General features: G+C 36.8%; 1 protein-coding gene across 1 annotated transcript; it reads right to left on the bottom strand.

Moving 5' to 3' along the window:
* Positions 1 to 15377: 15377 nt before the first annotated feature.
* LOC308422018 (estradiol 17 beta-dehydrogenase 5-like) lies at positions 15378 to 31376 on the bottom strand (the record flags this gene model as incomplete). The annotated part of the gene is made up of 9 exons (XM_080918506.1): positions 15378 to 15564; positions 18164 to 18246; positions 21674 to 21839; positions 22098 to 22207; positions 23971 to 24093; positions 24698 to 24775; positions 26020 to 26136; positions 29294 to 29461; positions 31293 to 31376. 9 exons carry the CDS (start codon positions 31374 to 31376, stop codon positions 15378 to 15380), a joined length of 1116 nt encoding a protein of 371 aa, XP_080774632.1.
* Between the last annotated feature and the right edge of the window lie 20864 nt (positions 31377 to 52240).

The raw sequence follows: 52240 nt of genomic DNA, 5'->3' as shown, positions 1-52240 counted from the left end.
GTTCTGTCTGTTTACAATGTTGTCTTCGGCCCCTGAGATTCTCTCTTCCTATCTTGTAGTCTGTTGGAGATGCTTGTATCTGTGACTCCTGATTTCTTTTTTAGGTTTTCTACCTCTAGGGTTGTCTCATTTCGTGTTTTCTTTATTGTTTTCATTTCCGTTTTAAATTCCTTCTTCCATTCCTTCATCTCTTTGATTCTGCTTTCCTCTAGTTCTTTGAATTCTTTGAGTGTTTTTCTTGTTTCCTCTTTAAAAGCTTCTAAGTCTTTATGCTTTTCCTCCTGTTCTTGTTTAGGTTCTTTATAATCATCTTGAGGTATGATTTCGGGTCTGAGTCTTCTTTTTTGGAGTGTTTGGCATTCCGCTGTTCGCTGTGATGGGAGAGCTGGGTTCTGGTGTTGCCAGGTTGTCTTGGTTTCCCCGGGGTATGTTCTTTCACTTTCTTCTTGCCATCTTGTTGTCTGTGATTATATGTGGTCTTGTTGTCAGTGATTGGTTTTTTCTCTCCCTTGTACCTGGCCTGTGTCTCTGGATCTCTGCTGTTTCTGGTAAAAGATGGCCTGAGGGCCTCTTCTGCAGGCACAGGCTGCTGTGTGGAAACAGACACCCTAAGGCAGGATTCCTGTTCCCCTGAACCAATTGAGGAGGGAAGGGCACACGTTCTGATTGCTTGGCACAGACCTCTCTGCTCCCGGCTACTTGGAGCACTGTCTCACCAGCCCTGTGTCCCTGGATCTTCGCTGTTCCATGTGGCAGATGGCCTGAGCGCTTGTTCTGCATGCTCAGGCAGCCGGTTGAAACCCACACCCCAAAGCAGGGCACCTACTTCCATGAACCAAGCAGGGATAGGGGCGCACTTTCCGAATGCTCGGCACAGACCTGCCTGTTCACTGGCTAGAAGGAATGCCTTCTCACCAGGCCTGTGTTCCTGGATCCCCACTGTTCCTGGTGGCAGATGGCCTGAGCGCCTGTTCTGCAAGCATCGACTGATAGCTGGAAACAAACAATTACTGTTCTAATTGTATAAAAATTTCCAAATATCATTATTGATTCAGGGGTAAATAATGTAAGTAGTACCTTTGATGTGTAAAATATATTCTCTCCTTACAGTGCCATTGGCAGTTTTGCTTCAGATGGCCTCTCCTACATGATCTTCAGTATGATAGATAAAAGCAGAATCAAAATGACAGAAACCAGCATCTATACCTATTTTGGTGATCTCCTTAGCTTTACTCTTGAGAAACAAAAAAGCAACAAAAAATGGCATTGATAGGTGGGTACTCATGATTCAGGACATTTGGGACACAAAATGAGAGCTTCTCTGGCATCAACTTTCTTCTATGCTTTTTTTGCAGTAAAAATTCCAGATAAGATCTAGATCTCTGTCTATGGGGTTACAACAGTAAAGCAATGAGAACCTCTTTTGGTTCTGGCAATTACAGGTTAGTCATTGTCATGAGAAATGTCCACTTGCACCTAAGATCCTCGAGTTACTACAGGGAATCATAAGAATAATAAATAAAAATTTATACAACAAAATGTGCTCCATTTGACAAAAAAAAATGCTGTTTAATAGAATGATTTCATAATTCAAAGCCCTAAACTTCAGTTTAAAGTTTCAGGAAGATAACTATTTGGTAATTTTACAAGAAAAACATCCAGTCCCATCTCTATATAACTGTTTAAATGAATGACTGTTAGAGCTTCCACTCAAAGACCTTCATTCACAGTTTCTTACATAAAACACTTTACTTAACCTGTCTCCAAATACTGTCTCCAAATTTTAGTCTGTCTATGGCAATCCCTATGTTTGTCAGTGCATTTGTCATCCACATAGGAAATCAGTGTTTTTAGATACATCAATAACATTACAAAACACATGATATCAGGTTCTCCTACTTCCTCTGGAGACCATCTTACCTTCTTTAGGTGCATCCAATTTTCTCCTACCCTTCATTTTACTTTCCTCCAGAATTTAAAGAATTCTTGTCTGTTCTTCATTACTTGTACTTTGGGAAGTTTTAAAACACCTTAGTCCTTTGAAATGACACAACAAGTTAAGCACTTATCAAAAATCCTAATGGCCCTTTTCAAATTCCTGAGATCCACATAATGAAAGAGAAATAACCTAAGTCTGTTGATCTCTGTCTTTCACAATAGTATTATGGTAAGTATGCACTATGCATGTGAACACATGGAGGGGGGAAAGGGAGGGAGGAAGGCAAAAGGGAGGGGAAGAAGGACAGAGGAAAAGAGGAGAAGAATATCAAACAAAAATTTGAAAGAATAAACTTATAGAATATAAGAATGAATTCAACATTACAGGAACCAGTCCGAAGGCACACATCCTTAGTAAAGCTATGTTCATTACCAAAAAGCAGCTCTCATCCCAGGAATAATATCTTTACCAGTTGGTTTTATAAAAGCCCCAGAAAGTGATTGACTTTGCAAGACGGGCATACTTACATTCATTCTGGTTCTATTTCTTTGAGATCCTCAACCCCAGCATCACTGGTCTTACCCCTGGAGGAAAAGCAATACCAAAACCCAGCACCAGAATGAAGTGACCAACATTCAGTTTCACACAATGCCTTTTGGAGTTCATCGTATATCACTCTTCAAGATAGGCTGGCTTGGTTTGTTGTTTGCCTTCACAGGGCACCCAAGTAATGAGAGATCTTCTTCTGATTTCCTGGCTAATATATAATCTATGTCATGTGTGGGAGTTAATCTGTTTCCACAAGTGAGAATGAAATGAGACCCAGTTAACTTATTTATAAAAAAAAATTCTTTTTTTCCTTTTATGTAACAAACTTTTTTATACAATTAATGATGATTATTCTTTTCCCTCTCTATAGTCCTTCCCACCCACTTTCCCACCCAGATCCATCCCCTTTTTCTCTTTCATTAGAAAAAAACACAGGCTTCTAAAGGAATCTAATATACTGCATATAATTAAATATAATATAATATCATATATCATAATATGATAACATAAAAGTAAACAAAACTAATACATTAAAATAGGACAAAACAAACAGAAGGAAAATAACCAAACAAAAGGCACAATTAATAGAAAAATATGCACACCCGCTCATTTGCACATTCAGAAATCCCATATAAACATATACTTGCATACATACATGTATCATATATTATGATATAAATTTTAAATAAGCCACAAATGACCTTCACCCAGGCAGAAGCTAGCTTGGCAGTCAGCACAAAAGGCTCTGGCAGGAGCTACTGCAAGTAAAAAAACAGGTATTGGAGAGATGGGAATGATGAAGGAAAGATGGAGGAGCTGTGGAGAGATATGAAACTGGTGATGTGACAGCAGTGACAGGTGAGAGAGGGCTGAAATTGATAGTGGATCATGTTGTTGCCCAGTGAGGTAGACCAGATGGTTTGTAGCAGCAGCCCAGAGCTTAAACAGATGTAGTCTAAATTTCAATCAAGTATCTTGGCCAGGAGTTTACACTAGATCTGGGTAATGATGGAGTTCCGAGATAAGGAAGGGTCTACTTTGTAGGTTAAACTTCCTCAAAGGATTCTTGCTGTGTTCTGTGATGCTTCTGTGGGCCATATGTTGGTCAGTGACCCTGAAGTGACTTCAGTCGGGGCTGATGTCTTAGGACGAAGTTGTCCTCTGACAACATGAAAATGTTCATGGTCTATGCTGTGGTTTGAGTCCATGTTGATGTCTTTGGGTTGTGCTGCCCCTAGAGACCATACTGATGTGAATGGTCGGTACTGCCACCTGAAACCATTACCAGGTCTGGGTTGATGCTGACAGCCCTGTCTGGGTCCAAGTTTTTCCTACAGCTGGGTTTTGAGATGATGTCCGTGGACAGTGTTACAACCAAAGTCCAAGCAAAGATCCCTGGCCTGTGCTGCTGCCTAAAGCCATGGTGATATCTGGAACCATGCTACCACAGAAGGCCATGTCTGATTCTGTGGCCTTAATACAGTTGGGTCAGTATTGATGTCTTGATATCAATGTAATAATAGATTCATAGAATAAGTTTTTAATCCTCATTTCATTTCTGTTTTATGGAACATATTTAGGGATATAGATGTTAACTCTATATTAAATGTTTTGTAGAAGTGGTAATGGATGTGTTCAACCATTGCTTCTCTTTATTTAGATATTTCTGTGAGTACATGTATACTGAATCAGGGACTATCTAATCAATCATCTTCCAATGTTTGATTTGTAAAATTAGGTATCACAATAGTCTACACATATTTATATTTATACATATGTAGGGACATGGGCATATGCCATTGCTCAATGTTGAGGTTGGAAAAGCAGAAGTCAATTCTCCCCACATACCATGTTGACTCCAGAAAAAGAGTACAAATTTCCAAGCTTGGCTTCAGGCATATTTTCCCACTGAGCCATATCATCTTTACATGCTTAATCTTCTTAATGATTTATTCCTGCTACTATTATAAAATAATATATTTCATATGTTACTCTGACTATATTGAGTTCGAAATATATATTATGAGCCATCTGAACAGCTAAACCACTTCTGTTTAATTGTAGAATTTCTCTTCAATGCTTTGTTTTTGAATCCATGAGGAGTTGAGTGAGTTTTATTTCTTGAGACACATATCATATCCAATCAGTCTATGTATTTTCATTGGTTAGTTGAAGCCATTTATACTTAGTAACATTGTTAAAAAATAATAATCACTATAAGCTTATTTTTTCTTCTCCTCTCTCTCTGTCTCTCTCTCTCTGTGTCTCTCTGTCTCTCTGTTTCTCTCTCTCTCTCTCCCTCTCTCTCTCTCTCTCTCTCTCTCTCTCTCTCTCTCTCTCTCTCTCTCATGTTCAGATGAAGAGTTTGCTATGTTAAAGCACGACACATGGTTAATTACTCCCTAGTGTCCTTTGTTTTAGCCACCCTCTCATAAAACATATTCTCTCCTCTTCTGTCATGGTTGAGACTGTCTTGCTTCCTCATTAACATATGTTATCTGCTTGGAGATATTAACATAATCCTATGTATAGCTATGTTAAGTATTTTCGTAATGTATCCCATCTTATCCTCATGTGAAGTATTCTAGTCTGTTCAATAAATAGAATTAATCCTTCTGTTATGGGCAAAAGGGATAGATAATGATATATACAGAAATATATACAAAAATATACACAGTCAAACCACAGGCATACACAGAATAGATGAAACACAGAGACAAACTCACCCTTCAGGAAGGAACCAGTTCAGACTCATACAACAGGCAGCAGATAGAAGACAAAGGGAGAATGGAATAGAGGACTCGAATCTGGACTTGTTTCTTAATGACTCCAAGGGAACTTCTTCTATTTCTTCCTTTTATTCGATAGTGATGCATTATTGGTAACTCAGAGTTGATCTCTAATGTACATAATCCACATAGCTCTTATTTCATTCATCTGCAGGATGTATTTACTCAATAACCCTACCTTTGCTCCTCATGACTCAGATTGAATTCACCTGCTCTTTGTCTCTTCCTACACAATTTATCATTCCTAGAATATTTTAAAGTCTTCTCTGGCATTTTACCAATTACTGTATCTGGATGTTTCATAATCAAGAAGTTGTTTTTAGAAAGGGTCATTCTGTGCTGTTCCTATTTTTGTATCTGTATATAATTTATTGCTGATGCCATGACCATTCCATGAGGAGAAAACAAACTTCTGAACTGGAAACTATACCAAGCCAAATAAGGTGTAGAAACACAGTTGAGATACCTGCCGCCCACATCAGCAGTGAGGCCAAATATGAAAATGCAAGACTATTACATAATATGCTATAAAGATAAAAAATTTTAAGATGACTGTAGAGATAGTAAATGAAAGACAATAATGAAATATAACAGGGTGCAAGAGGAGTGTTTATGTTAAAAAATATTAAAAAGACAGAGAAGAGAGAAAAATTTAGAGAAGAATATTACTAATGTGAAGACATATAGAGAACTTAGAAAAGGGAAAAATAAAAAGCAATACTCTCCAAGTTAAAAAGCATTCAAAATAAGTTAAAATAAATATAAAAAGGTGAATAACTATTAAATTTGAAGAGAGTAAACACTGATCAAAAGTTGAAATATTTGGTGAAGGTAGAAACATATATGTAGGAAAGAAAAAAGTGTAGCTAATGACAAAAATAGTAGTAATCCAAGAAGAAAAACATACCAAAGGTGCAATGCAATTGTGTAAACAAGTCACACAATTCAGGAAGCAGCATTCAGACTACTTTCCTTCGATGTCTGGGGAAAGAACAGCCAACCTACAAAAAGGTTAATTTGAAAGCCCAGGACCAGATGGGTTCAGTGCAGAATTCTATCAGATTTTCATAGAAGACCTCAAGCTGTATTACAGATCAATTGTGATGAAAATGTATACATAGAAATGTATTGGTACACAGACAGGCAGGAGATCAATGGAATAGAATTGAAGATCCAGAAGTAGTACACACATTTGGTTACTTGATCTTTGTCAAAGAAGCTAAAACCATTTGAATGGTACAAGGACAGCATCTTCAACAAATTGTGCTGATACCACTCACAGTCAGTATACAGAAGAATGGAAATCTATCCTTTCTTATGTCCTTGTACAAAGCTCAAGTTCAAGTGGATCAAAGTCCTCCAAATAAAATCAGGTACACTGAAACTAATAAAAGAGTAAGTGGGAAAAGCTTAGAACCTATAGGCACAGGGGAAATTTTTCTAAACAGAATACCAATGGCTTATGCTCTAAGATCAAGAATTGACAAATGGAACCTCATGAAATTGCAAAGTCTCTTTAAGGCAAAGGACTCTGTCAAGAGGACAAAATGACAACCAACTGATTGGGAAAGGATCTTTATCAATCCTACCTCTGATAGAGGGCTAATATCTAACATATGCATAGCATTCAAGAGTTAGACTCCAGAGAATCAAGCAACACTATTTAAAATGGGATACAGAGCTAAACAAAGAATACTCAACTGAGGAATACTGAATGGCTGAGAAGCACCTAAAGAAATGTAAATCCTTTTTCAACAGAGAAATGCAAATTAAACAAACTTAAGATTTTTACCTCACACCAGTCAGAATGGTTAAGATCAAAAACTCTGGTGACAGTAGATGCTGGTAAGGATGTGGAGAAAGATGAACACTCCTTTGTTGGTGGGTTAGGTTAGTACAACTACTCTGGAAATCAGTCTGCTCTTCCTCAGAAAAGTGGACATAGTATAACCTGAGGACCCAGCTATACCACTCCTGTGCATATACCCAAAAGATCCTACAACATATAACAAGGACACATGTTCCACCCTCTTTATAGCAACCCTATTTAAAATAGCCAGAAGCTGGAAAGATCCCAGATGTCCTTCAACAGAAGAATTGATACAGACATTGTGGTACATTTACCAAAAGAGCACTTCTCAGTCATTAGAAACAATGATTTCATAAATTTCCTAGGCAAATGGATGGAACTAGACACTACCATTATGAGTGAGGTAACCCAGTCAGAAAAAGAACACACATGGTATGCCCTCACTGATAAGTGGATACTAGCCCTCCAAAAAAACCTCATGATAGTCAAGAAACAATTCACAGACCTTATGAAGCCCAAAAAGAAGGAAGGCCAGAATGCAGATGTCTTAGTCCTTCATAGAAGGGAGAACAAAACACTCAAGGGAAGTAATACAGGAACAAATGGAGAAGCAGGGATTGAAGTAAAGATCATCTGAGACTGCCTCATTTGGGGATTCACCCCATATGCAGTCACCAAATTCAAGCACTATTGCTGATGCCAAGAAGTTCTTAGTGGCTGGAGCCTCATATGGATGTCCCTGCTGAGGCTCTGTCAGAGCCATACTGATACAGAGGAAGATGCTTGTAGCTAACCATCAGACTGAACAGGGGACCCTAGTAAAGGAGCTAGAGAAAGAACTGAAGGAGCTGAAAGGGTTTGCAACCCCATTGCAAGAAGAACATTATCAACCAACCAAACTCTCCAGAGCTCCTAGGGACTAAAATACCAACCAATGAGTACTCATGGAGAAACCCATGGCTCCAGCTGCATATGTACCTGAGGATGGCATTGTCTGGCATCGGGCAGAGAAAAGGTCCAGTGAGTGTATGTTTTCCTGGAGTAGGGGAATGTCAGGGTGCTAAGGCAGAAGGGGTAGTTGGGAGTGGGTGCACCTTCATGGAAGCAGAGTGAGGGGAACGGCGGAGGGAAATAACATTTGAAATGTAAAAGCAAAGAGTATCCAATAAAAACAATAATAATAAATAAAATGTTATTTTGACATAACTTAAATGTGCATTCTAGTAATATCAATAATGTCTTACTCAAAGAAAATAAAAACTGTTTTCAATTTTAATATACTTTGGGCAATTTAATCAAAAAGTACTTTATAATTACTACCATATTGAAGAAATAGGTGCATGAATCACTAGTATTGACTTAAAAGTTAATACCAGGAAAGAATGATTAAAATAATAGAATGTCAACCATAGACCAGCTGATAATTTTAAATGAGACATGGATTGTAAAACTCCTTAAATTCCCTATATATTTAAAACTTATATGTAAAAAAATCAAGACATATTATAAAAATATTAAAAATGTGTTTTTCAGAAATACATGAAACAAGATATATGAAATCTTGACTGTAAAAATTATAAAATTTAGTGTAGTATGTAAAAGTTAAGTCAAATATCAGAAACTTCTGATTTTGATCAAGAATTAGACACCACAATATTATCAAAAATCCAGGATATCTAATGTGATAAAGATTTTCAAGCTATATTAAACAAATACTCAATCTGTTTGGGTTGAAAACAAACAAGCTAAACCTTTGAAAAACATAGGGTATATGAAACTAAAATTAGCCAAGACTTGTGTCATTCACTTTTCTCACTTTTCAGTGATATCATAAGTCAGCAGAATGAGTTTATGATGCCATCTTCATGGCTGAATGTTATGACATTAAAAAATGTGTCTGTTTATTAGAAAATAAAGTATAAGGCCTCTCATCAAAATATAAAATTTTATAATAGCCAGCACACAAAAGTATCCCTGTGATGAAATACAGTGCGCTGGGAGAGTACTCTTGGAAGCTGGAGATTATATCATGAACATATCTAGTGGAAAAATGGGTTTATTGGAAGAGGGCAAGGAGTGAGGACCAGGGGGAGGGGTAGAGGGAGGAACAGAACCCTGAGGGCAGAAAGAAGAGGCAGAGAGAGAAAGGAGAGAGGTGGGGCCCACCTCATGGCAGCAAGTCATGATGTAAGGGGCTGCTAGGGCTTTGAAAGCAGGACAGTGATGTTACCTATACACTAATAATCACCAAGGTGTGAATAAGTAAAAGGGAAAGTGAGGAGAGATGTCATTCAGAACAGCTTGACTTACTTCCAAATAGTTAAAACATTAGATAAAGTAAGTCTTTTAAGAGTAAATTAGAATGAAGAAAGACATGACCTTGTAAATGGGATATTGTGATCTCTGTTTTGAAACTATGACCTATATTTTGATTCGCTCTTGAAATAATCACACAACCAGAAAGGAAAGACAACGGGTGAATATTGGCGAAGAGTGTTGGTGTGTTCCACAAAGAAAAACTGTAATGGCGATTAACAAGCAAAGAATGACTGGGAGGATTTGAGCACATGGAAAAGGAATTCTTTAGCACGGTAATATTTAATAAAAAAGATAACAGGGTTTGAAATAAGAGATTTCAGCAAACACATCAGAAGATGGAACCATTGAAATCCCTGAGTACAAAGGAGTAGTTAATGGGTTGATAAAAGAATGTAAGAGCGTCCACAGTGTTTTGTGAATGCAGGGCTGCTTGAGATAGAATGTGGAAGAATTAGTTTTCGTGTTTTGATACTTCCCTGGGCAATTTGCCAGTTGTATTTTCCAGAATTGTTCGAGTCCCTGATCTAAGATTAGATTTGAAAGCAGTTTCCACAAAATCAGAAATTACCTTGAAATTGTGCATTGTGGTGTGGTTAAGTTGAGGTCCGTAGTCAGGAGAGTTAAGAAATTCAGAGAAGACAGAGAAAACAGTAGCTGTTCAGAAAACAATACAATCTACTCTGATAGCAAAGGGGCTTCTGTAATCATCTAATGAGTGAGAGATCCCAACGCTAGATAAGAGAACCAGCCTAGAACAGGCCAAGACTGATGTTCCAGGGTAAAATTGCTAATAAATGACAATAGCTTATGAACATGAGTTTTGTCTGGAGTCTGCAAGGGCCTAGGTTATCTTATCTAACTAAAGCTGTTTACCTATTTTAGATGAAAAGGTAATCAACTGTCTACAGGGACAAGAGTTGAAAAAGGACAGGACTTGACATAAGACAAAATGCAAAGTGGTTGAATACCTGAGTGTTCAAACACATGTGTGCAAGAAAATGCAAAGTAAAACAAATAATTGAGGGGGTGGAATCAGTTAGTCCAGGTGCCTGTCTTTTCCCTGCAGAAAGGGCCATGCTGTTTTCATGGGCAGAGTGCTAATATTCCTGTTCTGATTATTTGCTACTGCTGTGTTAAATAGGCTGATGGAAAGCAACTGAGGGAGAACAGGACTTTGTTCTATCTTGCAATCACGGTCATCTGTACCCCATTAAACAGAGCCAAGAAAGGAACTCATAACAGTCATATCAATCCAAAGGGCCAAGAAGAAAATGATGCATCCGTACTGCCTGGTTTTTTTATGTGTATACTCAGCTAAGTTTTCTAACCTTATTCTATTTCTGTCCAAACCCATGAAATGGTGTCACCCACATTTAGTGGCTCTTTCTACTTTGATTAACAATTAGACAATTCTCCCTCTGAATTTCTTATAGGCCACAGGGTCTAGATTACTCCTCATTAAGGTTCTCTTTCCATGTAATTCTACTTTGGATCAAGTTTACAGATGAAACTAACCAGATCAACTTGTTGCAATGCTGAGACTAACTTTTCCCCCAATCCTCATTCAAGGAAACAATGCAAACAATGGTGATTCGGTGAAGGATTAAACAAAACTTAAGAAGTACACATACTGGGGAATAAAAAGTAGAAGGACTAAGTGAACAACTGTCCTGAGTTCAATATGTACTACATCTGGTGAATTTGTGTGGGTGAGGGACACCCATGACCTCATGTGTCACCTTAGGTCCTCTTTGATCCTCACCTCACTGGGACTCTTTCTGGGACTGGTAACCAAAGGGCACTCTGTATAAGCAAATAAAAGTTTATTTGCAGCACACTGTTCAGAGGTTTTCAGAAATGTATGTGAGAGGTGAGAGTCCATTGCACTCACTGGATTATATTTTTTACAATCCAGTCACAGACTATTTATCTGTGTAAAGGGGACTTGTTTCTCTTTTTCTTCTAATAATTTTATTGGATACTCTCTCTATTTACATTTCAAATGCTCACTCCTATTTTTGAGTTCATACTTATCGTCTGTGCAAGAGTTTGATAATTATACATAGAGAGATTGTAAGGATAACAGGATTCTGTTAGCTTTTAGTGTAAATATCATGCCAAATAGGAAAAGATTGTGGGTAACACTTCAGCCTCCTCCTTGGTAAGTTCTGAGAATGTTCTTACACCTGAAAGAGAAGAAATGGTATCATGGGACAGAAAATAATTATTTGCTTGTACTTCTGCTAACTAATGCAGGTTTTTTTTTTAAAAAAAAATTGATGTATTCGATTCATAATTTCAAGTTTTAATGTATTCATAGTTTCCATGAAAAATTAACTTATCTTTAAAGGCTGGCACCAGCTTCTTACGAATGGATCTGTGCCTTTGAGAACAGACCTTATGCTGGTATTAACATCTGTTATGTAGAGAGAATGTTGTCACTGGAAAGTTGGCATCATAAAGTCTGTCTATTGTAGTTCCTAATAGCAGGCTGAACCTTAGATGCGTTTTGGGACTGTTGAGTTCTCCTCTTCCCATAAGGAATGCAGCTAGCTGTCTTTAAACCTGCCATGCAATTGAGGGTCCTTTGTACATGCTTTCTTTTGGGAGACTTGGGGATGTTTTAAGTCAGGCATTTTATCTAATAACCTGTCAACTGAAGACTTGGGTGAAGAGGCTCTAAACAAATTCAATTTAAACAGCTGTAGCACAGATTTTGTAACGTCCATGTTTGGGGAATTCGGTGCATTTTTCATGATTTCATTGGAGGACTCACAGAAGACTCTTATGGCTGTCTTCTGAACATTTTTTTTTTCTGTATTAGTACCATGCTCTCATATCATTGTACAAAGTAACTACAGCCTAATTATATGATGAGTCCTGGGAGTCCTGTGAGAAAATGATAACAGATGTTTCAGGGAAATCAGACTCTGGGGACCAGCAACAGGGCACATATCTGAGTTTATTGTGCAGCAAAGCTTAAAAACAGTGTTTGGACTAATCCCAAGCCCGTAAAGCCCTGGTCGCAATTGTGTCTTGCCACACTGTCACCGTGCCCCAATGGAAACCCTGCCTGATGAGGTTACTCAGAAGGAGAGAAGAAGGGGGCGTCATCACCTGTTACAATTTCTAAAACAATAAAGGAAGAAGCCATGGCCATGGCCATGGGTACAGGAGCCATCTTAGAGCTAATGCCCATGTACAACAGATTGGTACTTTTCAAGGAGTCTCAGAAACCTGTGGTACCTTGATCTCCATTCAACCTTTTCCTTCAGAAATTTGATCTCCACGTCCCCCACACATGATGCATGCAATTCTTCTTGAGCCTTACCTGGCCTTGGAAGTTGCTTTATAGGAAGTAAAAGATTAACTGGAGGGAAGATTCCATCGAAGCTGCTTTGGAAGAGCATCCCAAAAGAGGTGGGACTATCTTGCAGTACAGAACTTGGACTTGGTAGGTATTTCTCTTTCTACCTACCATCAGTGTATTTTATGTGGTAAATGAATATTTGTTTATGTTTTCCCCAAGAAAAACACAACATCCTGTCAAACAGTCTTAATGTCTGCCATTGTTTATGAAGGCAATAGTCACCCTGACCTTCCTTAGAATTTTTGCCTCTACAGTTACATTGTAATTAGTTTGAACCCTTATTAGCTTATTTCAATAGAAAAATGGGGAGTAGGATCCATAGTGGAGAGCCATGAAAGGTGATAACAACTTAATGTAAATACTTAAAATATCCAATTAAAAGAAGTACTGGCTTTTTCAGCATATTGGGAGTTTCTTTGCTAAGTGTAGAATACGTGATGTACAAAAATAATGAAAGTAAATAGGTCATGGGTGTGCTATGCTGTGTAAATCTGGTTGAGAGTGTGTGTGCTTCCTAGATACTCCACCGAAAGATGTGAGAACATAAAACTTTCTATGTTTATTTTAGGTCTGTCTTCTCACTGCCATTGGTTTAACTTACAGAATACAAATTCATTAATACTGCAAGAGTCAGCTCTTGCTGCCTCAATCCCCTGTGGTTGTATTGTGCTCTTCTGCTGTGTATTAAAACAGAAGGCAGAGAAAGTGTCCTGGGGTCCAACAAGCACTTAGTGTACTTGATCCCACTGACTGTACCTGAATGCACTCTAGTACCATTCTATCTAACAGTTCAGTGCTCAAGACCAGTTGGAGAATTGCTTTGTGTATTATCTCCTGATGAGAGAAAGGAACGATGATGATGGATACATCTTCCTCTTTTTTAGGTACAGTAAGCTTTAGAAAACCTAAAATCATTAGGTATTGTATTCATTTTCTTATTAAGGACATGAGAAAACTATATTGTCTACACATGGCACAGTGACAGTGTTTCTGATCTCCCTAATTTTTCAGGTATTGAATTTGACCTGTGGCCTGGTTTTGTATTGGTTCTAAGAAGGGTAGCATTAGCTTGTGAACTTTTTCAACAGAGGCAATACGTAGTCACTTCTCATTTCTTAAGCTGTCAGACCTCAGACTGGAACTCTAACATTGAATGGTATTTATATTTGGTCGTATTATGTGAACAACTATGAATTAACTAAATTATATATCTCTTGAAAATGTCAAGTATATTTCTTATTATTTCATTGCATAAGTTATTCCCTGAAATTTAGAAATTTCCTTTTGCTCATGTAAGCTGATTTGACTCAATTATGGGTAAAAAAGACAGAAAATTCAGTTGGAAAATGAAGCACAGGACTAAACAGAATTCTCAACAGACAAGTCTCCAATGGCTGAAAAACACTTAAAGAAATGTTCAAAGTCCTTAGTTATCAGAGACATGGAAATCCAAACAGTTCTGAGATTCCATTTTACACCTATCAGAACCACTAAGTTCAAAAATTCAAGTGATAGCACATGATATCAAGGATGTGGAGCAGGAGGGACACTCCTCCACTGCTGGTGGGAGTGCAAACTTGTACAACCACCTTGGACATCAATTTTGTAGTTTTTCCACAAACTGGCAATAGTTCTGCTTCAAGGTTCAGCTGAAACCATTCCTGGGCAATTAGGTAAAAGATCTTCCACCTTCCCACAAAGACACTTGCTCAACTATATTCATAGAAGCTTTATTCGTAATAGTCAGAAGATGGAAACAGCCCATTTGCAACTGCTGCTTCTCAGAAGATGATAATTCTGTTCACCTTTATATCATGTTTGTAAAATGCTTTTTATCAGGGCAATCCCTACACACACATTTCTAAGCAAATTCTTCCGGGATGTAAATGGGTCATAATAAGTTAAAATATGTGAATAATACAAGCCATCATAGATAAATGCTTAAGAAAATTATTCTTTTGTTTCTCAGAAAGGGGAAATGTACATAGTTTTTGCTTTCTTGCTTGAGATTGTAGATTCAACAGAGCCAGGACTGCACAGAAGCATGAATTAGGGTGTTATGTAACCATCACTTTTTGAGAGCACCCTTCCTCTGTACTTTTTCCATGCAGTGACTTCTGGCACAGGGCTCTCCACAGACCTCCATGTTAGTATTCATCCCAAAATGGAAACTCGGGGTGGTTATCAAACCTAGAAAGACAAGTAGATCATATTCGTTATTAGTGACTACAATGAAATTGTTATTAGTGTGAAAATACACAAAAATACTTTTAGAAATTCATGCCATCTACCTTAAGCATTATTTTATACATGGTCAAATGAAAACTAAATTCACATCATGCTCTTTTTCCTGAGACTTACACAGAAAATGAACAGTCAAATGCACATCTATAAAAAAAGATAATCAGTTCTCCTAACTACAGTTTCTCAATAAAAATAAAAGCTGATTATTTTTTTTCAAAAAAGAAGAAGCCAACTTGAACATTCTTTACTAAGAAATACCTCAGGGAGATACAGCCAAAAGGGATCATTTTCATTTCTTTTTTCTTATTGATCAATTACTTGCTAGCTGTCTCCTACATCCACTATACCAGTTTTAATTCAGAAGGAGAAAAATGGACTGGAGACATAGTTGAATGGAAAAAATGCTTTTGGTACAAATATGTGATATGGGTTTGTATCCTCAGTATCCGCATAAAGCTGACATTGGTAGCAAGCATGCATCTGTAATAGATCTCCATGGTGAAATGAGAAGTGGAAACAGGTGTTTTCCTGAACACCCGGAATCCTGAAATACACAGAGGAAACAAGATGCTCTGCCTCAAACAAGATGGAAAGTTAAGAAGTCACTTAAGCTGACCGCTGACCACCAGATGCATGTAATGGTACACTTATGTGCTCTCATTTATTCATTCAGACACATATCATACAAGGCAACAAACAAAAGATAACTGGAGGACTATTGAGTGTAAGATGGAACCCTGCATTGAAGATTACGATTTAGTAATAATCATTCCATCTATAAAGGAATAAGATATGGTTACCTGTTAATTTTCACATGAACAATATATGATTACCTGGTGCTCAGTCTGAGAGATTAACATTTTCACTTTTTTATAATAAAAAAGTATTCATAATAATACATTTTACTAGAAATTTGTTATATGCTATTATTCATTAAGCTTGGTAAGTTTCTTAAATTCTCATATTTATGTCTTTTAAAAGTAATTTTTCAATAATACAGGAAATATATATTACATTCTTTCTACATTGATTTTACACATATATATGTGTGTGTAATATTATGTAGAAAGTGTATATGTATACATATATATTAACTATTACATATATACTTTTTCTACCTCAAATTTAAAAGATATTCAGAGCATCAAGGAAGAGTAAATTTCTTTTTGGCTACAAGATTTTTATCAGGTGTCTGTCTTCTACATGCTATAGTGTTGGTTATAATCCCATTTTTTATAATCTTCAGCATTGAGCTCTTGATATCCTAGAAAACCAATACCAAATAAGCTATAGAATTCATTAATCCAGTCATTGTTAAACACAGTGATGAGGCTTGGGGTGCAATATAAACAAACTCAAGCCTTGGATCTATTGCAAACATTGAATTGCATGAATTAAATGAACAATTTCACCAGTAGGAAACATCACAGACAACAGGGTTGATGATCACGCATTTAAAATAATTAGGAATTAGGCAGGTGATAGGATACATGACATGATGTTGAACTTAAAGTGCTTCATCAGGAAAAGAGCAGTGAGTTAAGTTAAGGAGGTCAGCCTGAGCCAGGCTCCACACCTCTTGCTCAGGTCACAGAGAAAAGAATTCATAGGAGGCTAGAAATAGTTGCTAAAGTTTTTGTCTCTTTTCTGTTAACATGCTCTTTGGACTTCTTTAAAGAAAGGAAACAAACAGTTATATGATATTCACCTCAGGAAAAACATTGGAATAAAATATTTTTACTAATGGCCAGAAGAATGAGTGGAAATATACAGATGTCAGAAGTGGGGAAATGGGGGGACCTGGAAGAAATCCCAGAAACCTGGAATGGGAAAACCTCCAAAGACTCAATATGGGTGACCTTAGCCTGAAATGCCCAAGAATGGGAATATAGAACCTGAAGAGACCACCTCGAGTAATCAAACAGGACACCAATTGTAGGAAGCCGTTGGCGCCAATAGATGGCGCCAGCTTCCCGCCCATTGTTCAGCCTACAAAAACCTTTCCCCTCCTGTTGCTTGGCAACCACATAGTCACAGCCTACTCTTGGGGCATGTGATTGAGCTACAGGAGGATGCACCAATCAGGTAGGAACACAAGTCTCTTGGGCATATATAGCAGTGCATTTTCTCCCCCACGTGAGGAGAAGAGGAAGACAGTGGAGAGATTGCGGGAGACCCCACGTGGAGGCATGGCGGAGAGATACCACTTGGAGAGAGACTCGGTAAACGAGATTGCGGGAGGTCCCGCGTGGACAGAGACTGGACAGAGAGATCGCTCGTGGGGGACTGCGCGTGAGAGGTCGCCTAGACAGTAGAACCCAGTAGGGAGTCCCCGGCTCAGAGAGAAGTTTCCTGCTCAAGAAGCCCCCTGCTCAAAGTGCTGGACAATAAAGGTTATCCGCAGCAGAATCTGTTTGTTTGTTGCACGCCTGTTCCTAGCGGTGAGAAACGTGGGCGAGTGACAACCAATGAAAGGATGGGGATACCAACCCACCTACAAAGCTTTTGATCCAAAATTGTTCCATCTAAAAGAAATACAAGGACAAAACTGGAGTAGAGACTGAAGGAATGGTCTACCAGTGACCAGCTCAACTTAGGTCCATTCCATGGAAAAGCACCAAACCCTAACACTATTACTGATGCTATTGTACTTGTAGTTATGAGAGTAGCATGGCTGTCCTTTGAGAAGCTCCATCCAGCAGCTGATGGAGACAAATGGATATACTCACAGCATAGTATTAGATGGAGGTTGGGATCCCTATGTTAAAGTTATGGGATAGACCAAAGGAACTGAAGGGTTTGGCAACTCTATAGGACGACCAACAGTATCAACTAACCTAGACCCCTGGGAAGTCTCAGGGACTAAGTTACCAACCAAAGAACATACAGTGGCTGATTCAAAGCACTCGGCACTATGTAGCAGAGGCTGACTTGTCTGGCCTCAGTGGAAGAGGTTGTACCTAATCCTGTAGAGACTTGATGACCCAGGGTGAGAGTATATGGGGGCACTTTTTCAGATAATAAGAAGGTTGGAAGGGGAAAAGGAACTCTTTGAGGGGAAACAGGAAGGTGAGAAATATTTAGGATGCAAGTAAATAAAATAATTAATTAACAAAAATTAATTAAAAACAGAAATTACTTACCAAGAAGCATCTAAGTATCGGATATTTTTATTTAGGCCATCAAGAACTTTCATGTCCTCTGAACTCAACTGAAATTCAAAAACCTATTATGCAAAAAGGAACTTATTATATTTATAATTCATGTTTGCCAGTCTGTCTATTACAAATGCATCACACTAAATGGTAAAGATAAGCTATTTATTATATTCAAGAAAGTAAACACATATTCATCAGAGCATTTAAGTAATAATTATTATATGTGAAATTAGCTATCCTATATATGAAGGATTAATGGTCTGAGAAAGAAATTAGAGAAACAACACCCTTCACAATAATCATGAATACTATAAAGTATTGCGGTATAGCTCTAACCAAGCAAGTGAAAGATCTGTATGACAGAAACTTAAAGTCTCTGAAGAAAGAAATCTAAGAAGACCTGAGAAGATGGATAGATCTTTCATGCTCATGGGTCACTAGAATTAACATAGTGAAAATGGCCATTTTACCAAAAACAATCTACAGATTCAATGCAAGTCCCATCAAAATTCCAATAAATTCTTGACAGCGATAGAAAGACCAATTCTAAAGTTCATATGGAATAACAAAACACCCAGAATAGCGAAAACAGTTCTCAACAATAAAAGAACTTCTTGGGGAATCACCATCCCTAACATCAATCTGTACTATAAAGAAATAGCAATAAAAATCACATCATATTGGTACAGAGACAAACAGGTTGATAAATGGAATAGATCTGAAGACCCACAAATAAACCAACACATTTATGGACACTTGATTTTTGACAAAGAAGCCAAAACCATACAGTGGAGGGAAAAAAGCATCTTCAACAAATAGTGCTGGTAAAACTGGTGGTCTGTATTTTGAAGAATGCAAATCAATCCATTCTTATTTCTTTGTACAAAACTCCAGTCTAAAAGTATCAAGGAACTCACCATAAAACCAGATGCACTTATCTAATAGAAGAAAAAGTGGGAAATAGCCTTGAACACATTGGCACAGGAGAAAATTTCCCGAACAGAATAATAATGGCTCATGTTCTAAGATTAACAATTGACAAATAGAACCTCATGAAACTGAAAAGCTTTTATAAAACAAAGGAAACTGTCAATACAAAAAAAAAAAAAAATCAACCTACAAATGGGAAAAAAATAAGCTCCACTAACCCTATTAGAGGGCTAATATCAAAAATATACAAAGAACTCAAGAAGTTAGTCCCAGAAAACCAAATAACCTAACTTAAAAATGGGCTACAGAGATAAACAGAAATCTGAACAGAGGAATCTCAAATGGCTGTGAAACACTTAAAGAAATGTTCAACATCCTTGTCGTCCCAGACATGCATGTCAAAATGACCATGAGATTCCACCTTACACCAATCAGAATGGCTAAGATCAAAACCTTAGGTGACAAGACACGTTGTTGAGGATGTGGAGAAAGAGGAACACTCCTCTATTTACGGTGGGATTGCAAACTGGCACAGCCTCTTTGGAAATCAATCTTTAGGTTTCTCAGAAAAATGGAAATAATTATACCTGAAGACCCAGCTACACCATCTTAGGGCATACATCCAAAATATGATCTACCCAGTAACAAAAGCACATGCTCAGCCATGTTCATAGCAGCCTTATTTTTAATAGCCATATTCTGGAAACAACCCAGATGTCTCTCAACTGAAGAATGGATATATAAAATCTGGTACATTTACACAATGGAATACACTCAGTTATTAAAAATGAGGACATCATAATTTTTGCAGGCAAATGTGTGAGGGTAACCCACTGAGGAACCACTAGAAAGTTCCTGACACCTGGGATGTGAGAGGCTCCCAGAAGCCAATGGGGATAACATTAGCCAAACTGCCCAATAAGGTGTAAATTGAACCTGAAGTGACCGCCTCCAGTAGATAGATATAACCCCCACTTGAGGGATGGAGCCAACCATCCATCTTACAATGTCCTATCTAAGAGAATGAAGAGACAAAAGAGGGAGCAGAGACTGAAGGAAAGGCTATCCAGAGAGTGCCCCACCTAGGGATCCAAACCCCAACACTATTTCTGATGCCAAGGAGCACACTTGCAGACAAGAATGCATAGCTGTCCTCTGAGAGGCTCTGCCAGCACCTGACTGAGATAGATACAGATACTTACAGTCAACACTAGACTGAGCCCAGGGACTCCTATGGAAGAATTAGAAGAAGGACTGAAGGAACCAAATGGGATTGCAACTGCATAGCAAGAACAGCAGATGCCAAGATGTGCATGGTGAAGGAGCTTGATACACTTGTCTCCTGAGAAGCTCTGCCAGAGCCTGACAAATATGGAAGCAGATGTTTGCAACCAACCAGTGGACTGAACAACAAAGTCTCCAGTGGAGGAGTTAGAGAAAAAAGTGAAGGAGCTGAAGGGGATTGCAACTCCTTAAGAAGAACAACATCAACCTACCAGACCCCACCGTGCTCCCAGGGACTAAACCACCAATCAAAGAGTACACATGGAGCTACCCATGGCTCCAGCCACATATGTAGCAGAGGATGGTCTTGTCAGACATCAAAGAGAAGAGAGGCCCTTGGTGAAGGCTTGATGCCCCAGGGTAGAGAAATTCCAGAGCAGTGAGGCAGCATGGAGTGGGTGGGTTGGTGGGGGAACACCCACCTAGAGACAGGGGGGAGGGGAGATGGGATAGGGTTTTTCGGGAGGAGAAACTGGCAAGGGGGATAATATTTAAAATGTAAATTTTAAAAAATCCAATTAAAAACTTAAACAAAAAAATATTAGACATGAAAAGATTGTATAGAATTCAGAAACTACTGGGAGATTATACAGTGTGAGGGCACTGGCCAGCAGGATGGTAACAGTACAGAGGAAAGACTAGCTCAAGTAAGGGCAGTGAAGCCTGTATCCTGGAGCACATACCTCACCATTCATCAAATGTGTGAGCAACTTCACTGCAGCATGAGAGCCTGGACAAGGTTAGAACAGCCTACCTGGCAGACCATCGCACACAGATCTCTAACCATAAACTAATAAGCAATGTTAGTGACTTTTCATAAAGTTCCTATCAATAGGGTTCATTGATTATTGCAACACTGGTGTTAATGGGATACATAATCCCCTATTTGCAAGGGAACCAAGATGTGAAAGGAAAAAAAATAGTTGACATAAAACATATTCAAAATGATTAAAGATCTGAATATTTAAATATGAGCCTAGACAGGAAAATATAAAATAACCCACATATAATTTAAAGGATGATAGTCTCCTATTCTTGGTGGCCTCATTTCAGAAAATGAATGGAAAAAGGCCAGGCCACTCCCATAAGGCTAAATTTCAGTGCAATTCCAAGATAAAATCCTACTGTAGTGGTCTCTCTGCGGAGCAGAGCTTAAGGTTCCTGGAGAACCTTAAAGCACAGATGTAGAGGAAATGAAAGAAAGACTGACTAGTGTTATAGGACTATCAAGTACATGAGACAGTTCTGTGGAGGTGCCTAATGCTCACAGCAACTCATCACCTGAATATTCTCTTTTATCCTCTTCTCAGTGAAACTCTTAGCCAGGACCACAATCCCACGCTCTAGCTGGTAACGAAGGGCAATCAGGGCTGGGGTCCGCTTGTACTTTTTTGCCATGGCACAAACAACTGGATCATCTAAGAGAACAGGATAGCTCTGGTTCACCCTGGAAGAGAAGGACAAATTTGAAATTTGCTTCTTCTAACTCTGATTTGTTAGAAGATGTCTAATACATAGGAAGGTGGATGTCTGGGCCTGTGTTTCCAGTGCATCAAATTGTAATGCCATTGTGGTTTTTATTCTCCCCCAAATAACACTTCTCTATGCTTCCAATTTCTTTCAGAATAAACTATAAAAATGGTAAAATAAAAAATATTTATTCAAAAAGATTTCCCTTTGGTTGAACTCTCATTGTCCATATTACCATCGTTTGTCACGGTGGCTTCCCAGAGCACTGTAAGCAACCAGAACAATGTCTTTGGACTTGCAGAAATCCAGAAGTTTTCTCTGGTTAAGATAAAGATGACATTCTACCTGTAGATGGATGACATAGAAACATGCCAATTATTATAAAATTCTGCATTCAATGTAAAGTCAAAAAAAGACATTAAAAATATTATACAGCTGAACTAGTGAAGTTTGAAATGAATATATCACTATCAGACCTGGCGTGGTGACTGAGGCCTGTAACCCAGCATTCTGGAATGCTGAAGCAGGAAAATTGCAGTGAACTGGATGCCATTCTAACCTGTAATATATTTCAGATGACTGTGCTAAAAAAGAAACTGTGTCTCATAAATCAACCAAAGAGGAAAAAAATCATATGAAAAAGGAAAGAAAGAAATGCAATATAGAAAAATATGAAAATCTTCATAGAAAGGTATATTTTACATTTATTTACGTATTTTGTGGAGTGTTAGATGCTTGTGTGCATGTTATAGTGAACTTGTGGTAGTCAAAAAACAACTTATGAAATCAGTTCTTTCCTTATACCTTGTGGGTGCCAAGAATCAAAGGGCTTGAGGACAAGAGTGAGCCATCTTGATAGGTTCATGATTAGATAATTTAGTTATCTGATATGCATTGTACATATTGAGAAATTTCAGATACATTTTTAATAAAATATGTCACATATTTTGAGCATTTTCACCTTTTCCACTTCCCTCCCATTAATTGTTCTAGAGTTACATAGTTAAAATTAGTACTCATGTTGGAGGGAACAGTTGAAGTGGAACTTCTGAGGTGAGTATACTTCCTACTTGACGGATACAAATACCTGTTTTGTTCTAGTTAGTCATGACTGATTTCAGATGTGGGGTAGGGAATGGACTTACTGAATTGTGCATACTAAAAAAAACCCAAAAATTGATAATCATTCATAAGGGAAAGCAAAAAAAAACCAGTTATATGGAAAACCCAATAGTGTAATTTATGTGTATCTCAATATTAAAAGGAAAAGAACTACAGGCAACTAAGGAATTCTGGGAGTAGGAGAAATACTCTTCCCCAAGTGAAAGGCATACCAATCAGTTATGTGGTACCAAATGATGAGTCCTTAAAACATATACCCAGAAGTATATAGTATATGCTGACTGAGAAGGCTGTATTCATGAATGTATGTATGTATATATATATATGTGTGTGTGTGTGTGTGTGTGTGTGTGTGTGTGTGTGTGTGTGTATGTGTGTGTGTGTATGTACAAATACACTTACATCTGTGTATTTAGTAGCAATTAATCAAAATGAAGGCCCATAAGCTTAATTTGAATGGGAAAATGGACACAAGGGAGAATTTGTAGGGAAGAAAAGACATGGAAGAAATAAATAAACACACATTAAAAAGTTCTCATAGTCCCCAGTCAACAGTAGTCACTACAGAAGCTTTCTTTCTCAAAACAACCATTATGAAAATTATTAAACACTGCTCTGTCTTACAGAAACAGTTTTACTTGACAAAGTTTTTTAAAGTCAATAAAGTAGTTAAATATGAAATATTTTCAAAACTGCAAATATTAGCTGACTCGGGCAAAAACATCATTGATGAATTCTCAACTATGGCATGAGAATAGGACACAAATATACTCCAAATATATGTGTGACTTAAGTCACAGTTTGCAACAAAGAAACTTTTCTATTTCCCTTAATGTTGCTAAAAATAATTCTTGGGATAAGGCATTGACACAAAGAATATGCTTTGGATGGCAGAAACCAGTGAGATTCAAAGATGCTAAGGATCATCTTAAAGCTTCAGGGCAGCAGCAGAGGAACAGAAAAGACAGGAGGCTGAGGATCCCCACCTGGTTACACACAGGCCTGTGCTTGAGCCCGGGCTTGTTCAGGATCTTCTCCAGCTGCCTGTGGTTAAAGTTGGACACCCCGATGGACTTGGCCAGTCCTGCATCCTTGCACTTCTCCATGGCCTAGAGAGAAAATAGGCCAAAATATAAATCAGTATGAATAAAAAATTGAGGCCTAAAAAATATGGCCCGGCAGCAAAGAGCACTGGCTGCTCTCCCAGAGGATCCAGGTTCAATTTCCAGCACCCACTCAGTGGCTTACGACTGTCTGTAACTCCTGTTCCATGATCTAACACCTTCACACAGATGTACCCCACATGAGAGCAAACTCTAATATACGTAAAATAATTAAATTATTAAATGAAAAATACTTTTAGAAAGAATACTGTAAGGGAATGATCATTAACCTCTTTGCATTATATTCTAGAAAAAAAGAACAGTAAGGAAAATGATACTAACAATTAAGAGGGCCCTGAGTTATCCATAGTCAATTAGATTCTTTATCATCATTTTAGGCAAACCTCCTCTTCATTTCTAGTATAGCACAGTCGCACATAGTCCCCACATCTAAAGCAAGCCAGCCCTTGTAAAGCACATTGGGTTTTATAACAGCATGCATACCCCACTCTCCCAAAGTCTGACTCTCCATTCCCTTGCTCTACTTCCTGCTGTGACCTACTTCCTACTGTGCTCTACTTCCTGCTGTGCTTCCTAACCTACTACTCACTTCCCAAGTGGCACAGATATCCACTGCATCACAAATGAATTTTCCATTTTCATCCTTTGGGAAATAATCCTCTCCTGGCTGGAATAAAGAAAAATGTTAAGTAATATTTCAACAAATGCATTTCTCCACAATAACAAAGTTGGCATAAAGAAGGTGCTATGATTAGACCTTCTGGCAGATAAGTGATCATATTTCATGTAACACTTGTCATATGTTCTGAATGTAGATTTGGAAAGAATGCCCTTGAGGGCCACAGTTCTGTTTTTTTCAACATAATTTTTTTTAATAAAGAAATTATTTCTGGGCACTAGGACTATAATTCCTGACTTATGTTTCTGTTCAATGCTAATTTCCTTTCAAAATTTGGCAAGAATATGAAGTTGATTTCCACCAACAATAAATTCCACTATTGAACCACCATAAACAATCAGTCTTCTTCAAGCTTGTGGGTGCTTAAGACCTGGCAAGTGAACAAAAGATGAGAAGACAGGGTTGTAGGGTTTTTTTCATTTTGTCATTTTGTTTCTATGTTTGTTTGGTGTGTATGCATGTGTGTGTGTGTGTGTGTGTGTGTGTGTGTGTGTGTGTGTGTGTGTCTGACAACTGTGAAGGTGCCAGTAAAGGCTGTAAGAGCTAAAGTTACAGGCAAAGAGGAAGTGCCTAAAATAGAAGCTGGAAATTGAACTAAGGTCCCCTGTAAGGCCAGCAAGTGCTCTTAACCACTGAGCAATCTCTCCATGACTAGAGTGATGTAGTTGATGTAAAATACAGGGAATCTAACAGAGGCCAAAGAACTAGAACTGCAAACTACCTCAAGGCTAAATTTGTTGCCAATGAAAACTACTGGAATAAAAACTAAACTAATATGAAGCTGGATTTCTCAAGAGTACTTACTGCTGTTCTGGGAGATATAGATTCAATTTCTAGCATCCATAAGGCATTTCATAACTGTTTATAACTCTTCTCCCAGAAGAGTTAATACCATCTTTTGCACTCACTGGGTCCTAGGTACAGACATGGCACAAGATGTATATGCACACAAAACACCCATGTAAAATAAAATTAAAACCACATTTAAAAAACCTTGGCAATTTAATAGTAATATAGGAATTGAAAAGTAGAGGTATTTTAAAGACTAGTTAGAATGCCAAACTATTCTTGACTTAGACTCTTTAGTTATATAATCTTATCAACCCCTTGCACAAAAGCATTTGGAATGTTTTATAAAATTAACTAAACTATGTTTTTATACTTAGAATTTCACCAGCTAGAAAACTTGTAATTTACAGCTGAAATTTGCTAGTGATCCAAATAGCATATACCTTCAAGGCCGTTGGGAGATGAATGAGGTACAGGTCCACGTAGTCAAACTGGAGTTGCTTCAAGGACTGTTCTAAGCAGACTTTAACCAGTTCTGGACGATTAAAAGTACACCAAACCTACAAAAGTTGAGGAACAGATCTGACATTGAATTCTTCAATTTCCAGAGTTTGCTCATTTACTTTACCTAACATAGAGACTGCTGTGACACTGACAAACATGGAAGAAAATATTCATCTTTTTCTTAACTTTTTTTTCTTCTGAACAAGCCACAAAACTCTCTTCAATGGTTATTTATTATGAATTAATCTAGAAAATTACTCAAGTCCCCAAAGCTTTCAACTAATAATAATTTATCATCAAACCTGTATGTCATTAAATTAAAAAAAGACTTTAAGCAGCTAATACTTTATAACTGTTCTTGCAAATACATTACGATGCATTGTGTTTGTTTAACATATATGAAGAAACACTGACCTCATTTTAAATTATTGTTCTGAATGTAAATAATCCTTGTGTAAGTGTCTTAGGGATGTCCAAAGCTGCCCAAGACAACACTATAGGTCAGCCACTTCATAGAAAAGCAACAGAAAGGAAGCAATTGTTCTCTCGAACATAATGCTTCTAGGTCTCAATAGCCATTTGAAATCCTTGTAAAGTGACAGATTGTATTACCAGCAGTAAAGTCAGATGGCCTTCATATCTCTCTCTCTCTCTCTCTCTCTCTCTCTCTCTCTCTCTCTCTCTCTCTCTCTCTGAGTTGTGGGTTGGGGTTAATTTTAAGTCGTAGGTCCTTTTAGAAAAAAAGACTAATGATGAAATGATTAATTGTCATGTGTATTTTCAAGCATCTCTATCCTTTACCTGAACAGAAAGCAAGGCTATTCTGTCTATATAAAGTGCATCTATGAATAAAAATGTGCAAAATCAAAATAACCCATGGAAGGATAGAGAGAAGCGTTAGCAAGAGAACCTGGGTTTGGTTCCCAGCATCCACATGGTGGTTCACAATCTTCTTTAACTTTAGTTACAAGGGATCTGGTGCTTTCCTGTCTTAACTCTAGGTATAGGGGATCTGATGCCCCCTCTGCTCTCTGCAGGTGCCTCTGCAGACTAACTCATGGTACACATGCAGCCATGAAGTCAAGACACTAATACACTTACAATAAATAAGTATTTTTAAAATTATACATGGGAGAAGAAAGATAACCTATATATTAGATCATTGAATCATTTTACTAGTCGGAGAACATGCATTTAGCAGGACTATAAATATTATTTGGGCCAGTACTGAGATGTAGATATTTCCAGTCTCTATATTTCAATTTCCTCTTAATAAAGAGTGGCATAATGAACAGTGTCATCACTAAGGTTTTTTTTTAATTTAGAGTTAGAGTAAGAATAAAATAAAATATTGACATGGTCTGACCTTTTATGCTGAAATCACGCCTTTCTGCAATAACTAATATTTAAAAATAAAGAACATATGTAACTTTAGTTTATAAAAAATTACTTAGAAGAGAAACAATCAAATATAATTTTAGAACACATAGTCATGTGCTCCACAAGTTTTGGTTAGCAATGACCCATCCCTATAGTGGCCCATCAAACATTTATTGATCTGAATTATTCCCACTGTTGTGGATTGCCGTGGTGCTGTTCATATTTTCATGCTAATTCTTCTTCCTCAAAAAAGGTTTTTCCACCCCATGGGAAGAACAACATTATCAACCAACTAAACCCTCCAGAACTCCCAGGGACTAAAACACCAATTCATGAGTACACAGGGATAGACCCATGGCTCCAGTTGCATATGTAGCAGTTGCATATGTAGACAGCCTTGTCTGGCATCAATGGGAGAAGAGGCTTTTGGTCCAGTAAAAGTGTAGGTGAATGTCAAGGCACTGTGGTAGAGAAGGTGGATGGGAGAGAGAGAGAGAGAGAGAGAGAGAGAGAGAGAGAGAGAGAGAGAGAGAGAGAGAGAGAGAGATAGCTTCCTTATGGAAGCAAGTGGAGGAGGAGGGGGAAAGGGAGTGGAAAGAAAGGGGATAACATTTGAAATGTAAATACAGAGAATACCCAATTAAAAAAATGAGGGGCTGCTTCAAGGAGAAGTAGATCACATACTCAGATGAATTTATGTGAACCTTTCTCCCATTTTAACTGGTCAAGAAAGAAGGCAGAAGCCAATTTCTGGGTGAAAAATAAGGTGGGACGTCTGGGCCCAGGAAGAAAAGGAGGAAAGAGAGAGGGAAAGAGAACTTGAACCTGGCTGTGGAGCAGATAGGGAGCCACAGACATGTAGGTATCTTGGGCATGTATAGTCTGTAGCTTCTCCCACAGGCAGAGGTCAAAGAGGATGGAAAGGCTACTGTAAGATTAGGATAGGAAATTCTTCACTCAACAATTGTGTTATCTGGGTGGTATTAAAATCTTGAGGCTGTTTGGTGTTTTTCATCTGAGGTGACTCAGGTGGGCAGAAAAATGGACACAGCCCAGCCGCTGGGTGGTCAGTAGATGTTTGGCAAAGCTAGCTGTGGGGACTGGGTGAGGTGACCTTTCCTAGGACCAGGAAAGGAGCAAGTGTGCATTTTAAAATTACACGCAACAACTTCATAGCCACCATAGCAATATAGCACAGTATATCACTCGGTGTTCTGTGGGGATGGTGCTAGTCACAGAAAACTCTGACATTCACAATTATTATAGTGCATAATAATACACAATGACTGTAACTGATAGTTACTTACAAGTGTGCCTTTATATACTTCTTACTTTGTCTAGTATTTTTGTTCCAATTATGAAAACAACTTTTTACTGATAAAAATAAGAGTCTAATGGATTAATCAATCAAAATTGGAAGAATCCATGTCTCATTTATATGTCTGAATAGAAAAATATATCAAAAGTCTAATAATTCCTTAGCTGTAGAAGAAGGAATATTAATTACATATATCTTGTTTAACACTGAAAGTGCTTTCTTATAACATGGTATCTTATTGGTGAAAAAGGGAAATCGTTTTCAGATCAATGAGAAATTTTTATAGTTATTCAGGATATTTAAAAAGCCAGTTTTCTTGCTCGTCTAAATCAAACACTCATGAACAGAAACTTAAATAATAAGGTCATTAACATTCCACAGTTGAATTTAAGGATGATAAAAATGAATCTCACAACTTTGTATATGTTTAGTCCATCCATGTTCACTGACCTAATCTTATAAAGATTATTTCAATGCATCATGGTTCATTCACTTGCACACCATATTCTCAGTACCTTCGATGTGTAAAATATATCTTCCCTCTGCACAGTGCCATCTGCAATCTTGCTTCGAATAGCTAGTCCCACCTCCTTTTCATTTTGATACATAGCAGCAGAATCAATGTGGCGGAAACCAGCATCTATAGCTATTTTGGTGGCTTCTGCAGCCTTACTCTTCGGTACCTAAAAGAGCAACCAAAAGCAGCATTTACAAATAGATAGAGCACAAGAACAAAAGAAACATCTTCATCATCAAATCTCCCCATGTCTTCAGTGAGGTGTCCATTTGCAATGAAGAATGGAACCAAGTTTGTCTGGACTTTTCCTACTGAGTCACAAGAGTAAAGCACCTCAGTAACCAATTTAGTGCAATCAATTACAGATTAGTCGTTGGCATTAGGGATTCACACTTGTATTCCAGGAACTAATATTTGCTAGAAGAATGCCTAGGTATATGAAGCCATAATGTCTGTAGAAGGCAAAAGGATGTGATAAGTGATACCACATAAAGAAGAAACACTGTGGAATCCTCTATAAGCCTTCTCCCAGGAAACTCACAGAGAATATATATCAAAGTCTCTAACACCGAATTTGCAAAAATGCAAATGTTTAAATAGAAGCATTTTACAGTCTTCATTTCGAAGATGTTCATTTATAACTTGTTATACAACCACCCCGACTTGTTGCATTCCAGATGAAAGCATATACACATAAGTCCTATTGTTTGCACATGCAGCTCATGGGAAATTTCCATTCTTAGGTTACAAAATAAGATGTCAACAATATCGTAACACGATATCGATTTGAAATTAGAAAATGTCTAGGGATCTACTAAAGTTGTTTCTCAAAGGATAGTGGTGCTGTATAAAGTCATTTACACTGACATTTTATCTGCATAACAAATAATAAAACTCTCAGCAAGATGTATAATCAAAAGAAGAGATTTATACCTAGGAAATCCAGAACATTATACAGAAAAAAAATCTATGCACATGCCCTCCGTTAAGCTACAATTTTATATTTTGTAGGAACTGTGATCGAAGTGAAAGTTGATTTTTTGTCTAGTTGGCTAAAATTGAATTAAAAACACAGAACTGCATTAGTTAACAGATGAAAAGAAATGGTAATGTAGTAAGCACATAAGAAAATTCATTTTAGTATATAAAATCGAAGGCAATTTAGAAAAAAAGGCGGGAGGAGGTATTTTTCTCTAGTCTTCCAGCTACTATTTATGTGATAAAACACCATGATGGAAAACAACTTGTAGATAAAAGGGTTTCTTTCATCTGACAACTCTCATGTCACACTCCATCACTCAGGGAAGTCAAGGCAGACACTCAAGAAACTCCTAATGAAGAAAGAAGAATTGCAAAGGCAATGGAACGATGCTGCTTACCAGTTTGCTCCTTTTGGCTTGCTCGGTATACTTTCTTATGGAACTCAGGACCACCAGCCCCATGATGGTATCACCCACAATAGCTCTCCCACAGCAATCACTAATTTAGAAAACTCCCTACCACTTGATCTTATGGAGGTATTTTCTTATTTGAAATACCTTCCTCTCAAATGACTTTATCTAACATCAAGTTGATATAAAACTACCAATCACATGGGAAAAGAACAGTGCAGTTTTAAAACAAGGGAATATATTAACAGACATCTCAACAAAAAAAAAAAAAAAAAAAACTGCAAGTGTCCAAAAAGTACTTTTTCGAAATATATGCAGTATCAGTTTCCATCAAGCAGTGCTCTTGCTGGCCTGATTTCATTTTTTCTACCTAATTGGAATGGAGAGAAGTGGAATGAAAAACTAGTGCCCACAATAATCTGGGTATAGGCTCTTGGATCCATTCCTGATGCTGAATATCATCTGTCTTTTGTTGCACAAGGAATAACTCTACACTGCTAAAACAGAGAATCAGGTTAGCCCTGAAAAATCACATCAGAAGCCAATGACTGCACCTACCAAAGTTCTGTATTTGTTTCAACCCTCAGCCCCAACTGCTATCATTACCTCTTCAGGTGCATAGGTCCCAAACCCCAGTATAGGGATGAAGTGACCATCACTGAGTTGCACTGTCTGCTGCTTAGAATTCATGGTTTCTCGGTCCTCCAACTGAGAAGATACTGTTCTGTCTTTATTTAAAGAACAGCAAATAACTTCTTGGCCTTGCCCCAGCTGTCCTTGTAATGAGTAACCAATGAAGTTTGAGGAAAGAAATGAACACCGCTTTGCACACATAAAGAGGAAACTGGAACAAGTTCTGTTTTAAATTCTTGTGATTCATTTATTGATATTATATGTTTATAGGTATTTTTTCTACATCTTTGTCACTACCATGTACATGCCTGATGCCCACTGACATCAGAGAAATGCACACAATCCTCTGAAATTGGAGTTGCTGGTAGTTGTTCGCTACCATGTGGGTGTTTGTGATCAAACCCAGGACCTCTGGAATTGCAGCCAGCATTCTTAACCTCTGAGCCATCACGAGAGCCCCAACTTTTCATCAATAAGGAATTCTTAAGATAATTAAAATGCTGAAATGCAGCTCTGTGGCAAAAACCTTGCCTAGGATGTGGGTAATGCTAGGTTCATTACAAACACCATAAAGAAAATAGGACCTACTTGATGGTTCCAAACCACTCATTTTTATAATGCATCCCTATTAGGATTTTCAATGTATTTTTTTAAATTATTACAAAATGAATGAACTATGCTGATGATCTCTTAGACTATAAAATGCCACCTGTTTCCAATTAGCTTTCTTTTGGTGGTAGCTGTTATAAAGATTCTTCATATTAAAGAAATAACCTATCTCACAAAATACACCTGTTAATATGTATGTATATATAGAGAGGATTTAAATACTACTAAACAGTAAAATAAATTATCCTCAAGTGTTGGAACTGAAAAATTAGAGGATCAGGCATGTCCATCTATAAAGTACCTCTCGTATCTTCCTTCTCTGGATCTCATTAGAATACTCTGTGACACAGGTGCAGGTCATGTAAATATGCAGTGCAAATCATCACATTACTCACAGATGAAGTCTTTGTCGAAAGTACTTTCCACCAAGAACAATTCACAACATACACAAAAAAATCATAAAACTATTAATTATATTCTTAAAATTCAGTAAATACATGTGAGTGCTTATGGCTTCATGATGGCTCATATTGGAATGTTTCCAGCATGCTAATTTCTGGGAAATATTAGGAGAAGAATTAACTGTCCCACAAAATAGACCTAAGACTTCTAATTGCCAATCCATTTCCACTGCACATCTATTGCCCCAAATTGCTTGGTCTATGAAGTTCTACTCATCTACACACCTGTGACTGTCAGTCCTACTTTTCTAGTTGGTATCATTCTAGACAAAGACACAGACCATCCCTGGGGATCTTAACATCATAAAAGAAATAAAGATTAAAAATAAATTTACAAAGGTTTGACTACAGTTGGCTGAGACTTGAAGAATAAATAATCATTCACTGTAACTTTGCTAAAGTAAATGCCTGCAAAGGAGCTTCCATAGTAAAAAAAAATTATAATTTCCCACTCATACTATGTCCTGAAGACATTTTTACATGAATGCAGAATATCATCATTACTAGAACAAAATAGTTAAGAAATATTGCTCAACAGTACTGAAGTTTCAATATTATTGATCTTTTCTAGTTTGGTAAACAAGAAAAACATAGGCCTTTAAAGTTGGTCCTAAAGTAATGGATATAACCATAACAAGAAAATTTCAAAGCACACAGTTAAAAACTTCTCTATGTAAAAAATGTAAAAACCAGAAATAAAACTACCAAAGAGCTTCCTGGAAGATTGTTTTCTTTTGTTTTATTAGGCCAAAGTTCTTGGTAGACCTCAACTCGTGACCATTCTCCTGTTTCAACATCACCTTTCACAATAGCCACAAGAATATCAAATATCTCTAGTTAATACTAACCAAGAAAATGAAATATCGATATGACTAAAAGTTCCAAGTCTTTAAAGAATACATTGAAGATATCAGAAAATAGAATGATCTCCCATGTCCATGGATATAAGCCAAAGTATTTAAATGGTTACAATATAAGGATTTAAAAAAACAAATTCTACTGATGCTCTTCTAGGAACTATGCCTTTCTAGTACTTACCTTAGACCATTTTCCTCAGCAGCCTGCATAGCATCTTCATGTACTGTCAAAGCCAGCTTGTATGTAAAAAGTTCTCTCGAAGGATCAAAACTAATTTCTCTATATCCTGTTGCCATAGTATATACTCAGAAATAGAGTCTACCATCTAGTGATAGTCGACATAAAGAACAAAGCCAATCGGTTGCTTCTGGGAATTTCCTGAACAATAATTCATATAAAGCTAAACTGTGCTAAGTAGTGAGATTTTCATTTAATGACTTGTATCTTTATAGCTAACTTCTTGGCTTATCGCTGTTCAAACTCTGTTCTTAGTTTTTAATTATACCCTTAATTAGCTTACAAACTGGGAGTGGGGGGTCATAAGACCTCATTGTACACCTGTGGTGTTTGTTAATATTCTTTCCACTTTTCCTTTTTATCAGCTGTCTTCCCCCTTTCCCAGTTAAACCCTTAGCTTTCAATATCGTCCTCCAATTCTTTCATATCACATATCTGAGGATCCCATTTATATTTTTATTTGTGTTGCACAATTTAAGACCTGAAATGGCTTTTTATGCATATTTTATTTAGTTAACCCTGACCCTGGAACCTCATTTCTCCTTCCCCCTTATAGTACTGCAGGATCGGACCTTCCTGTTCCCAGTATTTTGTCCTCTCTAATTTCTCGAATATTTCACCATTTCTCTTTCCTAAATACATACTGCTTCCAACGACCTTCCTATTTAGCCTCCACGTGTACTCCAAGTTAAGATTTGAAGCTAAGGATCACCGATGAGAGCAAGCATGTAACAATTTTCTTATTTGACCTGGGTGACCTCATTTAGCATAATTGTCTCCGTTTCTGTCCATTTACCTGAACATTTTCTGATTTTGTTAGTCTATACCAGAAAAACCCTTAGATCCAATAAATACTTTCAGCAAATTTATAGGATATAAGTAATATTTAAAGGTCAGTAATCTTCCTATGGCAAACACGTTGGAAATTAACTCACGCACACACACATAGGGAGGGAGGAAGGAAAGAGGAGGTTGCATGTGCCCAAACATCTAGAAATAAACCTAACCAGAAAAAATATTTAAAGATTTATACTATGAAAGCATTAAGACACTAAAAAAAATTGAGGAGTACATCAAAATATTTAAAGATTACCCATGGCTTGGAGGAAATTATAACTATTGGAACTCTACCAAAAGCAACCAACAGATTCAACACACTCCCAATTAAGTTCTCAGGAATTTTCTTCAGGAGCATAGAAAATAACAATGCCAAAAAATGTTACAGTGGTACAAATGACTAACAATCCACAAAGAAATCTTAAATAGAAAAAATATATATCATCATAACCTAATTTGATTTTGTGTGTGCGCACGTGCACCTGTGTGTGTGTGGGGGGGTGTGTTTACCAAACTTTGGGGAAAAGGCAGCATCTTTAATTAGTGGTGTTCAGAGAAGAATATTTTAACTCCTAGAAAATGAAACTATATCTTTAATTCTTATCTTGTACAAAACTCAACTCAAAATGGACCAGAAACCCCAGTACATCACCAGAAACATTGAAACTGTTAAAAAAAGAAGTAGATAATAAAGATCAATTTATAGGCACTGGTATCAGTTTTCTAAATAGGACACCAATTATCTTAGGAGGAAAGACCAACTGTTAACAAATTGTATCTCACAAAACTAAAACACTTCTATGGAAAGAAAACTGTCAAATGAATCAACAGTCCACAGAATAGGAGGATATCTGTAGTATAGATAGATAGATAGATAGATAGATAGATAGATAGATAGATAGATAGATGATAGATAGATAGATAGATGATGGATAGATGGTGGATAGATATAGATAGATATGATTAGATATAGATATAGATATATAGATAGACATAGATATAGATGTAGATATAGATATAGATTAGATATAGATATTGGCATCTAGAGTATAGAAATAACTAAGAGAACTAAAGACCAAGAATACAAACTGCCCAAGTAAGTTATGGCATTGAAAAGAAATTTCTCAGAAAAAGAATTGTAATTTGCTCATAAATATTTTTTAAAGTGTCAGCTTCATCATCTATCATATAAATGCAGATTAAAAATACTTCAAGGTTCCCTCTTACCCACATCAGAATGGCAATCATGAATAACAGAAATAACAGTAAATGCTAACTGGGGATGGAGGGAATAGGGAATCCTTGTATATTGTTAATTGGAGTGAGTAAGTGTTCTAGACCTTGTAGTCCTCTGGGCAGATCATCTTCTTCCATCTTTTCCCTAATTCGACCACAGGGATTAGCAGCTTCTCTCCATTAGTTGAGTGCAAACATCTGCATCGTCCATGTTAGATGATAACTTGTGTCTTCAACAGAAGGGATATACTTGCTCTCCAAACATTTTTATCACCTTTTGTCCATCTTCGATCCTCTCCTCAAAGAAAATACTTTTTGTAACAGACAGAGACCAGAATAGTGGATACCAGTCCCAGTGGGTACACCTCCAAAACACACAGGTATCCAAGGCTCAGGGAACTTTGCAAAAGATGATGCAGAAATATTTTAAGAGCCAGAGGATCAAGTAGTTTACTGTGAGGTTGTGTCTCCTCATGTTAGAAGTTATGTCTGCAAAGTCTCAACAACATGACTGCCTAAACATGTGCTAAACAAGAATTACAGCAAGGGTAGAAAAGGGTTCATAAGGCTTCAACCATAGAAAAAGAGGCAAGAAAACTTTGACTAATTCCAGGTTACATCTTGTTTTACATGTACTTTTTGCTCATTGTAACTATTAAGATCTTAATGCACACTATCAAACCTTTGGGGGGAAAAAGGCCAAGCACTGACAAAAATGTATTCATATACTTTTATGCAAAAATGCTTAAAATCTATACATTTATCTTTGTTTTTTAAAATAAAGTTGTTCAATTAAAAAAAAAAAGAGGCAACTTAGAAAAACTGGGAGAGTGGCAGTTGGTCTTCTCCAGAGAAGAGCACACTAATCAGTTGTCCAGTAAAAACCTGCATATACACTTGAATATATAAATATGTTTGTAAGCATTATATTTAAGAATACATGTATATATGTATATATGAATGCAATAGCAATTAGTCTAAAAAGAAGGCATGAATTTAAAGGAGAGTTGGAAGGGGTATAATGAAGGGTTTCAAGTAGCTGTTTTCAACCTGTGGGTCATGACATCTTTGTCAGTCAAATGACCCTATCACAGGGGTTGCCTAAAACCATGGGAAAATACAGATATCTACATGATGATCTATAGAAATAGCAAAATTACAGTTATGAAATAGCAACAAAAATAATGTTATGGTTGGGAGTCACCACAACATGGAGAACTCTGTTAAAGAGTCATAACATTAAGGAGGTTGACAGCCATTGGTTTAAAGGAAGAAAAGGAAAGGGAGTAGTATTGTAATTATAGTCTCAACTTTTTTAAAAAATAGAAAATAAAAATAAGTAGTGAAAGAGGATGCTTTTCTAAGTCCTATCTAGGACAGACACAGAGGGAGAGGGCACACTAATGTCTCCCTGCAATGGGTTTTCAAGCACATGGAAATTGTAATCTACAGGGAAAGCTATTGAAATAATTTTCTAAAATTTTCCCTAGTGCTTGCAAGAACACACTTGAATTCTACATTTGCAATAGAAGGTTAAAATAACAGTGTCTGTACAAATTACACTGTTTATGCAAACTGTTACGGGGAAGCCACTGTCCTGATCTGATTTGAAATGAGAAAGGTCAAAGTTTCTAGATACCAAATCAGTTACAAGAATTATAAGACCTTGAACAGGCAGAAGATAGTGAGCTAGATTAACTCTCTTTCCAACAATCATTAACTCCACATAAAAGAACTAAATCCTGGAAGTAAAGATATATACACAGCATTATTGATTTGTAAGTTAAAAAAATCACCCATTTTATGTAAGAGATTTTTTTCATGAGTCATCCCGTTAAGTTCAGACTTCCTTCTTTTAATCCATATACAATTGCACCGCTATAGTAGTTCAAAGAATATTTCTTTATTCTTCATAATTTTATGTGTATATAACAATAAGATATAAGCAAAACTTTGTACCATTTTCCCCTACAACTCTTCTGTATCTCCCTCAACATGTTCTCCTTACAAACTTTGTTACTTTTTATTATCATTCACTTACATCTCAATCGCTGTCCCCTCCAGGACCACCCTCCCACAATCCCTACCCTTATGTCCCCTCCACTACTCCTCTGAGAGAGTAGAGGCCTCTCATGGGTGTCCTCTCACCCTAGCATGCACGTCAAGTCTTCCCAAGGGTAGGTGCTTCTTCTTTCAGTGGGGCCAGACTCTCTAGAGCTCAGTGAGAAGTGATTCTACAGATAGGCAACAGCTTTAGGGACAGCCTTCATTCCAGTTGTTCCTGGCTCATATGAAGACCAAGTTATACATCTCCTACATATATGTAGGGACCTAGGTCTAGCCCATGTATGCTCTTTGGTTGGTGGTTCAGTCTCTGAGAGCCCCCAAAGGTTCAGGTTAGTTGACTCTAACTAGTTGGTTTGGTCTTACAGTTCCTATCCCCTTTGGGGCCCACAATACTTTCCCCAACTCTTCTGTAAGAATCCCTAAGCTCCATTCAATGCTTGACTGTGGGTTTCTGCATCTGTTTGAGTCAGCTGGTAAATGGAGCCTCTGAATGGACAGCCATGCTAGGATCTTCTCTGCAAGCATAACAGAGTAGCATTAATTAGTGTTGGGGAATGGTGCTTAACTGTGGGATGGGTCGCTAGTTGGGTCAGTTGTTGCTTGGCCATTCTCCCAGTCTTTGCTCCATCCTTGGATGTCTTGTGGGCAGGATAAATTTTGGGTCAAAGATTTTATGGGTGTTTTGGTGTACCTATCCCTCCATTGGTGTCTCTGCCTGGCTACAGGAGGTTACCCCTCTTCAAGTTCCATATCTCCACTGCTGTGAGTCTCAGCTAAGGTCACTCCAACTGATTCAGGTAAATTCCCCACAGAACTCTTATTTCCAGTAATCTTGGCAACAAGAATTTCTGGGTATCTTGTCTAGAATAGGAAAGACTTCTTGAACTTTGGAAACAGAGAAGATATTCCCACTACATGTAAAATCCACACAAAGAAGTTGAGAGACAATGTTCTTGACTGTCCACATTCATTTTTCTTCCAGCTTGGTTAGCAGTCTGGAAGAGGGGAAGCTTACTGCCCAGAATAAGCAACAGGTGACAGGATAATCAGACACTGATGCCAGACATAGGATGGACCATCTGCTCTCTCAATATAGAATAGCTGTAGCCTGAAAAAAAATTTAGAACTAAGCAAGGGCTCCAGATTCATACAGGTAAGTGACTGGATATTAATTTGGACATTAAATTACTGACATTGTGTTAAATTAAAATCACCCAGAATCCCATTTTCTTGACTTTTCTTGACTATTTTTATTGATATATTAACTACATTCATCTTTAATTAATTTTTTTTAAATCCTCATCCCTATCACTTCCATCATTACCGAACTGGGTTCTTATAACCTGAAGCTAGATAAGAACAGAGGATAACATTTAGTTCCATATTCTGATACATGAAACTCACTTCTTGTCATTCATCTGGTGTAATTATAGCCTTCTTTCTTTTGGTCTTCAGATAGCCCAAGAATAACAAAAACTTGAGATTTCTCTAACTTTCTAACATTCAACTTGTGGGAAGAGAGAATTTAAACAGTGTGCTGCATAGTGAACAAACAAAAATGAATATGTTATTTTCTACAAAGTCCTGTAATGTAATTAGTTGTTTAATAACACAGAAAACAGTAGCTAAGATAAATTTGCTCTTTAATTTTTCAATAATTGACACAAACTTCCTGGAGATTAATTACTGACATTGTATTAAATTAAAATTGCTCAGACTCCCATTTTCTTGATTTTTGTATGTTTCTTCATTAGAAAGCTTTTAAATCTTGCATTATTTGAATTCGCTAGTGCCCTGTAGTACACACAGTAGTGAATGATGCTTTTGAGATATTTCTCAAAATTTTTACTTCCAAGTAAAATTCAAGAGTAAGCTTTTTATGAGAAAACTGTTTATTTTTTTTTAACATTCTCACTGAAGAAAAACATGACTTCCTTTCTTGCTTTGTAAGTGTTGCACTCAGATGAAGATCCAGAAAGAATAGCTGTGCCATCAAAGGGCAACACAGCAGGGTGTGGGGAGCAGGGAACTATTTGGAAAGTAATCAGAAAGAGCTAGAGTTTATTATACCTTTCAGCTGTTAAAACATACATGTTTTCAATAACCGAAAAGCAACAAAGCAGTGTAGACATAATGTGTGCATTGTGTAAAGTTTACCTTTATATTATTCAAATGCTGATTTTTTTGTTCTCATATCTTGTTTTAATCTGGACATGGCATTGTAATGCTTATGTCAAGAATCTCCTGTCTCAAGTTTGTGTAAACAATTCTTACCATTTACTTTCTGCCTTGTCAATAAATGTTGATCACCCAATGGCTGAGCAGAAGAGAGAATAGAATAGTAAGTCCACCAGTCAGGGGAAGAAGAGGAAATACTATGACCAATTAAAAAGGAAATACATTTTATGTTAATCAAGAATATTTCATTGCATCAGTGTTTTAATGCATAATGTAAAATCCCAAAAGTCTAATGTTATCTATACTCTTATAATGTCATATGACAGCTACAATAAAAGGGCAAGACAGAATTCTTAACTTGGGAGGACCAAGGATGTGACAATATGATCTTAATAGAGTATTAACCTAAAAGTAGTTGTCTAGGTGAATCTACACAATATAAAATGAGTACAAAATTCAAATACTTGGAGGAAAGACAACAAAAAGGAAGGAAGCCTTTCAAACTCATTCTATAGAATATATATTTCACTGATTTCAAAGGCCAACAACACACCAAATGGAAAAAAAAAAGACTGGACTCACTTCTCTAAGAGCAATAATGATGTGTGTGTGTGTGTGTGTGTGTGTGTGTCTTTTTACAAGTATTTAAAATGGTACTAGAAAATTTAGCAAGATCCTATAAGAGAAAGAAATGAAATTACAAATAGGGAGGAGTAAAAGGTACAACTATCCCTATTTGTTGATACAATTGAATACATAGAAAATCTTAAAGTCTTTATCAAAAAAATCTACTAGGACTCATGAATTTAGTGATAACAGAACAAAACTAGCATTGAAAACAGTGAGTTCCTGTGGTGGTATGATTAAAAGTGGACCCTGTAGGTCTATAAGAAGTGGCAGTAGTCAGAGTATGGTCTTGTTAGAATGGGTGTGGTTGTGTTGGAAAAAGTGTATCTCTAGGGGTTGTGCTTTAAGGTCTCAAAAACTCTTTTCCAACTTCCTGAAGATTCAGATGTAAAAACTCTCAGTTAACTTCCTGTGTGCCACCATGCTTCCCACCATGATGATAACGGACTGAATTTTTGATCTCTATGCCAGCCCAAATCAAATGTTTTTTTTTTTTCTTTTTAAGAGTTGCCTTCAAGGGCTATGCTAGAGTCATATAGATACTACTGAACATGTTTGTAGCTAACCATCAGTCTGAATTTGGGGATCCCAGTGAGGCTGCTAAACAAAGGACCTATGGAACTGAAAGGGATTGCAACCTCATGGGAAGAACAACATTATCAACCAAACAAACCCTCTCACACTCCCATGGAGTAAAACACCAACCTTTGTGCTCACTTTGAGAGACATATTGATCCAGTTGTATATGTATGTAGCTGAAGAAGGCAGTGTCTGGCATCAATGTGAGAAGAGACTTTTGTTCCAGAGAGGGCACGTTATACAAATGCAGGGGAATGACAAGGCAATGCGGTAGAGAGGGAGATCAGAAGGGAGTGCAGCTTTGTGAATGCAACTGGAGGGGGACAGAGGAATCGAAGCAGGGTGGGGTAAACGAATAACAATTTCAAATGTAAATAGAGTATCTAATAAATCAAATGTAAATAGAGTATCTAATAAAAATAAATAAATAAATAAATAAATAAATAAATAAATAAATAAATAAATAGAGGGGAAAAAAAGAGTTGCGTTGGTCACGGTGTTTCTTCACAGCAATAGAAACCCTAACTAAGACATTCTCTATACCCTCTACAGTCATTAATAAACTTACTGGTGTCTGGAGAGATACCATAAAGGGTAACACCATGTGTTCAAGCAAAAAAAAAAAAAAAAAAACAGGTTTAGTTTCTAGCACCCACAATGAAATGATCACACACACACACACACACACACACACACACACACACACACACACATCTTTAACTCCACTTACAGACAGATCTAAGATGTTCCTTTGCTTCCACAAGCACTTCTACACACATGGCACCACAAACAAGCAGACACATGTGTCCATAAAATAAAGCTAAGTTTATCTTTAAAACAAAATAAACTTTCTGAAAATAAAATCAGTAGTTTAACCTGTATTCATATGAAAACACAAAGTGTCTAGAGATAAGAATCATAAAGGCCTAAAAGTTCTTAACAATAAAAATCATAAAGCCTGAGAGGTAAAATTGTACCTTGGGCAGCCAAGAGCACTAGCAATGGCTTTTATGGTTTTGGGATCCTCTGTGGGGTGTCCATAACAAATCACCCTTAATGGATACTATACCTGCCTCTGACATTTTTGTCCAGCAACCCAGATTTCTAGAAGCAGCAGTGTCCAGTCATGAAGGACAGATTCTTCTGTTCAAATGCCTTCACTAAAATGTATATTGTATTTTTAATTAGGTTAGAAATTAGTAGATTTTCATAGTGCTTTTTCATATACTTTTAGCTTCGGCTTGCTCACCCACCCCTCTTCTACCGTCAATACCTCCACACCTTTATAAACCGTTAGCCCCAGGAATCCTAGGCCCCCCTTATTTATTCTTTTTGGGCCTAGGTGATCTCACTTAATAAATATAGAGCCATCCATTTACTCACAAATTTCATGATGCAATTTTTTGTCAAACAACTAGAAAAAAAAACCAATTCGATTATTATGGAAACACTGAAAATTCAGAACACCTAATACTGATAAGGAGCAGCCTTTTTTTTCACAATATTACCTAAAGAAAGCAGCAGTAAAAAAAGACATGACTTTATGGGATTTTTTAAAATTGTTTCGTTCTCAATATAATATGCCAAAAGTATGTATTGGAGAAGAACAATTTATTAACAAATGCATTTACTTAAAGCTATACCTATCTCTCAATTTGCACACACAAATTTTTTTAAAAAGGAAGGAAAGAAAGAAGAAAAGGGGCTCACTCAGAGCTTTCCCTTAGCATCTAGTAATGCTCCAGATCCTAAAGGTCGTGTTAGCTTTCATTTGCATGACCAACTGAATAGTAAGTGTTCAAATATATGAGTCTATAGGGACTATTTCTGATTCAAAGCACCATATACATCCAAACTGGAGGATTAGGGAAAATCACAGAGTTCAAGAATGAATGAGAAATCAACCAAGAAAACATTAGGAAAGGAAGTAAAGTTGATGGTTTTGATCAAAACAATTTAAGTCAAGGTTGGCCCATTTCCTGCTTCCATAGTTGCATGGAGTGACTTTCCACGCCTGGGTGTCCTGCTGACCCTTTTCCAATCAATGTTGACAAGAGAAGGGACATGAATCACGGGATGACTGACATTGTGATGTCACTAGCTTGTTTCCCATTTTGGTGACTCTAAGGAATGAATACTTGATTGTGATTCTTGTTTCTTGATTTTTCTATCTTTTTTACCTTTTAGAAATTATTTTTAATATCCAGATTTGTTTGTGGAATTTGCAAGGTTTCTACATATAAAATTATGCTCTTTGTGACAAAATATAATGTTTTTTTTTCCTCCACTTTGAGTACCATTTTTACAGTGTCAGAAAGTAAAAGAATTATTCCATCTCAGATTCCTGGTAATACCATTTCAGGCTCAACTAGAATTTGATGTCCTTGATGGAAAATCCCCTATATAATCACCCAGCTCTCTTTAAGGACCCGAGATTAAGATGGCCCAGCTAAGTTTCTGTTAAACTGCTTGCTTGTTTAACCTCTCACTTTAGCTAACTGCTTATTTTACCTTTGTAAAATCTCCTCCAGTAACAGCCAAGTGAGACGCCATGGTGTGGAATTTGCCTTATAAAACATAGAACTCTTTTCTGCAAATGTTCAGTGCTACATTTGTATCCATAATACCTTAATAATGTCCTATATGGCTTAATAAAGACTTTTTAAAAAGTCTGTGTCTGAGTGGTCTTTTTTAGTGTACATCCCATAACATTTTTAATATATTTTTGTTATCCATGAGTTATGTCTAGAACTTACCAAATCATGCTGAGTAGTTATGGAAATGTCAATCATGAATTGAGTGTACATAATATCACCTGTGGATTTTCCCTTTGCAAAGATGGTTACATTCAGATCAGATCTGGCTACTCATACATTCTGAATTTTTTCTTTCACTATGAGAAAATGATAAATTTTACCTAGTGGTTGAGGTTTCTGTGTTGAGATCTTATTTATTTTTCCCACCCCATCCCCAGGTCCAGTATATTTTCACTGGTAGAACTTTGTATGCTGAATGAAATTTGAATTCTAATAATATATTTCTTTTCATTATATAAAAAAATGCCTTTTAGTATGCTCATAGTGTTGGTGTGTTTGTTTTCCACTGAGGATTGTCATAAGGTATTATACTTGCTTGTGTTATGTTTCAGCTTGACACCAGCTAGAATCATAAGAGAACAAGGAACCTTTATTGGGAAAATGCCTCCAGGACATCCAGGTGTAAGAAATTTTCTTAATAAGTGATCAATCATGAGGTCCCAGGCAATGGTGATAATCACCATCCCTGGGCTTGTAGTTCTGGGTTCTATAAGAAACAGGCTGAGCAGACCAGGGGAAGCACTGGGTTCTCTAAGTAAACAGGCTGAGCAAGTCTGGTGAAGCAGGCCAGAGGCAGCACCCATTCATGTCCTCTGCATCATATCCTGCTGTCAGGATTCTCCCATATTTAAGTTTCTGTCCTGACTTCCGTCAATAATAAATACAAATATGGAAGTAGAAGCCAAATAAACCCCTTCCTAACCAACTTGATTTTTGGCTATGGTGTTTTATTGTACCAATAGAAGCCCTAAAGTATTGTACCTAAATTATTCATGAGATAAGGAGATATATCATTCTACTGTGATAGTGAACATTATTTTTAAAACTTTAAAAGTACTATGCCTAAAAGAACCATAAAAATAAAAAATGCCTGACTTGTAAGCCCTACTTACCTAAAGACAGATGACTTCCCAGAATGCAGTGGGTTTTTCTTCTAATTGCCTCTGTTTTCATTTCTGCATACAAACTTGCTTGTCCCTAACTGCATATGGGCAGGATGTGTGATTGACTGATAGCAGAAGCCCCTGTGCCTAATTATAGTATGTGTGCTTGCCCCTCATAGCACAAAGGTAAGAAATTCATAGCCATGAGTATTTTGCCTTTATAAATTCATGACTAATATAATTCAAGACTGAATCTTGAAAGTCTCTTGGGAATACAGTGCCAATATTTAATAAAACCACCTATTTGTTAAAATTTATTCAAGGTCATGTTAAATATCTGAGCAGACCCAAGTCCATAAAACAATTTTATTTCTTACAAAGTCTGTGTCTGGTTTCAATACTGAGTTAACCCTGGGTTTGTCGAATAAGGTAGAAATCTTTTTTTCTTCCTTTCACTGGAACAGTTTTTACAAAACTTAAAGTGTGAGTAGCTAAAAAAATCCCAAGTGAGTGTATAAAGAGACAATAAAGTCAAACATTAATATGCATTACTGACAAGATCATTGCCTCAGACCCATGGGAAGTAGCAAAGTCTTCTTCAGCTTAGCCTCAAATTTTACAAAGCCTTCCTCTAGTCAGTATGTGAAAGTTGAGAAAGTATACAGAAAGCTCAACTTCCTCCTCCAGGATTTTTACATTCTGAGACTTCATCCCTACAGAGCTCTCTCTGTGTTTATGCTGTAAAGCCCAAGAGTGTGTTGTTTCGTATATATATATATATATATATATATATATATATATATATATATATATATTTCTAGTTGTAGTGTAGTCCAGCCATTGCACATACTTTTAATCCAAGGGCTTTCTGCTTATTGTAAGCAAGATCAAAAAAGTCAAACATAGGTCAAAGAAGAGGAAAATAAAGTACTAAGTTAACAGGGAATGGACATGAGGAGAAAACCATGAGGAAGTAAGGAGGATGGATGGAGAGATGCACAGGAAGTAGATGAGGGGGATATTCAGATGGAGGGGGTTTTGAAATTTCATGGAGAAGAACTTTCTTTAGGAAGGTCAGCTGAGAAGGTCATTGAAACACTTTCTCAATATCTGTCTCCCAGTCTTTATTGGTACAAGAGAACATTTGACATTTTGTTAAAAAACACTGGCACTCCAACATGTGGCATAATCACAAGGACATCACAAACTGAGAAGCCATCAGATTTTGTAAGTTACTTGGAAAATCCTCAAAACAAGAGGTAAGCATTGGAAATACTATACTAAAAGGCACGAAGACCCAATATAGTGCTACTTTACATGGTTAGAAAAGACAAGCAGAAAATGAAGATAAATGACTTTAGATAGACATAATACTAACTATAGTTGCTGTCCGTCTAAATCATATTTTCTTTAATAGCCACAGTGTTTTTGAGCCAAATATTAAAAATATGGATCGATAGGTAACAAGCATTTGAAAGACGTATAAATGAAAATAAGAAAAATACTCAGTCACAGACAGAGGAATGTAGATAAGAACCTATCATGTCACCACATGATGAAACTGAAGAGGATGCAGCCCCAGGATGTTAGAAAACCAACCTTATTTTATTGATTTTACTTTGGAAGACCTACCTGAAGATGAGAGACTCCAAGGTTTTGAAGAATTAAACAGAATTGTATAAACATATTAGATTTGAGGAGATTTGAGAAATTTGTCCTTTTATATAGTATGCATTTACCTTATGTGAAGTAGGAATTAAATTCACAGGCAACTCAAAGCACCAAAGAATGGAAAGATTTGGCAACAATAATTTGGCAACAGCAATACTGGAAGTTGGTCCTCAATTGCAATCATGGCCATAGTAAAAAGAGGAAGCTAGAGACAACAACAAAATAGGGCTAGAGGTATTAATATTTCCCAAGATCAGTTGCTAGGTGAAGGTCTGTGTTACAAGGGCCGCTTAAGTTTGATAATCACACTTTTGCAATGTCATTTAGCAACTTTAGATGCTCAGGACAAGGTTAAAGAATCAGGAAAGAGATCTTAATCATGTATTTAACTTATACAAGGCCCAAAAGAAGCCTTCCTGACGTTTTGCAAAGATTGATATCAGGTACGATATTCAGTATTATGTTCAGTATTATATTCAGAAGTCAGACAAATATTAAGCATGTTGTTGGTTGTTGAAAATGCTAATTCAGGATGTAAAAGGAGTATCAGGCCTTTAGAACCAAGATCAGCACCATCAGATGATTGGATCAGAAATATGACTGATATTGGATCTTACATTTATGATAAAAGAAGTAATTGCCAAGAATTTTAAGAAAAATCAAAATGTCACGTCTTAATTATGATGAGCAACGTCAATTGTAAAGGTATTGGAGGTAAGGCATTGGCAGAAACAATGAATGGGGTTTTGGTTGTTGTTGTTTCCCTTGACATACAAAAAGAAGACCCCAGTCTTCTGAGGTATGCAGAAAATGTGGCAAAGACTGGCATTGGACTAATAAATGCAGATCAACAAAGGACAGACAAGGTAATCCTTTGCCATTTGAAAATACAATAAGGGGCCTCCTTCAGGCCAAGATACTAAATTTGGTTCAATCATTTTTTTGTCAACATCAGAGAAACTAATCCATAGATCAAATAAAAGATTAATGCCTGTTTTTTTAAAAACCACACTGCTCTGGGTGTAATCAAGGACAGAACAGCTTCAGTAGATAAAACAAAATACTCAGGAAAGAACAGAAAGTAAGCCTTTTGGTAAACTGCTAAAATGATCAGAGACCAGCTAAAAGTACAAATAAATGCCATTGAAATAGAATGTTTAGTAGACATGGGAGCAGATGTAATAATAATTTCACCAAAATGTTGGCATCCAGATTGACATCTTCAAGAGGTAAATATTCAGTTTCTAGTGGTTGGAACTTTATCTCTCAAAAACATAGTGCAAGATGGGTTGATTGTAGAGGGCCAGAAAGACAAATAGGAACATTAAAACCATATGTGGCTAATATAGCCATAAATTTATGGGGACATGATTTGTAGTAGTAATAGAAAACACAGATTAACATTCCTCCAGTCTCAGAAACAAACCATAAAATAATGCTTCTAAGACAAATATTAAAAGGTATTATCAATGAAGGTGCTAAAGAAAGAATTTCAGGAGCTGAAAAGGGGTTGCAACCTCATGGAAAGAACAACATTATCAACCAACCAAACCTTCCAAAACTCCCATGGACTAAAATACCAACCTTTGAGCACACATTGAGGGACCTATTGATCCAGTTGCATATGTAGCTGAAGATAGCTGTATCTGGCATCAACGTGAGAAGAGGCTTTTGGTCCAGGGAAAACATGTTTTCCCAGTGTAGGGGAATGACAAGGCAGTGGGGTGGAGAGGGAGATCAGGAGAGAGTGCACCTTTGTGAAGGCAAATGGAGGGAGAGAGGGAGGGGAGAAGGGGAAAGGGATAACATCTCATATGTAAATACAGAGTATCTATTTTTTTTTAAAAAAAAGGTATTATCAAGAACAACCACGGATTGTCTAGGTTGACCAAAGCAGGACGAAAGTGTTGGTCTTTTAAAGGTACCCTGGCTTTAAAATGGTTACCTGTGTGGGGAAACAATGCCTTTGGCATTAGTATAATCAGAGGTACTAGAACACTTGGAACAAGGGCACCTAAATACTCAACACATTGAAGAATCTACTGCCCTGTGAAATTTCCTTGTGTTTGTCATAAAGAAAAAATCAGGGAAACGGAGGGTTTTAACAGATGTTTAGGCATAAATCATATGATTATGTTTTATACAGCCTGGAATTGCCTTCTTCATTATGTAACTCGTGGCTTTCCATAGTAATTGATTTAAGAGGTGGCTTTAAACAATCACTTTGCATGAACATGATAAACAACAGTTTGCCCTCAATACCTATTTTAGTTTTGCAAATAAGAGATATCATTGCAAAGTCTTACCACAAAGGATGTTAAACAATTCTATCTTGTGTACATAGCCATAAGAAATGATGCACAAACCGCTTCCCCAATTTAAAATTTATCATTAAATGGATGGTATCTTATTGGCTGACTCACATGCAAATATATTAAAAAATGTTTATTAAAGAAAGATAATTTTTCCATGTCAGGGATTATAAATTGCTCCTGGAAAAATATGAGAAGGTTTTATTAATTGTCTAGGATATAAGCTAGGTCTACAGAGAATTTGGCCACAGAAAATAGAAATCAGGAAGGGTCAATTACAAACTCTTAATGTTAAAACTTTTCTGCAATTGGATTAACTACTCAAGAGCTAAGTAGTTCATTTCAAACATTACATGGTGATAAGGACTTAAATAGTCTATGAAAATTATCAACTGCAGCTGAGAGAGATTTGGCTCTGGTAGAAAAGATATTACAAGATGCATATGTGAACCGTTTGGATCCAAACCTGGATTGTATTTTGATTATTTTTTTTGCCTTCTCCTCATTCTCCCACAGGCATTCTTATACAAAGAAATGATATTTTAGAATGGATGTTTTTAGTATACAAGCAGAGTAAAAAATAATATAGACCTATATAGAACTGTTTCTGAATTAGTTCTGGAAAGAAAGATGAGACCTCATTAATTAGCAGAAATAGACCCAACATAAATTGAGTGACCTTTTACTAATGCTGCCTCATCATAGGCAGAAAATGAACACTTGCAAAGAGCTTACAGTAATTTTGGGAGGGGAGAGATTAACAACAGATATCCCCAAAGCAAGAGACATCATTTTATAACAAACAGAAACTTGATTCAATTCTCCCTTATATAGTAAAAGGGACACCAACTTCTGGAGCCCGTACATTCTATATTGATGCAAATAAATCAAGCAAAGAAGGTTGTAAGTCAGGAAAAATAAGTAAAGTGGCTAAAAGTCCTTATAATACAGTTAAAAAAATCAGAGCCATACGCCATTCTTACAATTTTATTAGATTTTACTGAATCTCATAATGTCTATACTGACTATCAATATGCAGAAATACTTGTTTAACATATTAAAACCACCAAACTTGTGGGGCCCTGCCTGCACGTTCTCCATTACAAGATGGCACTGACATCCGGCTGGAGTTAGGAGTAAACAAGTCATGTGCGCACATGCTGGGTAACTTTCTACTCCTTGAGCTCTGCCTCTCCCGTGGCGTCATAGGGCCTGATGAGTTTCAACCAATCAGGGGGCTCCACGTCCAAGGTAAGGACTGATTCCTATATAAGGGGATGGGCTAGATAGTCCGGGGTCTTCATCTTCACTTGTTGCAAGCTTATGCTCTGCCTCTTGAGATGCATTAAAGCTTTACTGCAGAAGAATCCTATTTCGTGTGCCACGTCATTCTTGCTGGCGAGACGGTTGTGCGGGACACAAACTGATTTCACATGATTAAAAATTAACTTCACTCTTTATTTAACTACAACAAGTAACCAGAAATAGAAATCATCTATTATAAATTCACATATCAGATCCCATATATGTCTACAAGGCCCTCGAACACAAGGTAATGATGAAATTGACCAGATATCTGTACAAAATATGCTAGAAAACTCAGAACTTTATAAGAAACATCATGATAACAGAAAAGGATTGAAAAAAGATTTTTTCTATCACTTGGCAACCAGATAAGGAAATTATAAGAAAATGTCAACTTGTTTTATGTATAACCAAATTCCACAACTTGCAGAAAGTAACTGAAAAGATACTCAAAGAAATGAAATTTGGCAAATGGAAGTGTTTCTTTTTGCAGAGTTCAGAAACATAAAGTATGTGCACCATACCATAGATAAATATTCAGTATTTCAATGAACAACTGATTTAAGGTCTGAAAGGGCTTTTTTCTGTAATACTACACTTATTAGAAGTTGTGGCTATTATGGAGATGCCTATATAAGACTGACAGTGGTTCAGCATATAGCTCCAGTAAAATTAAACAGCTTTTTGTGCGTTACATTGTAAAACATATTACAGGTGAACTAAGCAATCCTTTAAGAAAAGCATTAAAGAAAGATTTGATCCTACTTTAAAAGATGTTTACAAACTGAAAGGGAAAGTAAATACCCCACCAGAGATAGATTACACAGGACTTTATTAACATTAAAATTTTAAATGCTAATGAGAAATAAAGTGCTGCAGAGAGGGATTGGGTAATAGAAAAAGACTATTGAATTAAGTCATTCTGTATATTTTAAAGATCTGTTGACCTCAAAATTAAAACTAGCATATGTGTTACACTGGAAAAGAGGTTCTGTCTTTGTTTCCAGAAGAGAAGAAAAGCTGTTGATGCCATCAACATTGGTAAAAATTACCTTTAAACAGGGGAGACTATGTAAATAAGGAGGGGCAATGGTTCATTAGACAGTATGGGCATTCAATACAAGCTAACTTATAAAGACCAGGAGATGCCTTTCATTATATCAGCCATGAGAAAATAAAAGTAAGCACTAATAATAATTTCAAATGATATTTTACCAAAGGCACATTTGCCTTACTGGCATGAAATGCTTTTGAGTTTTCTTCTTTTAAAAGAAAAGGTATAATTTTTTGTTGTTTGACACTAAAAGACAGTTTAGAGACTTAAAATGTCTTAGCAAATTTAAAGGGTTCCTCCAGGCCAAACATGTCTTATGAATCTTTAAAAGTTGGGGTGAGTCATAAGTAAGATAAAATATTTGAGCAGGGTGATGGTAGCCCATGTCTTTAATCTCAGAAGAAGCAGGGTGGATCTTTATAAGTTGTTTTTCTAGAATCAAGAGTAACACTGAACAAAGTGGTTGTTGCATATGCCTTTAATCCCATCATTCTGAAACAAAATTCAGATATAGTTCCTAATTGGTATGTTTTCATCCTACAGAAATCACACACCATATTTGCAGAGTATTATAAAATTATTATCATTATTGTTGTTGTTAACTCACATGCCATATTACAGTAACCCTCTTCAAGGTTACTAGTAATATATTTAATTTCCACTAGGGACAAGAACAAAAAACAGATTTTGTGACTATTGATAAACTCTTCTCTGTGCATACAACTTTGACTGATATTGAACTAAATGATGCCCTAATTATTGATATCATATTTATTGATGAATTGGCAACTGAGTGCTCTTCATAAAGCAAAAAGGAGTCTACCAGTATTTACCTACTGGCTTCTATTACAAAAGACTTCCATACACAGAGAATAAACACTCTATTAAGAAACAACTCTGGACCTTTTACCAGACATGGAGAACATTATACTTAGTCATTGCCAACATCCCTGCAGTCATAAGCCCCGCAGTCATCATGTCCTTGATGAGGTGTGCCATCCTACAGAGCTGTAGCCATTTTGTTCCATATCTGCTGGTTATTCCTTTTTGTTGCTGTAATATGCCTGCCAGTCATTGACACAGATAAATAACTTGAGTCAGAGCAGGTCACTCTCTGTGGATCACATCCCTATTATCTTCTATGTATTCTATGAGAAGTTTATTAATCTTTAAAGAAATTCCACAAAGCT

This window comes from Micromys minutus (assembly GCF_963924665.1).
Source record: "Micromys minutus genome assembly, chromosome: 6".
Lineage (NCBI taxonomy): Eukaryota > Metazoa > Chordata > Mammalia > Rodentia > Muridae > Micromys > Micromys minutus.
This window is presented reverse-complemented; position numbering and strand designations above follow the sequence as displayed.